The 72089-nt window shown below is 41.7% G+C and overlaps 2 protein-coding genes across 3 annotated transcripts; one reads left to right on the forward strand and one right to left on the reverse strand.

Moving 5' to 3' along the window:
* Nucleotides 1-21724: 21724 nt before the first annotated feature.
* OCIAD2 (OCIA domain containing 2) lies at nt 21725-34446 on the forward strand. 2 transcript variants are annotated; one of them, XM_087827552.1, is made up of 7 exons: nt 21725-21781; nt 23856-23976; nt 27605-27701; nt 29305-29358; nt 32334-32381; nt 33073-33190; nt 34101-34446. In XM_087827552.1, the coding sequence occupies exons 2-7, from the start codon at nt 23914-23916 to the stop codon at nt 34180-34182; spliced, it is 462 nt and encodes a 153-aa protein (XP_087683678.1). In that variant the 5' UTR covers nt 21725-21781; nt 23856-23913; the 3' UTR covers nt 34183-34446. The 2 variants fall into 2 exon arrangements, with proteins under 2 accessions (XP_087683678.1, XP_087683680.1); XM_087827554.1 differs by lacking the exon at nt 32334-32381.
* Nucleotides 34447-41877: 7431 nt separating this feature from the next.
* Nucleotides 41878-67072, reverse strand: OCIAD1 (OCIA domain containing 1). Its single transcript, XM_016206968.2, has 9 exons — nt 66911-67072; nt 65216-65278; nt 64458-64538; nt 58077-58130; nt 51220-51267; nt 50378-50510; nt 48879-49054; nt 44780-44932; nt 41878-42393 (listed from the first exon to the last, which is right to left on the reverse strand). Exons 2-9 carry the CDS (start codon nt 65271-65273, stop codon nt 42356-42358), a joined length of 741 nt encoding a protein of 246 aa, XP_016062454.1. The 5' UTR covers nt 65274-65278; nt 66911-67072; the 3' UTR covers nt 41878-42355.
* Between the last annotated feature and the right edge of the window lie 5017 nt (nt 67073-72089).

Raw genomic sequence — 72089 nt, forward strand, 5'->3', positions numbered from 1 at the left:
CTTAAGGACGGAAAGTTCCCCAAAAAAGTGCTCTAGCTGAGAAATGCTGAGTTCAGGCAGTGACTGCACTGACGGGTCTGAGGCCAGACCTCGGCCTGCCCTGGCCTGGCTGTCCTGCAGCAGCAGAAAGAGGCCACCACTTGCAGACAGGGGGAGGGCAGGGCTCCTTCAGCCTCCAGGTCGCAAGGGCAGTTCAAGGGGGGCTGTGGCCATGCTGGACACACGAGCGAGGCTCTTATGAGCTTGATTTAGGCCTTCTGAAGATTTAGACATACGGTGTGCAGGTTTGCATTTGTACTACTGCCTGGGCCACTCAAATATTAGGAGCAGACCTGGCCTGATGGTTCTTCTAAGCAGGATGATCCTACAGTCATTCAGACTCCCCAGACCCTTTCCCAGGTGCCACTCAGCCACCGAGATGCCTGGGGGCCAGGCTTGGGTATCCACTGCCTCCTGGACTCAGAACCATTAGAGCGTGGGGGTTGAGTCTTCCACCCCAGAAAGTCCTCTCTTCTGTTTCAGCCCAAGCTACGCTTTCAGGGAAACACACACACAGACGTACAGGGAGACACACAATAGATACAGATGGTACACGCACAGGAGTACACAGACACACACAGAGACATATATACACAGACACACACAGACATACCCATACACATAAACACAGACACAAGAGAGACATACACACACAGACGCATGCACACAGACACAGCCGGGTACAGTCATGAATCCAGTCTTTAGGAAAACCCTGCCTTGGGCACTGTACTGATTAGTCCCCGTTTGCTCCCTCAAATCCATCCTCTGACCTTTTCTGCTGAGCTCTGTGTCCAAGAGGCTGACCCCTAGGGACTTCTGAGCCCTGGGAAGGGCATGGCAGGCTGAGGGAGAAGACACTCAAATAAATATCAGCCGTGCCTGGAGGGACCCTGGAGTGCAGCCGTCACGGTGAAGGCACTTTAGATGCATCCTCAGAAAAGTGCTGCCTGAAGGAATCTTTCTCTGTGTAACAAGATGACTTCTAGAAAGACTAGACCCCTTCCCCTACCCATTTATAAACCCTTGATGAAAAGAGACAGAATTATCTGGATTGAGCTTGGAACAATTCAACCTGGACTGGGATCTTGACGTTTCATACATGATTTTACTCGAGACTGAATAACCCAGCTTTGGGGAAATGTGCTAGCATCAGGCCGTGGTGAGATTATCTTGCTGAGGCGGTGGGACCAGACCATTTTCTCTTGTATAGTTTCCATCTAGGGGATGAGCATTTACAACGCTCCGTCACTCAAGCAACAGATTAATGGTCTAAGGCAAGTAAGCCAAAGACAAAAGTGAGGAAGAAATTCCCTTTTCCCTCTAGGGTGGGAGACAGTTGGCCCAAACCCTGAAGCATTTAGAACCTTCCAGTAGGGAGTGAGCTGCCCAGCCCAGTGAAGAGACAACTGGGGGATTAGGCAGGGAACATAAGTACTATTAGAGAACCCAAGTACTGGCCTGGTCTTTCTCTGCTGTATTGTACATCCCTTTCATTATATCAAATCTTCAGGAAACTATCCTGAAAAGAGAGGTATAGGGGATGGAAAGGCAGGTGTGTGAGCAGTGTAATTGCATCAGTTAGCAGTAGAGGACCGGCTCGGCCAACAGAGAAGAATCCTTCGAGAGTCAGCCACAGATGAGGCCACAGCTGGAGAAACAGGTGGGAGGAACAGATGGGGAGACATGTGAAATACATCCTGGGCATGGCTCAGAAAACACTGAGGAACAGCCTGAGAGAGGCTAATTTCCAGCAGTAATAAATAGAGTGACAAGTAGGTGAGATCAATTAAGATAACTGAGCCCAGCTGGTGTGGCTCTGTGGCCTGAGACAGCTCCCATGCACCAAGAGGTCACTGGTTCAATTCCCAGTCAGGGTACGTGCCCCAGGTTGGGGGCTTGATCCCCAGGAGGGGGCGTGCAGGGGGCAGCCGATTGATGTTTCTCTCTCATCATCGATGTTTCTATCTCTCTCTCCCTCTCCCTTCCTCTCTCTAAAAATCAATAAAAACATTTTTAAATTTAAAAAAAAAAGATAACTGGAAAAAAAAGATACACATGAGTTATACCTAATCTTGAAATACTCCAAGTTTAGGAATTCAACTTCAAAAGATCACTCTAAATCAAATATGATGGTCTTTCATCCAAAAGCCATAGAATACAATAGCAAAATAGTGTCCTATTTGAAAAATGGGACAACTTTATACTCTCCAAAACCAATTTGACTTGAAGCTATAAAAGAAAACAATCCTTTCTAAAATAATCAAATGGGATTATATGGTATTTGATCAATAATCTTTGCTCATAATACTCCTTTCAGAGTGCACACAGGCCTGCTGCTAATAACAGTCGTGAATCACACAGCCACACGAAGACTGGGCAGGGGTAATTATATCAAGTAATAAAAGTGAGAAATCGCCAGCCATTAGAATTGGGAAGCTACTTCTGTACAAAGTACAGCCTCAAAGTACAGGCTCAGTGTGACATATTCAGGATGGAGCCATCTATGTATGAGCAGCAAAAGTAGGTAAATTTGATCCCAAAGTGAATGTTCCTACCACATGACGCCGAGGAGAACTTGCCGCTCAAAGGCAGGCCGGGCACGAGGCAGAGCCCGAGGGCAGCCAGGCCGTACACAACAGCCGACAGCACCCCCTCCCCACCCCCCGCACCCCCCAGCAAGTCGCATGGCTTCCTTGGGGCTCAGTTATAACTGCAAACGGTGGAGATGGAATGAATGCTAAGTTCTTCTCTGGCTCCAGATTTCTCTTTAAACCACTGGTTCAGAATTCAGTCAATTCTTGGGAGCCAAGTAAACCCCCCCAGAAACTGTTGTAGGCCCGACGCAAACTCAGCTTCCCATGGGCGGTTCCGATCCCCAGAGCTCCTTCGGCAGCTCCTGGGGACTCTGGCCCATGGTTCTGAAGCGGGCACCGGGCAGGGGTGCGTTTCACAGATTTGGGGGATAATACTGATATGCCCTGAAATCTGAGAACCACTTGTTCTGCTAAGTCATCAGGCATGATGACCAGTTATTGGAAGGGGCTGGAAGAGAAGCGACATTTATTAAAAACTTGCCATATGCCAATAATGAGCGCACGCTGTCTCATTTAATCTTCATAACAATCTTTGGATCAGAAAAACAAAGCAAATCTTCCCTTAAAAGGAGAAATCAACTCAGTTCAAAATAAGGCAGGAAAGAATACTAGATAATCCCTATAAATTAATTTCCCTTGCTGACTCTAGCCCAGCTAAATAAACAATTAAGCTCACTGTATTCATTTGTATATTTTCTTTCTTCTTTTGAAGATAATAAATTAAAGGGCAAACAAGTTTAACATAGTTGCATAAACATAGCATCCCAGCTTTATATGAAAGCTCATCAAAGAGAGGGGGGAAAAATCAGCTACAAGAATTAAGACCTTCCTTGGGGAAATAAAACTTGTCAAGCTATAATTTAATTGGGCCTTTTCTTTCATGTACGCCAACCACCTCTCCAAAGATTTACTCAGTTGCAATAGAAAGTCAAGGGCTCTCATACCTCAGGATTTAGACACAAACTCTCTATTTAATGATGTTTATATTTCTCTCCTGAGATGTGCCAAATGCAGCGGAAGACTAATAAAAAGTTTAAACTCCGTGTTGCCAGGGCGCATTATCCATTTATGCTAAAGTACCGATCTTCATTCTTGCTCGTGCTGGGAGAAATGAGCATTACTAAGAACTCTTTAGAAATACCGTCAGTCCTCAAAGTGCTTTCCCTAGAATATTATCCAAATAGCACTGCTCGAGAAAGGCTTACATTTTTTATTCTTAGTAACTTGGGATGGTGCACTGACAGTCCTGAGTTAGGATTTGGCATTTATATCCATTGGTAGCTCAACCACCAGGAAAGAAATTTATACGTATTTTGAAACTTCAGCATGAAAACAGAGCTTGACCCTTGGAAGAAAGATGGAGTGACGTGAATGGGAAGTTTTCCAATATTTATTTTGGTATCCTTTCTGATCTAAAATCATTTTGTTCAGGAATATAAATATTGAATCATGATGAGCTTAGTCTACTTATCAAATTATCATGTGCGATGTCTTATATTTTAACAAGTAATTTATTTAAGTAGTTTCAAATATATTACCTGAGTGTTATTTTCAACATTCAAAGGTGCTGCTATAATTGGGGCTATATATTGCCAAACCTAAAGAAATCTTGCGTCTTCAGATTTTGCTAAAAGCTGGCCAAAATCTGCAGAGGAAGAGAGAAAGAAGCATTTTGGAGCACTTACTGTATACAGTAACTATACATAGGTAATCTCATAGATTATCTCAGAATGCTTGAGAACGGGGATTGTTGGCCCATTTTACAGATGAGGAAGGTGGGGCTGAGAGCAGTCCAGTGAGTCGCTCACCCTGCAAGTGGTAGAACCACGTGGGACTCTGTGTATTAACTCCATAGATTGAGCTCCTTCTCTTACAACACTCAAATGGCTGTGACTGGCCATCAGCTGAGGGGGTACTGAAAGGCCATTCATCCTGTTTCTGCCTCCACTGTCCTTGAAAAAGTTTGTGTCATAGAAGGGCAAAAAAAATGAAACAGATTTTTTTTTTTTTAATGATTTGAGGGGGAGTGGGGGAGAGAAAGAGAGAGAGAAAGGGAGAGAGAGAGATCAACTTGTTGTTCCACTTATTTAAACACTCATTGGTTGCTTCTTGTATGTGTCCTGACCGGGGATCAAATACCAACCTTGGTGTATTGGGATGACACTCCAACCATCTGAGCAGGTCCTTAAGATCACCCTTGACTGTGCCTACCCTGTAGAAGATGGGAGCATGGATGCTGCCAATGTTGAGCAATTTCTTCAGGAAAGAATCAAAGTAAATGGGAAAGTGGGAATCCCATTTACTTTGGAGGGGCTGTAACCATTGAAAGGCGCAAGATCAAGATAACTAACTTTGGAGGTGCTTTTTCCCAAAAGGTATTTGAAATATCTCACCCAAAATATTTGAAGAATAATTGACACGATTGGTTGCAGGTAGTTGCTAACAGCAGAGAGTTATATTACTTCCAGATTAACCAGGATGCAGAGGACAGTGAGGACTAAAGCTCATTTATCTGGAATGTTTTGCAGAAGTTCTTGAATAAAACTTGGGGGGGGAGGCGGGGAAATGCCATTAACCAATCACCATGTATGACTGAGGCCCATCATGTGAATCTGTTTCTGTGATTTTCAAACACAAGGGGCTCATGAGTGCAGACAATTTCCCCACACAAAGAGGGCCAGTTCCTTAGCCAGAAAGCTTAGGGTAGTCCTGAACCTCCAAGGTGGCCCTTGGCAGGAAAGCCCTCCCAAGCCCAGCTCCTCCGGCAGTCGGCTGCCAGCTATTGAATTCAAGAAGTGTCAGGACCAGACACAGCACAGTAACGTGGTCCCGGGAAAGTGATCCTAATCCCTCCTCTACTATTTGGAGGTGCAGCCTCCCTCCTGATGACAGGGGTGGGCCCATGACACAGACTTGGCCAACCATAGTACCCTTTCCCTGGACACAGCAAGGGATCCAGAAGAGGGCAATGACCCAAGCAGGGCCAAACAGAGACCTTTCCTGAGTCTGACATAGAGAGAACGAATAAGAGAAGTTCTAAGATGTGACATTTAAGCTGCCAGTAGTCATCCTCTCTACCATGACCCTGGGGTGACAGCCTTTCTGCAAAATGAAGGCAGAGACGAGCAGAGGGAGAGTTCAGGCAGTGCCCGGGAACAGCGCGGGTGCACACAGACCCTGGGCCAGCCTAGGCCATTCCCCAGGAACAGGCTCAGTGGTATGAAGCAATGTACCCGCTTCTGCTTTTAAGCCTGTTGGGTTGGTTTTCTGTCCCCTAGAACTGACAGAGCTTTGATAAACAGACATTTCCAGGAACTGGGGATTCTCTTGGTTTTCAGCCATGTCTCTAGTATCTTTTTGACCTGATTTAGCTCACAACTTCCCCCAATGAACTCCTTGAACTTGAACTATATTACTACACTTCCATCCATCCCTTGAATCATGCAGAAATAAATCACCCTGAAGAAACAATGGCACCGTATGCAGGTTAAAACGTTTAGGGATCGTGATTCCATGTACACAGGATAGCGATGCCATGCACACACCACACACAGTACTGATTTATGGTCTATCTACGGAGGTGGCTACATCCCACATATGGAATGAGAAACGAGGGGCCTGTGTGGGGCCAGCTGCTTCTAATTTTTTTTTTCTATTTTAGTTTGGAATCTGTCTTCATGGAATTTCAGCCCTATCATCTGGTTTTACTCTCAGGATGGCACATATTGTCTGTGCCTTTACAGAATGCGTGTTGACTACTGACTTCCCACAGTTTACACCAGGGTTTCTCAACACAGGCACTATTGCCTTTTGAGCTGGATGATTCTTTGTTTTGGGTGCTGTCCTGTGTTGTAGGATGGTTAGCTGGCTTCCATCCACTAGATGACAGTAGCACCTCCCTTTGTGACAATCAAGGGAGGTGTCCGGTCATTGCCAAGTATTCCCAGGGAGACAAAATTAGCTTTTGTTGAGAACCCCTGATTTAAGCAGATCACCAAATTTGGACATTTGGTCTTTGGAAGATACTTTGTCTTTCATCACTGTCTTCAAAAAACACACGCTAGTTCACCAGCTATATATTTTTAGACTCCCAAATAATTGAGAATGTTTCCCTAGCAACTGCTGAGTTTGGGCCACAGGTAAGTGTCAATAATTCATTTACACACACACACACACACACACACACACACACACACACAGTATCTTTCTGAACATTCACTTTCATAGGTCCTCAGATTGGACTAATCCATATTTCATAGTTGCCTCAGTCACAGTAACTGTAATCTATAACAAAGACTTCAATGAATATCTGATTCCAGTGCCTTTCTTTTTTTTAAAACTGATCTTGCCTGTCCCCGTATTTACTTCTGCACAGCACTGAAGCCAGCTCTCCACATGAGCTCATTCTCTACTAAGGTTGCCAGATTTAGCACTTAAAAATGCAGAACACCTAGTTCAATTTGAATTTCAGATAAACAGTGAATAATCTTATAAGTGTGTCCCAAATATTACTAAACATCCTACAATGCACAAGACAGCCCACAAGAAAGGATTATACAGTCTGTATAGTACATGAGATATACCCACAATTTGTCTGGCAACCCTGTATCTCCAGCCACTCTGCCTTGGATCCTGCTGACTTGGGTCATTCTCACTAGTCTTTCCCCACCTACTGCTTAGAACCACAAGGACATTCCCTTGACCAGAGATGCCCTTGTGGGCAGTGTGCTTGTCAGGTTCCAGGTTACTCAGTGTTTCAGCCAAGGTCCAATCAGGAAATTGGAATTTTAATGTAGGGAATTGGTTATATAGATAACTGAAGAAGCTTGAAAAAGTCAGGAAACAATGAAATAATTCACAGATTAGCAAAAGCATGAAGTTCATTCCCATCCCTAGGCTGGAGGGACAAAAAGAGGAGGTGGAGTTATTGGAGCTCAGGGATTGGGGTCACCTGGCAGAAGTTGAAACTTGTACACAGGCTGATCCAGCAGAAGCCCGAGACAAAAAGAGGTACAGGGCCTGTCTCCACCCAAGGAGAAAGCGAGAGGCAGAAAGACCCTGGCTCCTCACAGCAACCAATTTCCTAACAGTGCTTCCCATTTGCCAAACCCAGCCAGAAACCAGCTGAGGGACCTGGGAACTACAGCCAGGGTAGAGCAGCCTGAGTCCCCTGACCTGAGCCCCAGGGTCCCTTCTCCTGTTGTCAGGACTGGGCTGTCTCTTCCAGCTTCATGGAGCACCAAAGGGGTAGAATCTTCCTGACTTTGGGATTCAGATGAAGTCTTGGTAGCCACTGCCTCTCTGACCAGTGCCTACTCCAAATTTAGTAGTGAGAAATTTTTTTAAAATCCTGATTGCAGGTACTCAGTCACCTACCTAGCTTTCCTGCGATGAGTCACACTTCTGCTGTTCTAAGTTCTAGTCTTTCCAGTTCTGCTCTTCACAAATTTGTTTCCTAGAGCTATTCGCAAATGCTCTGGTTCTCCACGGGCTCTTGTTCTCCTTGGCCAGGCACATGGTAGCATTGCATAGCCCACCTCCTTTGAAGTCAAGTGTGACCATGTGACTTGGCCAATGAAATGTAAGCAGAAGTTAAAGCTTTAAGAGGAGGCACATAATCCACGCATTTTCATTTTCTGCCTTGGGGACCATGAAAGCATTTGTCAAGATGGAACGCAGGCTCCTGCGTTTGTTTCCTATTGCTTCTGTAACAAATTACCACAAACTGAATGGCTTAAAGCAATACGAATTTATCACCCTATAGTTTTGGAGGTCAGAAGTCCAAAATCAGCCTCACTGGGCTAACGTCAGGGTGTCAACAGGGATGATTCCTTTTAGGGGCTTCAGGGAGGAACCTATGTCCATGTCTTGAGCGGCCTGTACTCCCTGGCTTGTGAGCCTCCTGACATCACTCCCCCCCCCTCTTTTAAGGGCACATCTCCTCCAACTGTCTTTGACCCTCTTGCCTCCTTCTGAAAAGGACCCACCTGCATAATCCAAAACAATCTCCCATCTTAAGATCCTCGACTTAATCACATTGGCAAAGCCCTTTTTGCCATGTCATGTAATACATTCGTTCACAGGTTCTGGGGACTGGGTGTGGATGTCTTTCAGGGTTATTACTCTGCCTACCACAGTCCCCGAGAGGGTTCAAAATGAACCCTACCCTTGGCAGGCAGAGCCCCACCTGCCAGGCTGCATTAGACAGGCAGCATGAGTGAAAAACAAGCTTTCATGGCATTAAGGCACTAAGGTCTAGGAGGGTGCCTGTGACTGGTGTACAATTTATCCCACGTTTACACCCTGTTTGTTCTCTATCTCCTGTCTATATTTTAGAAAATTTAAAATAATATAAAGTATTAATAGAATTTTATTATTTTCTGCATAAAATACACTTCAAAAATAGCACACCATAAATAATCAGTCTGTGAGCCAACCAAGGTTAGGGTTTTTTGTTTGTTTTTGTTTTGTTTTGTTTTAAATATATCTTTATTGATTTCAGAGAGAGGAAAGGAGAGGGAGAGAGAGAGATGGAAACATCAATGATGAGAGTCATTGATCGGCTGCAGCCCACAACCCGGGCATGTGCCCTGACCGGGAATCGAACCCCGATCGCCTGGATCCTAGGTCAATGCTCAACCGCTGGGCCACGCCTGGCCGGGCTGTTTTTGAACAATAGTAACTGTACATTTCTAAAGTAGACTTAAAAATAAATACTGCAACCCTGGCTGGTGTGGCTCAGTAGGCTGAAGCAATGTCCCGTGTGCGGAACAGCTGAGGGTTCATTCCCAGTCAAGGCGCACACCCAGGTTGCAGGAGCAATCCCTGGTCGGAGTGCATATGGAGGCAACCAATCGATGTTTCTCTCTCACATCAATGTTTCTCTCTCTCTCTCTCTCTCTCTCTCCCTTCTCCCTTTCACGCTCTCTAAATAAACAAAATAAATAAAATAAATAAATATTGCACATACTCAATGCCTTAACAAGTTTCTTTCCTAAGTCTGAAAAATCTCCACAGATACCCTTTGTTTCAAAAAGAACTCACAGGTTAGCAATGTTGATCTACTTAGATGTTGAACCAGGTGACAATAAGACAGAAAACAACTCATTGAAAGATTCTTAAATCTAGTCCTGTTTTTCCTAAAAGTTGGAAGTCGGGAGTGGTTCCTGACAGCTGAAATGCAAATACTTAACTGAATTTCTTTAAAGTACAATCCTTCCCTTAATTCCTGTAATTATGTCCAAGGTCATACAAAGTAGAGTGATAAATGTTTTACAGTCTTGAGGTGCAGAGTCCAAGCTGGGCCACTACCCACACCCCCTTTTCCTAAGTCAGGGCACGTAGACATGTTGGTCTCTGTCCAAATCAGTAGCCACCAGCTTGTTGGTCACACCCCTCTAATTAGTAATATGCCTCCAATCTTCGTACTTTCCCAAGGTGCTATGAGAGCTGTAATAAACGCATGGGCAAGAAAATAAAAAGATGCTATCAAGATGAAAAAATAATATTTTGAAATGCCTTGCCAATCATGATGGTATCACATTACATTAGTTAATAGTTCAAGACACAATATGCTCTTAAGGAGAGATGCACATTAATGATAGTAGATATGAAGGCAGTAGATAGATGTAAACCATCTTCTTGATAATTGTGAATATTTTGTCAGATGTTTTTGTCAGGTCTGGTTGGATCTCATTATTTTAATCTTTTCAGGTGACTAGCCAAGAGTTTGTTCTAGTAGTAAAAGTGTCTGCTCTGTCATTCTTGTTTTTTGCTTGTGCTCATATTATTGTTTTCACTTCAGTCCATGGTTTCTTTGCAGCAAATCTCTTTAAGTCATTTGTCTCTTTTATTGGAGTTCGTTTCATTAAAGCCAGTGACTATCACATAAAAGTTGTTACAATGACACAGCCGGGCACACATACATTGTGACACATCGTACTGTGCTGAGACAAATCGAAGAGCCAGGAAGCCACCAAGCCCTCTGCGCCAGGAACTCCACCTGCCCTCTGCCTCAGGATGGCTCCACGTGTGTGAAACAAACACGTCACAAGACCAGCTGACATTTAGCTCAAGTGAAGCTGCCGTGTCAGTTCGCGTATTTAATATTACAGCGTTCCTGGGATGGGTACACGTGCCGTACTGGGTGGAACTTGAATATAAATCGCCGAGATGCAAGTTTCTAAAAAGAGCAATGAATTCAGATATGTGACAGGAGACCCATAGTCTGTCAATCAGTATTGTATTTGAAAACAAATTACAAAGAAGCTGAAGCCTAGAGAGGCTGGATGACTTTCCTAATCCCACAGAGGGTTCTTGGCAAGTAGGACCAGAAACCAGATCCTCCGAGCCTCAGGCCAACACGCTTCCCATTACACCTCAAGATTACAAGTGAATAAATTTAGCAATCTCGTGACTGAATTAAGTCCTGCTGGCCTCCCTTCGGCATAGAGCTATGTGATGAAGGGGAAAGACTCAATCTGAGAACGAGAAGAACCCAGGAGGTGACAGGTCCAGCCCAGGAGACTGGAGAAGGCTTAGTTCTCTGCAAGGTCCAAGGGGGAGCATGTCCCTTTCCCCTGATCTCTACCCCCAATTCCTGTTTGTCTCAATGACAAGGATCTTTCGACTGATGAAGGTTCTCCTAAAAAGAGTTCTTTAGTGCCTCCCCTGCCAGATACTCAAGGACATTATATTCAATGTCACATTGATTCAATGTCATACTGACACATATCGATTATATTCAAGGGCAACCAGGCAGAAAGTCTGTGCTGCGGCAATCTGTAAGGAATGATAAAATTCCCTTGGAAATGTAATAAGGTGAAGATAATTGTATTTCCCTCCTATACCAATAGGGCTCAAATTAGGGAAGCAAGGCCACTGAGAGGCTGATGGGAAGTGTCTGTAAGGCTGTTGGCTTTTGGGGCTTCCTCCTCTGTGAGCTCCCAGCAGAGCATCTCATGGTGGGTCTGGGGTCACTTCTGGTCAGTAGAGCCAGCAGTCAGGAAGAAGAGGGGGGCTTGGAGTAGGGAAAGCAAGAACAAAGTGGGGCCCACTAACACCTCTGCGGCTGTCCCTATTGCCCCTACCAACCTTCCAAATGTAATGGTGCCCTGGCCAGTGTGGCTCAGTGGTGAGAGTGTCGGCCCAAGAACCAAAGGGTCATGGGTTTGATTCCAGGTCAAGGGTTGCAGGTTCGATCGCCAGCCCAGGTTGGGGCAGGTGCGGGAGGCAACCAACAGATGTGTCTCTCTCACATCGATGTTTCTCTCCCTCTCTCTTTCTCCCTTCCACTCTCTCTAAAAATTAATGAAGAAAATATCCTTGGGTGAGGATTGGCAACAACAACAACAAATGTAATGGCTGCTGCTTTGTTTCTGCCTCTCAAACATCACACAAAGTTATCTTGTGGCACCATAACTCTGAACCATGCAGGACCTTCCTGGATCTGGGTATCTGGAAAGTGTAGTTCCAATTTAACTAAGCTGACAAAGCCACCACAGCTCCTTTCTGGAACAAATACTGTGCTGCTGGAAGCAATGGTGTGATAAGCTGCTTGGGGTAAAGTGTAAGGCAGCCAAGGCTCCAGCTCCAGTTACAATCCTTGATTGCGTCCTGAGGACGGGAGGCTGCCTGCCTGCAGGGCGGTGCTTTGTGCGTGGAATATGCTGGTTTGGAGTCAGACCTGCCTCACTCAGGATGGAGGGGAGGCAATAAGGGGCCCCCTGCAGGATTTCTTCATTGTGTTAAACAACAACAACAGAAATAACTTCCACAGCTAAAAGTCTTTTTAAAAGAGAGGGTTTAGCTCTGGCTGGTTTGCCTCAGTGGTTAGAGCGTTGGCCCATGGACCAAAAAGTTTTGGGTTCAATTCCAGTAAAGGGCACGTACCTCAGTTGCAGGTTCAACCCCTGGCCCTGGTTGGGAGGCAACCAATCGATGTGTCTCTCTCACATTGATGTTTCTCTCTGTCTCTCCCTTCCACTCTCTCTAAAAATCAATGGAAAAAATATCCTAGGGTAAGGACTGAAAAAAGAGGGAGAGTGTGTGTGTTTCTTAGACCAATACTAGCCAAAAAAAAAAAAAGGCTGGTCTTGGGGCATGGAGTCTAAACCACTGGCAGCATGGCTATGTGGGAAAGACAGCATGTCTGAGGTCTAGGAGTTTTATGCATCAAGTAGTGGGGAGAAAGACATAAGCCGCTCTGAAAGGATGTCTATTAGCTACAGACAAAGAGGAGAAGCTGAAGCGGAGCTAGTTCTGGGATAAACGCAGCAGAGTCCACAGCAAAGCATAAAGCTCGTGTGTAAATTAGAAGGGGAGGCTCCTGGGGATCCATGGTGCCTGGCTAGTCTCCATCTCCATCACCATGGAGACTTGCCGGCACCTGGAAATGCAGGCATAGCCACCTGGAAATTCATCCTGCATTCCAGCAGATATACAGGAAAGTGAGCAGCCTTTTGTCAGGGCTCGTCTACAGTGACTAACAGGCTAACTGTTCTGTCTCTTTCTCTCACTCCCTGGCTGCTATACCTTTAATTTACAGCATCTCGATTTTTTTCCTTGTCAGTGGACTTTGCCTACGGCTTCCAGAAAGAAATGCAGCTCTGCTGACACCTTGATTTTAGCAAATGTTATGGTCTAAAAACTCTAAAAAGAAATGTTAGCACTGGGAAAAAGAACCACAAACTCTAAACGTTTGTGCCCCCAATTCACATATTGAAAACCTAACCCCTGGTGTAATGGTGTCAGGATGTGGGCCCTTTGAGAGGTAATTAGGTCATGTGGGTAGAGCCCTCATACTGGGATTAGTGCCCTTATAAAATCAACCCCACAGAGCTCCCCAGCCCCTTCCACCACATGACATGAAAGGAGGAAGACTGGAAGCCGGTTCTCACCCATTCTGATCCCACACTTCCAGCCAGCCTCCAGAACTGTGACAAATAAATGTGTGTTGTTTGTGGGTTTTGTTAGAGCAGCCTGAAGGGACCAAGAAACCACCTCTTCCAGCAGCTGCTGCAGTGACTCATGGATACGAGGGCACAGAAGGTTGGCCCACTTGTCTCAAGAGGAGGAGACTCTATAGTACAATTCACATTCCAGAGCTCCCCAGAACCCACTGGGCCAGCTGAGGCCCCATCATTGCTTAGCTCCTTCACCTGCCCTCTCCTGCTTTCCTCTCCCCTTTTTCCTGGGAGCAAGCATGTCTTCAATCAACCAGAGGCACCATCCCAGGCTCTTCTAAGAAGTCCCGGTCCACAACCCCTCTCTACAGCATTCTCCTCTCCAGACACATTGCCCTTGAGAAGAGAAGACTTCTGGGACATCCCAGTTAAGTGACAGCAGGCCCGAGGGTGGGAGGAAGAGGGCCGAAACCAGCACAACACTGCTGGCACTCCTGGTTGTGTTAAAGCCACTGCGGGCACTGTTTGGACTATAGCACAGGGCAGTGCGGTTGCTAAGGGAGTGAAGGCCTTACCTGAGCAACTGCAGGCTCTCCCAGCAAACCCAGGTCACCATATTATGGACGTGCACTGTGGGGTCCTTTTTTAATGAAGTAGCTATTTCAAAGACAGTTAATTTGTCTGGAAGAGTCCAGCTTTAGTCTAGACTTCCACTCTTCAGAGACTCAGAATGAGTTTAGGGGCCTTTTTCCTTCAGGAAAAACAAATCGACTTATGGGGCTAAACTTCTCAAAAGACCGGCTAGAATGCTGCCTAATGGTGGAAGAAGCAGGCGTGACTTTAACCACTACCCTCAGCTGACCTCACCATGCTCACAGCAGCGATTCTGATGTTTTGTTTGCCTCAGAAGCCCCAGAAGCTAGAGCTGAGCCTGCCGCTTAGTAAGAATTACTTGCTGATTCTAAATTTCAAGCCTGCCTTTATCACAGCTGCCAGTGTGACCTTGGGCGAGTTTTTAACCTGCCAATGAGTCAGTTCCCTCAATGAAAAGAGGCATGAAATAATCCTGGGTTGTTGTGAGAAGCATTGAAACATCTCATGTAAAGCACTTTAACACAGTATTTGTCATTCAATATCAGCAAATTTAAAATTATTTATAAGTAGCCCTGGCTGGGTAGCTCAGTTGGTTAGAGCGTCATCTCTATATACCAAGGTTTCGGGAATGCATAGGTGGAACTATAAATCAATGTCTCTCTCTCTCCCCACTTCCCTCCCTCCCAATAAATAATAAATAAATAAATAAAATTATTTATATGTATGTTTTAAATAATGTTTTGCTCTAATGAAATTCTGATGTGGTAACATCATAACAGTATCCTCATTTCTGAGGTTGTTAGTTCAGTAGGGCAGAGGTGAATAGTTTTCATACTTTTTCATGACTCTAAACTTTAACCTAATCATTTAGAACTTTCCCTGACACACACCCATTTAATCTTGAAGATTTGTTGACTCTAGAATCAAAGATAAATGTGCTGCTGTAACTTGTCGGGAAGTCCTTACAGCTTCTAAAGGTCAAAAGTTCTCTGTGTTTGTATTAAGAGAAAGAAAGAAATAGAAAAACAAAATCATTAAGCTGCCCTAAAGCTCCAAAATGGCAGAAAACATTAAAAAGATAAAGTCATTGGAATATTAATTGAAGAACAGTACTTACCTAACTGAAAACCTGAAGCATAATTATGAAATCATATTTATCCCCTCTCTGTTTTGTCAGTGGCAAAGGTAAAGTGTAGTCCTAAACCGTTATGTGTCAGATTTGTTTGAAGGGATTATATTTGTAAAGGCAAATTATACTGTGTATTAGAGTGTTCTGGGGTCCTCGCATTTCTTTTCCTCTGTAAAAGCCTCTGTTTTTATAGTGCCGATTTCCTGAGCATTCAGGACAGTTGGCCGATGGAATGTCCCACCTTCAAGACTTGCCTGAATGCTTTGTCATGGTTTTAGCTTGTTCCCACTTTTTTCATCCATTATTTGTCTTTGAGATACTCTGCTGATGCCTAGAAGGGCAAGGAAACAAAGCAGGTCTGCAGACTGGCATAGAAGTCTCTGAAGACTAAAGAGGAGAATGAGCAGAAATTAACAACTAAAGGAATATTTTTGGATTATCTCTAGATTTAATTCCTTTGAGTAATCCCTGGATGAATGATCACAATTAATTGAGAGTAGGGGGGAAAAGCCTAAACAGCTTTCATTCCGAGCAAGGGCTAGGAGTTGCTAGGCACAAGGCAGCTTTGTGAAAGGGATGCCAATAGGCAAAGTAGGATTTTGATTTTCTGTCTAACAGGCTTTATTATTTTAGGTGGGGCTCCGTGGTACAAGTTCTGACTGGAGATTCAAGTCTTTCTGGAATCAGTGGAAAGCGGCCAGGTTTAGTTGCTTAGGAAACCAGCAATGTAAGACTGGTGAGTTATAAATTCAACTTGTTTGCTAACTCCTAGTCACGAAAGTCTTTTGAATCTTTGTTCAAAGGCAATTCATTTCAATGAGCTTTAAATGCTCAGGAAATAGCCCTGGAAAACCTTTATTCAAAGCTTTAGGTAAACAAAAACTGTTTCTATGGTGTTATTAAAATAGACTGGATACATTGCAAGATATGCCTGGCATTCATCTACTCACCAAATAATCTATGTACCTACTTTTGCCAGGCCCATGGACATGTAGGTGTGAATTTTAGCTCACTTCACTAAGGGAGAAAGAAAGCCACGTTCCTTTGTGTCTCAGTTAAAGTTACATTTATTCAGAGTCCCCATCCACTCAGAAATGCAATCTCATGAATTCAGTGTAGGCAGGGTAGGGAGGTAACCCCTCTCCCTATGGTCAGAAAAAGGGATCTGACATAGTTCAGAACATTTTAAATGTATACTTATTTATCTTTTTTTAATATGTCTTTATTGATTTCAGAGAGAAGAAGTGAGAAGGAGAAAGAGAGAGATAGAAACATCAGTGATGAGAGGGTCACTGATCTGGCTGCCTCCTGCACGCCCCCTACTGGGAATTGAGCCCCCAATCCCTGCATGTGCCCTGACAAGAATCGAACCTCGATCTCCTGGGTCATAGGTCAACTCTCAACCGCTGAGCCATGCTGGCCTGGCAGTTCAGGACATTTTAGAAAGCCCTCTGGTCCCTTCTGGCCATTATTGAGATGTTCATGTCCAAATCCACATGGTCCCTTAAAAGCAGTGGTCCCCAGCCCAGCCCCAGAGCTTCTGAAGGCTGGGAAGCTCCATGTTCAGTAAACATGCTCAGTAAAAAAGATGCACCTTGCAGCTTTTTTGCCTCGAGGCCCTTCCACAGGCCAGAGCTCTGTCTCCACTACTCCAGGCACAGTTTCAAGCAATTATTTATATAGCTATAGATTTACAGTGGGGCTATCATTGGAACCCAAACCGTCTGGTTCCAGTGCCCATGCCCTAAATTCATAGTCTCTGCGCTGTCTGCAATGAGACCTGAAGAGTAAGTATGAGCTTGCCACCAAAAAGTGTAGGTGTCTGCAGGTGTCACAGGTAGGATGGACACATGTGAAGGTGCCCCGGGAGGTGTCATAGAGAGAGAAGTTGAAGTTATTCTGCCTGAAACAGGTGCAGCTAAAGCTCGAACAGCCCTTCAGAAGCGCACTACCTAGAAATGGACGCCTGTTTCCCTAGTGCTGAGGAAAGTGGGTCAGGTAAGGAGGGTAATGAAGGGGTTCCAGAAAATTCCTCTCAAAAGTAAAATCTTCACTGACAGCACCAGACAGGGATGTAGAGCAACAGGAACTCTCACTCATTGCTGGTGGGAATGCAAAATCGTTCAGCTACTTTGGAAGACAGTTTGGCAGTTTCTTACAAAACTAAACGCACTCCTGCCATGTGACCAGCAATCACGCTTCTTGATATTTACCCAAAGGAGTTGAAAACATGTCCACACAAAACCCAGCATGCATGTGTTTATAACAGCTTTATTCATAATTATGAAAACTTGGGAGCAACCAAGGTGTCCTTCAGTAGATGAATGGTAAACTGTGGTACATCCAGACATGGAATATTATTCAGACAGCACTACAAAGAAATGAGCTATGGAGCCAGGAAAAACACATGGAGGGACCTTAAATGCATGTTACTAAGTAGAAGCAAATCCAAAAAGGCTACATACTATATGATTCCAATTAGATGATATTCTGGCAAAGGAAAAACTCTGGAGACACTAAAAAGATCAGTGGTAAGGGTAGGGTGGGGGGGGTCAGGGTGATGATAGTGATGAACAGACAAAGCACAGAGGGGTTTTCGGGCAGCGAGTGAAATTACTCTGTATAATACTATAAGGGTGGGTCCACGTCATTACACATCTGTCCAAACCCACAGAATGTACACCACCAAGAGTGAGCCCCAAAGTCAACTATGGTCTCTGGGTGATAATGATGTGCCCCTGTAGGTTCATCGATGGTAACAAATATACCCCCTAGTGGGGAGTGGTCATCATGGGGAAGCCGTTCATGAACGGGAGGAAATGGGATAGGGGAAATCTCTGTACCTTCCTCTCAGTTTTGCTGTGAATGTAAAACTGCTCTAAAAAATAAGGTCTATTTTTAAAAAGTAAGTCTTATCTAACTTTCTATCAATTAGATTTTGATTTATAAGCCTTTCTTCTAAAATGGAATTATGTCTGCAAGGAACTAGATCTGTGCTTGGACTTATACCCTGTTATGAGCATTTTGTTTTGTTTTTTGCCAGAAAATCAAATTGCTTTTCTCCTGCCCTGACTCTAGCCAGGTGGGGAGGCTGCTCCAGAGATAGGCTTGGGACAGACACCAGGAAACAAAGATGACAACACTCTTTTGGAATGAGGCCAAAATATCTGCCACAAGGTATTACTGGCCTGCGCTTGACCGCATATTCTCTCCACTGCCGCAGGGTCGTTCTGCTTTATGTATTCAAAGGGCTTTGCATGTCGTGGGCTCTGGCAAGCAGTTCTGGACTGCTGAAGCACCGGAGTTACTTTCGGGATGTCTGTTAGCAGCATTCGTGAGTGAAGTGAAAGGTAGGCCTGTGTCAAGGAAGACTGGAGACACAACCAAATCAATGTATGCTCGTCTTCATATTTCAGGCTTTCCCCATTTGGACGGAAATCCTGGTCTTTGGGTCCGCTTTGCCTCTGGCTGAGGCTGGCCGTCTGAATATCAAATCCAGATGAACCTAAAGCAGCCAGAGCTCTGGGTCAGTGGCCCAAAAGCTCAAGCTGAACTGGCAACATGCCTCTCATCTCAGCGGTGCCAGCTCATGAGGGAAAGCAGAACCTGAGCTCGGCCTGTGAGTGTCACCTCATTTATACCCGACTGCTTCTGCTTTTGTGAGACTTGACTTTATTTACTCCTCAGCGAGGCAATGCGTCACTCATGAGATCTTGTGACTCACAGAGCCTCTCACAGAGCTGGGCAGATGGCAAATGGAGAGCCAGGGCAAGGAAAGATGGCAGGAGGGTGAGGGCTTCGATGGCCACCAACAGGACCCCCCACACACACACCCCAGGAAACCTCCGCACCAGGAAGCCAGCCAGAGCCCCTTTTGCCCAGCAGGGAAGAGATGGTTGTGGGTGAGCCCAGAGCTCCCTGGGGTGGCGATCTAGATTCCTACCTGCATTTTGTTTTTAATCCACCGCACTCCTTCCCCACTAAGATCTGGTCTTCAGCCAGCCACATGGCAGAATACTGACTCCCACCTCCCCCAAATACTGACTCCTGCTTGTCTGGGTGCCTCCCCCTCCCTTGCCGTCCAGTCTTCTGTATCTGTCTTTCAGAATGAGAGAGAGAGCGGTGGAGAAGCAGAGGGAGACTGACGCTCCAGCACATGCCAAAGCATGAGAAGCACCTCAGCCGCTCGGTAGGGCCCCGGGGGCCTAAGATAGATGTGCTGGAGAGGCAGGCAGGAGCTGAAGCACACAGAGCCTGGCTAATGAATTCGGATCTTGCCGGAGGACAGTAGAGGGCTATGGAAAGAGTTCAAGCTGGAGCCTGCCGTGAACACTCTGGCACTAAATTAGCCACATTTTTCATAGCGTTAGCCAATGATAATCAACTTTGTGGTCATGACCCTGAGGCCTCGTAGGAAGCTAAAGCAAAGCCTAAGAAAGGCTCTGTTCAGTGTTACATACTTCTAGGGCCAAGTACATTTTATTTTATTTTCATTCTTAGGAAAGCGGTAAATTCTTTGTGGGGAGGACCCTTGTCTTTTTTCTCTTGTTTCTGAAAGGGTCTGGAACAACACAAGGGCACACCAGATCTGTCCAACAAATACCAAGTGATGAATTCATCTAATCTGTGCACATTACAGAGTCCTAGCTTCTAGTTATTTAAGGCAATTAACTGGAACATTCTTGTGGAAAGTAGAAATGAGGGTGGGGACATGGACTTTATTGTAGCAAGATGTTAAAGAACAAATGTCCTAGGGGTATTTATTGGAAGTTAGGCTTCTATGTAACGGAGGGCTGTTCATTTTGATCACAAAACCAATGAGAAAGCTGTTCCTTTCAGACCACAAAACGGCAGAGGGTTATTTCTGACTTCTGGTAACACAATGTAAAATGAGCAGTAGAACTATAACCCCTTTCTTTTGGAGGGGAGAAAGGGGGTGCAAGGAAACCAGAGTCACACGGAGGAACGTGGCCTGGGGATGTACTAGGGAACATGGATCTTCCAAAACAGCACTGTCTTTACAAAACGCCTTGAACCCAGTTTCACTGGTTCATTTGTTCAACTGCTATTCGTTGGGCCCCTCCTATATCTGGGGTGCCAAGTATACAGCGGTGAACAAAGCAGACACCATCTTGTTCTGTAGCTCCTGAAGATTACACCAAAGCAGGGAAACAGGCTTGAGACAAATAAACACCCTAACGAGTACACAGTAAGGTGCTATGAAAGAGAAAAGAGCCCTGGGTGGGGGTCAAGGCAGGTCTTCCCCAGGAAGAGTCAGAGAAGGATGACCAGGGAAAAGCCAGGACAAGACTGGTGGGGAGGGGGCCCCAGGCAGGGGAGGTTCCATTCCAGGGCCCAGGTGGAAAAAGCTGGGTGCGCCTGAGGAACAGAAAGGAGGCTAGGCGAGGGTGGCTGGTGGAGGTGCCTGCCAAGGGGTGTGCACTGTGGAGGGGCTGCGGCAAGAGGCACAGAGGCCCAGGTCAACAGTAGGAAAAGGCGAGAGGGTGAGGGCCTTCCACGTGGCCCACAACCTCTTCCAGCTCGACACAGGTAAAGGTCAGAGGCTGGGACTGACTGGCAGGAGGCTGCAGAGAATGGACAAAGAAAGTGGCAAGAGAAAGCCTGGGACCAAGCTGACCTGACTTTGCAAACTCTGGGTGTGGCCTTCCACCACTCAGCCCGCAGCCCATCAAACCAGCGTGATAGCAGGCACCCTAAAGCCTTGTAAAAAGGATTGCACGTGGGCGGGTGCAAACTTCCAGTTAAAAACTAAATCAGTCATGGGGATGTCGTGTAGGGCATGGTGACTGTAGTTAGCAGTACTGTGTGGCGTATTTGAAAGCTGCTGAAGAGTAGACCTTAAAAGCCCTCGTCCCAAGGGGGCCGTGGGGGAGGGGGCCAGTGGTAACCGGGTGACAGTGTATGAGGATGGATGTTAACTGGACTTACTGCGGCGATCACTGTGCAGTGTATACAAACATGGAATCGTTATGTTGCACACCTAAAACTCATATAATGTCATATGTCAATTATGTCTCAATTTAAAAAAAAAGTGTTGCATTTCATCGAAGTCCATGCCGGCCCGGGAAGGGTGCTCAGTATTTGAATGACATCAGGAGGCAGGACCCACCCGGTGCCAGGGCAAGTCCTGGGGGTGGGGTGGGGGTTTCAGGCGGGGGCCAGGCTTGGGCCTGACAGGTGAGGGTGGGCACCGGTGCCCCCGACCGAGGCAGGGACCGCAAGGGGGGAGCAGGGGTGCGCCGAGTGACCCCGCGAGCGAGAGGCAGCGAGCGGAGGGGGCGGAGCGAGAGGAGGAAGGAGCCGGCCGGAGGCAGCGCGGAGCGGGAGTGAGGGCCGCGGGCAGAGGTGAGGGGCCCGGGGCTCCCGCCCGGGGCCGGCGGGCGCGGGAGGGCGGGCGCGGGAGGGCGGGCGGGCGCGGGCGGCGCTGCGGCCGCGGCGGGGGGCGGACTCGCTCTGCGGGCGCCGACCGCGCGGCCTGGAGGGCGATCTTCACCTTGCAGGTGAGCCCGCCGGGCGCCCGCGGGGGATGTCGCGGAGACAGTGGCCTCCCCTGGCCGCGTTGTCCCGGGGTCCTTAGGAACCGGGGTACGCGGCGGGCCGCGGTGGCCGCGCGGGTGGGCTCCGGCCGCCCGGAGTCGCCGCTGCCAACTCCTCTGCGCTTTGCTCGGACTCCGCTGCAACCTAGGAGGGGCCGGGGGGGGGCTTGGGGTCGTGCGGGCGGCCTCCGACTGGGGGTGGCAGCGGATTCCAGCACCTTGATTGTGGGCTTGACACCCCCTCCCCCGCCAGAGAGTGGGGTGGCCCCCCTCCGGCTGTCCCTCCGACCACTCGCGCCCCCCATCCTGCTGCCTACCTCTCCCCCACTGCCCACGGTCAGCATTCCCCCCCCCAGTACTCCCCGCAATAAGGCAGGACCCCAAACCAGCCCCCGGCCTGGTGGCGGGCGCTGCACCTGGAAGGCAAGACCCTCGGGAGGGTTGCTTAGATGCGGGCTGAGGATTAATTGGGTGCAGGGGACGTGAAGCGGAGAGTGTCTCTTTGCTTCTTTATTTAAGGCAATGGCCTGACCCTGACTAAGAATAGCTATTCTAATTTGGCCTTAGGTGCAAAGACTTCCCGGAGTTGTCAAGAAATAAGGTGCCCAGGGCCACTCTGACAGGGCCCTTCACTCCCCGCTGGCGGTGCCCTGGGCACTGTGCGCTGAGCTGGGGCCTATGGACCCCACTCCTCCTCCTCAGCTCTCATTTTTGCAGCAGCCCCTCCAGGTTGCATGTTCATTACCCCCACTTAACAGCTGAGATAACTGAGGCACAGACACATCATGTCATTTGCCCCAAAGCACAGGGTAGCAAGGAATAGAGGCAGGACCTGAATTCAGGTCTTCCTGATTCCAGGACTGTCCACTCTAGGGGGTCATGCTATCTCTACAATAACATCAGGTCCCTAAGGTGAAGCTGGGTACAGGTAAGGGCCCCCCGGCTCATATGCACGGCAGTTTAGTAGGAAGCAGAATTGTATATGATGTTCATCTTGCAGGGAAATCAGTGGCACTCATGTCGTCCAAGGCTGCAGAGGGCAGTGGCCATGGGCCAGGCACGGGCTCAGAGTCCACCTGGACTATGTCCATTGTTGCCAAATCGCTTTCCTGAGCCATGTGACACCAGTGATTCATTCCCTCCCCTCTGTACAAGCTATTCCCTCTCAGCCATTTCCTCGGCCTTTCCTTTTCCTCTCTTACTGATATTCCTTTGGCCTCAAAGTTCACATTCTCCAATACTCTTTTTAGACCATTTTATTTGTTTCTCACTTTACCTATCATCTCTATGATGGCAGGTCCCAAATTCTCCTTTCCAGTCTCCCCCTCATCTCTAACTCCTGACCCAAATCTTTGAATAGTCTAATCTCTATTGGCCAATCCCAATGTATGCACCCACAGGCACCCTAATTCAGCATTTCAAACTCAAATATATCCTCTCTATGCCTCCCACCAGGGCGTTGGTTCAGGTCTCCATGATTCCTTGCCTGGACTATCACTGGACTGGGAAACCGGTTTTTATGCCGGGAGTCCATCCACCCTCTACAAGCTCAAGAGTCCTAGTGTCCGGTATCTCAGACCTGACCAGAGAGAGCAGACCTTTCTCCCTCTCCTTCCTTAGCACCCTGGCATAGCTAGTTCTGGGGAGCCCTTGGCATGTTGTGTAACTGCTGACTTATTTGGCTTTCCCTTTACACTGTGAGTTCCTTTGTCTTATCCTTCCTTATATCCCCTGGCCTGGCACATAATAGACACTCAGAAAATATTTGTGTAGTTGATGGCCTTGTAATGAATTAAAACTCCTTTTAAGACGCAACTTATAGGTAGTAAAAAATCTCACTGTTTATAGTGTGACGTTTCGTATCTGTGTGTTGATGAGGGGGGAGGAGCGTCAGAAAGTAAATTGGCAGATAAGGTTGGCTATTGACTAATGACAAAATGAAAGCAAGTTTTCAAAATACGTGAGTTGATATTAAGGGTATTTACGGTTGATATGAACATTCAGACACAGCACAGTGACTTTCTTCTATTTTCCTTAGACGTCGGGTCAACAAGTAAGCTGAGTACATTCAACTAGAAGAAGAGCAGACAGTCATCATGGCATCAGTGTCCACTCACGGAAACCAAGATAAGCCTCATCTGCCCCCACTAAGCAAGCAGGTATGTTTTTAGTTGGCCACCTGAACAAGAACATCATACCAGACTTCCCTTAACCTTGTCCAGTCTGGCCCTTTGTGGATTTAGGGAAAATAGAATGGGGAAGAAAAGTGTTTTTGACTGCCTCAAAAAGCATCTTTTGAATTTTTGTTTCCAAAATCCTTTCTTTACTCTTCCCTATTCGGCATCCAGCTTAACCAACTCTTACACAGGCTGTCAGTGACCGAAGAGGTTTCCCTTAGCAGAGCAAAACTCGTTGAATCTAGCAGAAGACTAACCTTACTAAATTTAGGCTGCTGACCGGTGTTCTTGTTCAGGAGAGCAGAGTCCTTAACTACTAAATTAGCCATCAGCTTGAGAACCCAACTTTGCAACTTGTTAAGAATGAATATTATGGGTTTCAGGGATACATAAATGAAGAAAGGAGAAAGTATTGTGATAGGTAAATGAAGTTCATGTTCTCCAGGGTCAACTTTTCTAGCTAAAAATAGTTTCTGTAGGAAGTGATCTTTAAGGAGCAAACTTCAGGAGCCGCAAACAGACAAATGATATCAAGTCACAAGAAACAGTATTTAGACACCTGAGTTGCCTTTGTGAAATGGAGAGCCATAAAACATTTATGGTTATAGAGAAAAGGCTCGCCTGAGCTCCTCTGGGGAGGCTCTGCAGGAGCTTCCATCTTGACTGTGGAACTCACAGTTGTTGTGGTGTTTGGGTCCCTGACCCTGGATGTGTGGATGTGTGAGTGTTTGGAGAAGGGGAGTACGGAAGGTGTTCCTTATTTCTGCCTCAGCCCGAGCAGAACCAAGAAGAGATACATACACTGGGATAGGAGGAGTGCTTGCTGAGGAACTAAGGTAAGTGGAGAGTGAGAACAGCTCCTTCTTGACACCGTGACTCGTCCTGACCCCACCTCCGTGTACTGTGCTGTGGGGAGTTGTAGAGAAAGAAGAGAGAGGTTTCTTGCTTGGGTTTCTTGTAGAGCTCTGAGGACATAGGTGCCATAGGGTCCTTCTACTTTGTTAACCAAGCATGTAAAGTGCTTGCTTGGCACAGTGCCCGGCCTGTGGGAAAGTGCTCAAGAAATGGTGACCATTATCCACATTGATATCTACTACAAACACAGAGTTCCAAAAATAACATAGGCAAAACCAGCAAGGTAAACTTCAAAAGCCGAGGAGCTGCACCTCAACAAGAAAACACTAAAACTCCCAGAGCTAAATGGCAGAGGATCTACATAAATAATTCGCAAAGGAGGAAATACTGGTGTGACTTTTTAGCAAGGAACAAATTAAATAAAATTTGTTTTTTAAAAATGAATCAACCACCCACAGAATGGGGAAAAAATATTTGCAAATCATATATCTGATAAGAGTCTAGTATCCAGAATATATAAAGAGCTTTTACAACTCAACAACAAAAAGACAAATGACCCGATTAAAAAATGAGCAAAGGACTTGAATAGGTATTTCTCCAAAGAAGATATATAAATGTCCAACAAGCAAATGAAAAGATGCTCAATGTCATTAGTCATTAAAGAAATGAAAATTAAAACCACAATAAGCCTGGCCAGTGTGACTCAGTTGGTTGAGTTTTGTCCCATGTACCAGCAGGTCACCAGTTCGATTCCCTGTCAGGGCACATGCCCCGTTGAAGGCTCCATCCCTACTAGGGACCGTGCAGGAAGCAGCTGATGATCGATGTTTCTCTCTCATCGATGTTTCTATCTCTCCCTCCCTCTCGCTTCTTCCCTCTGAAATCAATAAAAATATATTTTAAAAAAACACAACGAGATAACATTTTACACCCACCAGCATCACTATAATTAAAAAGAAAAACAAAACAGAAAATAACAAGTGTTGACAAGGATGTAGAGAAGTTGGAACCGTCATACTTTGTTGGTGGGACTGTAAAATGATGCAGCTCCTGTGGAAAACACTTTGGTGGTTCCTCAATTAGTGAAACATAGAAGTTTACCATATGGCCCAGCGGAATTAAAAATGTGTTCAAACAAAAACTTGTACAGGAATGTTCCTAGCAGCCCTACTCACAATAGCCAAAAGGTGAAGACAGCCCAAATGCTCACCAGTAGCCGTGTTGGTGAACAAAATGTAGTGTATCCTTGCAATGAAATATTGAGTCACAAAAAGGAATGAAGTACTGACACATACTACAACATGGATGAACCTTGAACACATTGTGCAAAGGAAAAGAAGCCTGACACAAAAGGTCATCTATTGTGTGACATCATTTACATGAAATGTACAGAATAGACAAAGCCATAGAGACAGAAAGCAGATTAGTGGTTGCCAGGGGGCCGAATGAAGGGAAGAGGGAATGAAGAGAGGCTGTTTAATGGGTATGGGGTTTGTTTTTGGGGTGATGAAAAAGTTCTAGAACTAGGTAGTGATAATGGCCACACATCATTATGAATGTACTTAATGTTGTCGAATTGTGTACTTCGGCTAAAATGGTAAATATTATGTTACGTGTATTTTACCACAATAAAAAATTAATGAGCCAATATGTAACAAAAGATCACAACCCAGGGCCAGCTACAGGGATTAATTACCTGAACACTAGAGATGAAGGGGGCAGTCTGGCTGAAGAATACATAGAGATAGATGCTCGAACACATTAGTTACCAGAGAAATGCAAATAAGACAATAAATTATTACTTTATACCTACTAGACTGTCGAAACTTATAAAAATGGATAATGCCAAGGTTAGAAAACCCTTTTTTTACCTAACCTGCTTGGACTCGAGCTCAAGTAACCTTAGGCCAAGAGGAACGTCCAGGCACTACTGGCGTCTCTCTCACATCAATGTTCCTCTCTCTCTCTCTCTCTTTCTCTCTCTCTCTCTCTCTCTTTCCTCCTCCCCCTCCCTCCCTCCCTTCCACTCTCTCTAAAAATCAATGGAAAAAACAAGTGAGGATTAACAAAACAAACAAAAATACTGTAAAACTAATAAAAGTAATTATGTCAAACATATCAATAGTTCCACCAGAAACTATATACAGAGCACTTACAAAATATGTTTTAAAAACTGTCAAGTAAGAAAGGAAACTATGTAGAAAAATACAGAGTGGGCTGCTGATGAGTTCATAGTCTAAAAATGCATACAGAGGCAAAAAGGTAAATTAGAATACAGGTCTATAAATACAAAACTTATGCAGCGCTCGGAGTGTGATCCCAGGTGTGCAAACACTGTGCTGTAGGGGAATCTCTCTCGTCACCCAGGAGGCTACACGGAACTTGGTCTGCAGGAAACTAGGTGGGCAGAGGGAGAGGGGGACGTTGCAGGAATCGTAGGCTGCATGGACAAAGGCCGGCGGGAAGAAAGGAAATGTGGCTTCAGGAATTCTCTCTGACTAGATATGTGCTCCATGCTCACTACTCGATGAGTCACTCTTTGCTTCTCCAGCTGGGATTATTTCCTTGCCTGAGTCCATCCAATGTTCCCCGCTGGAAGGCACTCGCGGGAACAGGTCATTGCTCTGTGCTGGCAGCCAGCACAGGACGACACGCTGCATGACCACAGCGAAGAGCTCGTCCTGCCCTTCTCCAAGAAAACAGCAGATGCTTTCCCGATGATTTCAGTCGACTCACCGTAGAACTTTCCTTACAGAGCCTGTTGTTTTGCCCAAAATCAAAAGTGCACATCCACAGAGCGGAGATTTCAAAGATTATCAAAGAATGTCAAGAAGAAAGTTTCTGGAAGAGAGGTAAATTGTACCCCTCTTAACCTTTGTTAACACTATGTGTGCTGTAATAAGCTGCCGAAGTATCATGTTAGAATTATGGTAACGATTTACTTTTGAGCAGGGACTTTGCATAATTCCTTGAAGACCTTTGATATCTGGGTTGTTCAGAGGTTTAAATCCATGTTGAGACCCCTTTTAAGGGCAGAGCTAATATCTGATTTAGGATCATTTTACCGCAGCAAAAAAGTCATACACACCTAATGCTGTCCTTCATGTAACCCAGAATGTGTGCCAAGAGTGTTATTTAGAATTTCTTGAAAGAGTAAAGCTTCCTAAATTGCACTAGACTCTAACCTCATCGAGTTCAGAAATAATGTCAAGTTTATTGCTTCATCCCAGAGCCAATACAGGGCTTCCCATATAGGAAGCACCTGATCAATATTTGTGGAATGAATGGAAAGTGGCAGCGTCCATTAATACTTCTCTTACGATGTCTCTGAAACAACCTCTTCTGCTGAGTCATCTCCTTCCTCACCCTGCTTGATATAAATAAGACAAGGGTGTGAATTCAGGCTGTGCTTTAAGGCCTCTTCCAGTTGGAAAAAAATCATGATTTGTCATCTGAAAATGTTATAATAGAACCTATAGATATAGCCCCCGTATTTGCAACATTGCTTACACAGGGATAATTTTACTTGGAGATACTCATTTTGATTTCTCAGATCATTCAGATTCAGTATCAGTTGTTTTGGAAGAAACGCTCTTTGGAAGTTGATATTTGTTATGCATTACTATGATGATTGATTGTGTTCCTAGCGATGCATGTCTTTTCTGACAACCTATGAGTAAGTAATGTAATTAAACTCTACTAGACTAAAATTTCAGTATGACCCATTCGCCTACCATCCGGTAGATGTGAGTGGAAAAATTGATGGCAATTTAATTTGTCTTGGTTGCTAGGAAGAGCTAGATGTTTATCACCGCTCTCTGCTTTTAGAAGTCGTTTGACACATTTTGACAGAACAAGAAACTGCCTTTGCCAGACTAACTTGCCTATTTTAAAAATCGCAGCTAAACATTCCCCATGTTTGACACGAATGTAGTAATCTTGTAATCCTCAGAAAATAGACATATCCAAATTGTGCAACAAAATATCATGAGAGACAAAAGCAGAGACTTGTTCTAGATGGGATGTGCAGGACTTTCTTGTACTGGTGTTTTACTTTCATATAGGATTAAAAATTTCATAATATATAGTTAAAGGCAACTCCCAAATTCAACAGCTACATGTCCACACACACACTGAGAACCTGTGTTGTATGTGGTGATCAGAGTCTAGTGCGTGGTGGGCACTCAGTAAAAGTGGATGCCAGAGACCGAGTCCCGTGGGGTTTAGGTTTGTTCGATTAAAGCCCTACATCAGGTTCGGTGCCCCGGGCAGACCCCAAGAAAATTATGCAGACTGTATACTTAATAAATATTTGTTGAATAAGTAAAATAACAAGTGAGTAAAAAGTAATTGCCAAGGTAGGTAAGAGAAAACACTCGGAGTAATTCTTCCTGACTTCTAGGTGAGGTGCCAAGTTCTAAAATCCCAGGACTGAAGGGCTTTTTTGTTTTACAGCTCTGCCTTTTTCTCTTGGAAGCATGCTTGTTACCCAAGGACTAGTCCACCACGGTAAGAATCAACATTTGTTCAAGAATTTAACTTAAGAGAGCCCAGTTTCCTGTGACCCCCCTGGCTGCCCTTTGGTGCTTGGCATTTATTTTGTGGTGAAGGAGTTATTCACGCAGGCTTTTGCCTATTTGCAGCATAAACCCCTCCACCCACCCCTCCGGAAGATGTCCTAATCCCCAGAATGAGTGACTGAGTTAGTTTACATGGCAGAGAGAAATTAAAATTGCAGATGGGAAGGCTGTTCATCAGCTGACCTTAAAACGGGGAGATTATCTTGGATTATCCAGATGGGCCCAGTGTAATCAAATGGTCCTTAAAAATTGGGTCAGAAGATGGAACCAGAGAGATGGGAGCATGAGAAGGACTCACCTCAACACTGCCCCCTGTGAAGATGGAAGAGGGGCCACGGGTCCAGAGGTCAGGAATGGGGGTGGCCTCTAGAAGTTGGGGAAGCAGGAAACCCTGGACTCTCCAGAAAGTGAGGCAGCTCTGCTGGCTCCTTGATTTTAGCCCGCTGCTAAGGTCTAAATGTTTGTGTCCCTCCCCCACCCTCCAATTCACGGGATAAAATCCTAACCTGAAAAGGCGATGGTATTAGGAGGTGAGGTCTTTAGGAGGTAATTACCCTAGGGGGTGGAGCCCTCAAGAATGGCAGTGCTCTTGCAAAAGAGACCTCACAGAGCTCCCTAGGCCTTTCCACCACAAGAAGTCTGCAAACCCAGAGAGGGGCCTCACCAGCCGTGCTGACACCCTGATCTTGGACTTTAGCCTCCAGAATTGTGAACAATAAATTTCTGTCATTTATTAAGCGCCACTCCCCCCGCCCCCCAATCTTGTTAGAGCAGCTCAAACAGACTAAGACACGCAGGGAAACTCATTTTGCGCCTCTGCCCTCCCCACATAACCTCTCCCTGCCTCCTAGCTTTCCAGTTCATCTCCCTACCCTTCCTCTCTTGCTCCCTTCCTTTTCCCTGTCTTGGTCTCACCAGAGGACCCAGAGGCATGGCCTAGTCCCCAAATAGCAAGAAGGCACCTGACCCTGTTGAAGCCCATTATGTTGAACACTGCTGAGGACCAGGATTTTAAAAAGAGCATTTGTGCCCAGCAGACATGAAAGAAGACGTTCTAGTTCTTTTTTGGGTCTCCAAGACCATTTATCTAGGAGAACCCTAGTTCAATCAATATTATTCTTAAGGATTAAAGTTGATTGACTAAATATGATTTCATTTTTATAACTCGAAGATAGTCTTTTTATAGAAATATATTCATCCATCAGTAAAGTCTTTGTCAGATCATTTTTGACAACAAAGACATACAGTCACAACATCTATAGGGATTATGTCCTATAAATATTAAACTTGTCAAAATCTGTCACCTCTTGCCTGTGTGCCAATATACTTTTCCAGGGTTGTGTATTAGTTTTCTATGATTACTTTTACAGATTACCACAAACATAGTGGCTTAAAACAAGACAAATGTATTATCTTGCAGTTCTGGAGGTTAGACGTCCAAAATGGGTCTCACTGGTCTGAAATCAACGTGCCCGCAGGGCTCCTCTCCGGGGGCTCTTGGGCTTACTTTCCCTTTCCAGCTCCTAAAGAGCACCCACATTCCTTCTTGGCTCGTGGCCCCTGCTCTGCCTACGGAGCCAAGTTCTTCTCATGCTTCTGTCCCTGAATCCCTCTTCTACGGTCAAGGGTCATTGTGGCTATACCCGAGTGATCCAGGATAATCTTCCTATTTGTGAAGTCATCTGATTAATCTTAATTCCTTTTTCTACCATCATTTCCCTTTGTCATACAAGATAACACATTGACGGTTTCCAGGGACTGGATATGCGCATCTTTAGGAGGCCGTAATTCTGCCCGCCACAGGTAGTAATGTTTTTATTGAAAAGCAGTGGTACGTATAGAGTCACGTGTGGAATAACAACGTTTCGGTCAGTGACAGGCCACGCACAGTGGTGCCCCCGTCAGATTAAAATGGAAAGCTTCCCGCGGACTGGGGGCCGCAGCCCTGGCACCGCTCCTCAGGTGCTTGGGCCCCGCCGCGCTGCCCGTGAGACAGAGGGTAGCCACAGGAGGCCACGTCGTGCTTGGTAACGACGCCAACCGACCGCGTTGCCGGTTCATGCGTTTGCCATCCCGCGCTTTTCATCCCTGGTTTAGACGGCCCCTCCCGCTTCCAGGGTTTGCAGCAGCCTCGCCACCTCGTGTTTGCTGCCCCTTGATTCCATCGCTGTCTTGTGCCGGCTTTAATCCCGTATTGTCTGGCACAGGGCCGCGCTGTGCAGGCCTGTGGCCCAGGGACAATAGCTGATCCCACAGCCTAGGCGTGCAGGCCCGCGCGCCTGTGCTTCCTGATGTTTGTACAGCGAAGAAGTCGCCTCATGACCCATTTCTTACAGCGCAGTCCCTGCAACTGTGGGTCCTGAAGTTGGGCTTCTGTGTTGAGCTACATAAAAAGGGGAGGGGGCAGTGAGTGATCGCTCGGAAATAAGTTGCCGGCTCCACCTCTGCCTTGATATCTTTAAACAAGCCTTGAATTGTCTGTTTCATGTTCCTTTTCTATACACTAAAGTTAACACTTGCTACTTAGCCAAAATGGCTATTTGAGAGTTAAATGCAATCAAGAGTTGAATTATAACTCTTTTAGGGTCATCCCTTCTAATTATGAATCTGCATAGCCCTGGCCAGGTGGTTCAGTGGGTTGGAGCATAGTCCCATACACCAAAAGATTGGGGGTTTGATCCCCGGCTGGGGCATATACAGGAGGCAGCCGACCGATGTTTCTCTCTCTCTCGCTCTCTCTTTCTCTTTCCCCCTTCCTCTCTCTCTAAAGTCAATAACAAAACATATCCCTGGGCAAGGATTAAAAAAAAATCTGCGTATATCTTAAACTTTGAAGATTTCCTTATAATTTATAAATTTAAATAAATAATGAAATGAAATAATAATGTATGTACTACTCCTTAGGTTATTTAGCAGCTAACCCAAGATTTGGATCATTGCCTAAAGTTGCACGTAAGTCATAGAAGTTAAAAAAATTATTTTTTAAAAAGAAGATGTCTGTAGCAACTAGAGATATGACTGTCCAGGTTAACCAAACTGCCTGCATGGAATTTCTGGAAAATCAGTCTTTCTTTTCCGCCACTTTACAGTCCTTAGTTCATTCAGCGCTTTCTGGTGTCAAGTAGAGCCATAGGAACCTCACCTAAACAGTCCTCTTTAAAGCGTGGACTAGGAGCGCCTGGCAGAGCACACAGGGGATACCTGGGGGGTTCCTCTGCCTCGTGACCTCTCTCTCCCACAGGCAGGATGGACTGCGGCTCCACAGGCCCCAACCCATAAAGAGAATTTCCTACCCAGTGATTTGGAGGCTACCTATAGCCACAACCCAAACCATCCCTCCCCTGGTGGCCTCAGACATTTGTTTGCTGGTTGGACCTTCCTCCGGCTGCCCGGCTTGGGGTCACCCCTTTGCTTGCTCTGTCCGGGCCCTTCTACTACCAGTTTAAAACTGAGTCAGAAAGTCTCCAGTTCCTAGTCCTGCTCTTCAATAGGGAGCTTTATTCTTGGAGTGTTTGTTCACTGATTTGTCATGGTACTTTTAATATTAAAGTTATTATTATTCATGAAGAGAATTCTAGAAGATAACTAATGGAAGAGATGCTGAACCTTTATTTAACCTGTCTTTCCTTACCTGCTTTTGCAGTTGCTGGTATTGTGGGATACGGCCTTGGGAAGGCCTCATACATAGGAGTTTGCCAGAGTAAATTTCATTCCCTCGACGATCAGCTACGTGGCTCTGGTTTTGGTCCAGGGCATAACAGGTTTGCAATCTGTTTGATTGAGGGATTGTAATGAAGATAGTTATAAAAATATAAATAAAAGATCATTCACCATTTATAATATGAAACAGTTTTTCTTCACATCCATATGTTGGGGAAAAAACCTCTTTAAACCCCCAGTTTTGAGTTGTTGCCATTTAACTTCAATAATAACTACTTATTATTTAGCTTAGGTACCTATCTCATTTGCTTAACAAACATCTAGTGAGTACCTACTACGTTCAAGGCACTGTGCACATCTCAAAAAAATAATTTAATCAGCAGACATGGCTTCTACCATCATGGGATTACACCAAATTTAAACAGGTTTCTCTACTGCAGGACTTTTCAGAGCCTTTACTGTGTTAATATATACTCTGATTCTCATTAGGGGTTATAAGCAGTAGGACTCTGAAGTTAAAGGCTTTGCCTTTACTGTTAGAATACCTGAGTTGAAAACCAGATCTACCACTTATTAAATAAACTATGTAATCTTAGAAAAGTTTCTTAAACTCTGTAATCTTCAGTTTTCTCACCTGTATAAAATCGTGAGCAGGATTGTTTTCATGGAACGTTACAAGGAATAGAAATGACTATGAAGCTCAGTAAGTGCTCAGTAAATAATAGCTATTTCTACTATAATATTATAGGACTAGTGGTGGGGCCACGTTTCACTAAAGACTCTCACTTGTCACAGTGGGTTCTATTTCAGAGACAGCATGGTACTGTGAAAAAAGATCATTACTGGCCTTTTGGGGATGAAATTCTGGCGATCTCAAACCAAGCAACAGCTCCTATTAGTCCCTAAAAAACTAGGCCGGTGAACTTCAGCATAGGAAAATGTCTCTCAATAACGTGTTGAGACCAGAGTTTGCAGCGTCAGAGCACAAACCGCTCTCTTGCTCTGTCCTAGGCACTGCCTGCTTACCTGTGAGGAGTGCAAAATCAAGCATGGGTTAAGTGAGGACCGAAGCTCACAGCCTTCCGCTTCCTAGGCTCTGCATCTGCGGCTTTTGAAGTTTCCTAAACCTCCAAAGCTGTACACATTTGAAATTTCAAGTGTACTTGAAAAGAAGATACAGTGAAACCGAAACATTGTGATTCTCTCTATGGAAATGCTTTCTGTGGAAGATTCTCAATTGATTTGAGTGTTGTATGTTTTTCTACTATGTAAGAACATGTTGGGAGAATTCACACACCAAAAAAATTATATTGCATTCTAACTTGCTTACAGCGAAGTAAAAAAGTTTGAAGTCCTCTCTGAGTCTCCCCATCCATTCTTTCATTGTGCTTTAGTCCTGGGTTTTAAGATCTCTTAAAGAGGGCAGGAATGAAGGTGGAGGAACTGGGGAAATCATGCCCCCCCCCCCAAATTATCGTGTATGGAGGTGGAAACACAGGGCAAGAAAGATTGCTTCTTATAGGTATGTGGGGTGCTTAATGAAAAACATGTCACTCCAGAGAGTCTCAATATGAATCAACTGTCCTTTCAGTGACCTCGGTGACTATGCCTCATGGGTATGGTGGAGTTTTGCTTAGCTCATGGTCATCACTCAAGCACTGGGTTCTTTTTATATACTGCTTGTGCTAAAAGAGTAAACACAACTTCCATGGTCCCTTCTCTTCCCAAGGAACAGTTTGTTATGGGAGGAATCATGGGAAGAATTAATTCATAGAATGATAAACTTTTAGGGTTGTAAAGAACTCAGAAGCAGCCAGTTCAGCCCCATGAGTTGGATTCCTATTTACTGCCAGGTTTTTTGTGTGTGTGTTTTTGCAAAAAAACAACAAAAAAACCTCTTCCATTAGGGACCTTTTGTTTTATGGCAGGTTGTCTGAGCCCTACTTGAAAACTTCCCGTGCATCTTTGCATTTTCTCAGGAAAATCTTTTACATATGTGTCACCGTTTATACATTGGGCATGTGCGTGTGCACATATTTGTGTTTTGCATAGTACAATTTGAAACCTGCACCATATAGATAAAAAGGGAAATCTTATCAGAAGTTAATACTTGATATGAAACATTTTATTTTAAACATCAAAAATATTTGCAAGTTTCTATTTTTACGTGAACATTGAGTGTATGAAATGGAGTGATTCTGACTATTTCCTTATGTATACATCTCCTGGTTTCTCAGCTGATAAAGTTCTCCTGTACATCAGAACACAGAGCCAATATCCTAGCCTCTTGGATGCAGTTTAACTCTGGATTCTCACAATTAGCAATTAGTGACTCTTTGTTACCTCAGCTATTGGTAAAAATTCAAATTGGGCACATTTATTTCCTGCATTCCAGAAAATGATTTCCCAGGGATCAGAACATTTTCACATTGCTAAGCACAGCAGGTCGATGCAGAAATCAGTCTCGGGGTACTGGGGAAAGATGAATCTATTATTGTTGGAAAGGCACTGCTGACATCTTCATAGTTCTGATTCAAATTGGGGGTTTTGTTGTTGTTTGTTTGGGCTCTTAGCTTTTCCTATGTAGGTAAGTTATTCATTGATGCAGTTTTTTCAAACTGATCTCAGTGTGAAAGGACATCAATAAGGAAAAAAACTGGAAGGTCATCCAAGAACTCTCAAGTATTTTGCTTCATTGTCTATTGCATATATTAGGGAGCAAGTGTCTGGGGGACAGTGTCTGTTTCTTATAGGAAGATGTGTTAAAGGAGCGGCATTAGCTGTTTAGCATGTAGCAATTACCAACAACACTCATCGCCAAGCTGGTCATGAGCTTGTGAAAGCAATACCTTCGTGATGGAAAGAAAAAAAAAAGTACTGTATATAGTGCTTATATATTTTTAAAATTCTAATTTAAGCCAAGATAGTCTCTTTCCTTGCTCTCAGAGTGGGAGATTTATCTATTTTCTGTGACCATTACAAAAGTAATAAAATTTATCTTGAATGACATGGTTGAGCCATGGAAAAGTGAGGTAGGCAATTTTCGTGATATTCAAATAATGCAATCTGTTCATTGACAGGAAACGTTTCCACTTTGAAACTCTACCCCCAAATTTCGACTGTAGAGTTTGATTTCATAGACACTGAGTTGGCAGATATTTGGGTGATTAACCCACAGGCTGCAAAGTCCAGGACCAAATAGTGTCACTGAGTGAAGCTGAACGACTTGCTTGTTAAACAGGCATAATCTTCACTTCCACATACAAATGTGCGGCCCACTGCTGGCAAATCTCCCACTTTATCAAAACAAGTGCAGGTTTTTATGTGACATATCCCAGTTTTTAAAATCTTTATTCTTTCATATATTCAATTATTGTGCACCCACTGTGTGCCAGGCACTGTCCCAGGTCCTGGGAATGCGACAGTGAGTGCAACCAACAAGATTCCACACCTTCCAGTCTGAGGTTTGAGATATGACCCACCCTGCCACCCACTGGAAATCTCCTCTGCTGTCCCCACAGGTGAGGCTCCAGGGCCTACATATGTACTTCCAGGGGAAGGACACCCGCTGCTCCATGTGCAACCCAGGCCACTGCCCCGCTGCAAAACTACCCAGAAAGGTCTGTGGGAGCCCAGGCCTCCTCCCTGGCCCTCTATATGGCCCCTCCAAGGCAGGAAGTGCATCCTTTTACACTTCTCTCTCAATCTCCATCCGCAGGCAGATTCCCTGGCCAGATATAGGCACTTCATAGATGTTGCTCAGCCTAAACTTGTCATTTCCCTGTGGCTATAGAACAGAATTCTTATTCTTTTTTCACATAACAGCTTTTAAATATTGGAAGGCATGTTCCTTTCAGAATTCTAGCAAAAGGAAAAGGGCCCAGTTTTTTCTAACCATTAGAGTGGATTTCCAGCCCCGTCACATCCTGGTCCTGGGGAAACCTTTGGTTTGTGATGTCCTCACACACTAAGACTCCAGGAATGAGTTGACCAGCTCAGAGGAGAGCAGGGTTATTGTGCTTTTTATTTTAGGCACTTGAACTGATAGCAAGAGGGACTCTGCATCAGGCCCTGGGCTCTACTCCAATTCCACAACTTACTGGCTACTTGACATTGAGTCAGTTATTTAGCTACTCTGGTCCTCAGTTTCCTCATCTGTAAAATGGGACCATTTTAGATTTACCTGTAGGTTATTCATGAGAATAAAATGAACTAATACAAAATGCTTAGAACAGTGCACAGCTCAGAGTACTCAATGGATGTTAGCTATTACTACTCCTACTACTATGCAGTACAAAAATGTGTAACTATGTCCCACTTTTGGCCCATGCTAGGTTTTTTCACATGACTTACCTTTAAGTCAATTCTCCCCATTATATGCTTATGCAGCCGATCATCCTGAATTTCAGTGTAACCCCTTATATATATACGCTTCTCTCTTTTCAATTTTATGATGCTGTTTTCAGGCCCAACTGTCTTTTTCAGTCCAAAATTTGTGATTTAACAGGTGAGTGATGTGTCATCTGCATTGAAAAATATTCAGGTTACCCCCTGGGTTTCTTAATGTATACTGTTTATGGCACATGCTCCAACAATCTTTGTTAACTGAATGATTGTCTTGCAGGAGCAGTGTATTATAAAATACAAACCTCAGATAGTAGCTTGGTTTATTAGATTCTCTCATCTCTAGATGTGTGGGGTAGATGCAAACTAATTGCCACTAGAATTCAGGGGCAGTGGTGGTCACTTCTGCTGCCCTTCTGGATTGTAGTACTGGTCCAATTCTTTACCTCTCCTCATATCCATGCCTTTTGTCATGGATTTTGCATTTCCTTTCTACTGCAAGTGGGGCATAGTTACCTCCCTCTTGACCTTGGGCTTGTCCATGACTTGCTTTAGGTAAAATGCAAGGCGGAAATGAAGGTGTGCGAGTTTCAACCTTAGGACTAAAGAGATCGGTGTTTCCATTTGTGTCTCTATCATGAACTTAAGAACAGGCCCGGGACTAAAATGCAGAGGCAATAGCTTGCAGACTGACCCATCAGTTCCACAATTGCCTAAGATCTAATCCCCACAATAAACCCCTTACTTGGCATCATTCAGAGCAATTCTGCTTTTCTATCAAACTCTAACGCAGGAACTGGGTAGCTGGAAGTGGACTGTAGACGTATCAAAAACCTAACACCTCGCATTGGTTTTGGACACAAGTGGCATATAAATGCTGGCAGGACTCTGAGGAGATCGTTAGTGAAAACCTGAAGGGCCTGGGTGAGGGTGTTAACAGAAGCCTGAAGAGCTTCCAGGGTGGCTGTCAAGGAGGGATTAGAGGAGAGAGGAGCGCATTATTAAAAGCTGAGACTGTGATGACGTTCAAGTTTAGCAGAACTATCATCTGTGGAAACACAGAAAATAGGAAATGGACCTAATGAACTTGATTAGCTAAGATTTCTGGGCAGTGTTGAGCGTGCCACCTGGCTGCTGTCTAAAATTAGAGAAGTGAAACAAAAATTATTACATTTCCAAGTGATTTGGAGAAAATATAAGAGTCTTTTAAACCAGCGAAGGGCTCTCATATTCAGAAATGGCTTCCAGGCAAAGATCAAATCCAGAGTGAGCAATGACTTCTTGTTCAAGACCTCAGAAAGATGAGTCATCATAGGACATTTCAGACACACAAATGACCCTCTACATGTCTTAGAAGCATAACCTGTAGACCCTGCCCAAGGCTTCACACAGGGAACCCAAAATAGAAAAGGGATTACTTCCAGTAAACATAGGTGGCTTTTGTGAAATTGATTTTCAATTGATCCTTCAGAACTCCACAGATTTTTAAAAGTATTCCAGTTTGGATAAGGACAGTATAAAGGGGCCTTGGTGCCACGTCCTCTCCCAACCATGTCGTCTGACAAGATCCGGACGTGGAGAGGAAGCTTCAAGGAAAGCGTCTTCTGGGGAGAGGACGCGGCATGTGGGTGGGAGGAATTGGCTTAATGGCAATATCCCTTCTCCTCCTTGGAGGGGGATTTGGGGCCATAAATCAGTAACTAACCTGGGAATGGTAAACAATGTTCTCACTTCTGAAGAAATCCCGATTTCCCCAAGTCCAGTCACTACAACATGTGCTGGATGCTTTAACAAATTATAAGAAGCTAGGAAAACTCCCCCTGGCGCCCCCAGTGAGGAATTCATGGAGGAACTAGGGAAAGCTGAGCTCAGGCAGCCGCCTGGCCTCCAGTGCCTCCCCGTGATTGCAGGATTAGTCCAGGACAGGAAAAGGCCATCGCCCCTTGCCTACTGCGCAAGGACCACCCTGGGTAGCACACAGAATAAGTGGCAGACTGCGGCATCCCCCTGAAGGGGCCAACAGTATGGAAAGGCCACCAGCCCCTCCTCCGCCTCACACAGGCGCTTACGCTGGGAGCGGCATCAGGACAGTCACTGTAAACCGAAGGCATGTTCCGTACGAGAACCTGCCCTTCATGAAACGCTCGGCAGGGCGGCCACGCCGGCGCTCGCTCCCCAAGGAACAAAAGCAAAGCATTCTCAAGCAGTTAGTCCATAGCTATGGCACACGGCACTCTTTTCCTAGAAGAAAATGGCAAGAAGAATATAATAGCTTATGAATAGGTCCATAGTTAAAATATAACCATAAGAAGTAGCAGCCACAGGCAAATATTATATAAAATTTGTCTCACAAACTAATATATTACTGCTGCAAACAAAGCCACATCTATCACTCTATAGGTCACTGATTTTTCCTTTCTCCTCTATTCTAAAAAATAAAAGTCAAAATTGTTCCGTTCTGATGAAATCAAAACTTGTATCGTTTAACCTATGAATAATATTTCTTGCTTGCTAACCGAAAAAATGGAATCGTAGCCAAAAAAGAAAGTATAAAAGATTATGTTGATTCTCAATAAAGTGGAACAGTGTCACACCACCTCCGAGTCGTGTAGTCTGCTGTCTCCCAGCGCCGACGCCTTGCCCACCTTCGGGACCCCTGACTCCTGCTGCGGCTGGACCGCGGCACCTTGGGGTCCTTCATTTCCACGGGCAGGCTGAGAAAACCACTCAGCTGCAAGCAAGAGCTACCTTTATGGGAAAGGTAGGACCACAAGTCATGATGAACCCCTGGGGGACATACCTTAGTCCTAGTCAAAGAACTGCCAATGTGAACTGGCTCTACTTCAGAATCACTGGCCAAGTGACTGGCGTGTACCTTACATTTGACTTTTTTAATAGGGATGTCTAGAGAAGTAATATTATGCCCAATAGGTATTCGGGTTGATATTCGGGTTGAACAGGGCAGATAACCTCTTTTAAGTTCATAGGTCTTTTTTTTTAAATGTTTTTCATTGATTTTGGAGAGGAACATCGAACAGCTGCCTCCTGCACACCCCCCCCCCCACTGGGGACTGAATCAACCACCCGGGTATGTGCCCCAACCAGGAATCAAACTGGCAACCCCTTGGTGCATGGGACACGCTCGACCGAGCCACACCAGCCAAGGCACAAGTTCACAGGTCTTCAGACCTTTACCCGAGCGCCTCTTCCATACCTGAACCTGATCAGATGGTGAGCGCCGATTTTGAGCTGTTATGGGATTCAAATCAGTTCCTGGGGAAAGCTGTGAGTTGATTATGCACGTGGGAGGAATTTGAACTACTGCGGCCAAATGCTGGGGTGAACAGTAGCAAAACGTCCCATCCCACGCGTTATTTTAAAAACATGAGGGTGGGAGTCTTTCTTTCCTGCCCTCGACAGGCAGGCTTGTCCAGAAATGCTACTGACTTCTGACGCTGGGTTGCAAATAAACGGCAATGAGGCTTTTAACGTACTAACTGGAACACTCATGCTAGAGTTGCAAGTGGCCACGTACAGCCTGACTGCCGTGAGCACACTGCTGTGAGGAGCCCACACTAGCCCATGGAGAGACAACATGGCAAGCCCCTGAAACTGAACGGAGAGAGGATGCCCTGGCCAGTCCGCAGCTGCTCTGGCTTCCTGCTGCTTCAGCTCCATCCAGCATCTGGCAGCAAACCTGAGATGAAGAGCCAAATCATTCGGCTGAAATCCATAATTCCTGACCCACAGAACAACTGAGTAATGTGTTTTACTTTAAATAATTTATTTTTCAATTACAGTTGACATAAAATACTGTATTAGTTTCAGTGTACAACCCAGTAAACTGGGTTAGATTAGACATCATATAACTTACTAAGTGATCACCCTGATAAATCAAGCCAACACTGACTAAAACACTAAGTTTCTGGTAGAAATGTAATAAGAATTTAGATGAAACCACAATTTCATTTTCCATTCACCCGAACAAGGAAAAAACATAAAAAAAAGTATACCAAATTTTTATTCCCCTGAAATTTGCGAAGTTTTTTAACATAACCACTGCTTTTTTAAGGCACTGAACCATTTACTCTGTGTTGGTCAATCTACAAGTCGCATTTATCATATCATTATTAAATATTCAGAAATGACTTTATTTCCTATCCCTACAAAACACTACTTACTTATAATTGTACTTAAAAGTAGATGGAAAACAGCCTGGCTGGTGTGGCTAAGTGGCTGAGCACCAACTCATGCACCAACAGGTGGCCTGTTCAATTGCCAGTTCAATTTCCAGGTTTCCAGCTCAATCCCCAGTAGGGGGCATTCAGGAGGCAGCAGTGACCAATGTTTCTCTCCCTCCCTCTCCTTTCCTCTCTTTAAAAATCAATAAAAACATACTTTAAAAAAAAAGATGGTAAACAAAACCATGAACTCAATGAAGATGCACGTTCCTTTAATATTTTATTTCCCATGAACATCAAGAGAATACAGCAAACACTGGAGAAAGGCTTTTTAATAATTTTTTGATGTAAAGCTTAACACATAAAATTATGCTCCCCCCACCCACCCACCCCAATTCAACATGCAGATATCACTTATTTTCACGTATGCAGACTCTAGAGTATTACAATCTCTTGACAGTTTTATGAGAGTATCCTTGTCCTGCAACTTAAATTTCACAAACTGCATATGATTGTGGTATACTAAGATCATTCATAGTTTCCCAAGGTGAATATATTCACACAATATTAACATTAAAATCTGTTTTTTAAACATTATTTTAATAAGCCAAACCACAAAAAACCCAGGTTCTTATTTTAAGTGTTTATGAAGACTGCTGCTGAACTCAAAGCATGCAGATATGACCACCCAGATGAAGCTGGATACTGAAACTCCTTCAGTAGGTCCAAGGATGCAATGTTTCACTCATCCCAAGCATCTCCATATTTGTTTACTTTGACTAGGAAAAAAGCACAAATAGTTGATGATTCCAAGTAGTAATATGTAAAAGGCACTATTTTAAGTTTGCTATTATGATGAAAAGTCATGTTTCTCATTTGAAAAAATGCACACGAGAGTCAAATTAAAAAGGGGCTGGCCAGATTTAGTGAACTGGACATAAATAGTAATGCACTGTATCCACTACTTTACGTAAGTATTTGATCGCCCTAACAACGTTACAAACACAACCCCTATTTCAGGGCCGAGAAAACAGATTAGTAACTTGCCCAAGGTACAAATAAAACAAGTGGAACTAAAATTTGAACACATCTGCTTAGGTCCAAAGCCTGGGTGCCTTTACAACTTTACCATACTACCTAAGTAAGTGTGGTATAAATTATAGCACATACAAAAAAATTATTGGGAAATTAAGAAACAACAAAATTGAATTTTGTTTTTCACAAAAAAGACAGCAACAGAAATGGTCAGGTGAACAGGTTATGGTGATTTCAATCATCTCTCCTATGAGCCGTGATACTAGTGGCAAGGAGGAAACAGTTTCTAATGTTCTTGCATTTTACATAAAATTATATTTTGAAACATGCTCCTCTGTCTTCTCTACTCTTTCACCTTTTAGCCTCTCTTTTACATAGCCTTCATCTGTGAATTACAAGTAGTCCTAACAATGTAAATAAGTAGTTATCAAAGTATGAACTGGGGACTCCCTTCCTCAAGACACTTTCAGAGAATCTGTAAAGTCCAAATTATTTCATTATTATACTAAGACATTATACAACCCTTTCCCTCATATTTTGCCGTTTCCCCTTGCTTTCATTCCCTCATTAGTACAAGGAAGAGTTTTCTAGAAACTGCATGGGTGGTGATATCATTGCCCGTTTTTAGAATTTGTCTTAATTTCTAATTAGGTAAATGTCATCCACAGAAACTAAAACTGAACAATTTAAGTGAATTTATGCTGTACTAATGTCAAATTTTCTGTCTGGATTCTAGAATAGGACATTCTAGAAAATCACTAGAACTATTTCATAACTTTTTTATCTTCAAATAAAGCACACAAAAAATCAGTTTTCTTTTTATAAATAAATAATTTCATATTACTGTCATGTAACAGAACTTTAAAAGACTGCTTATAGCCAAAATCTAGCAAATGCCAAAGGTCTGCCATATTTCCTTTTCTTAATCTTTATTACTATAGAAAGCCCAATGAAACATTTCTGATTTACCAGTGTATGCTCCTGTGCAGACATAGAAAAGATTACAAAACTGAGAAAAATACTACTGCCTGCCCCCATGGAGCTTACAGTCTAAATCCTCAAGTTAATCAGAACAAAGTACCAGTAAATCTTTACATATTAGAGTAATGGCTATTGAACGTATACAGTTTACACTAATTTTTTTAAAATGGCAAACATTAACAAGTAATGTCAATTACCAATGTATTTTAAAGCTAGATTTTTAAAATCAGTAATATAACAGATACTATCCATCGTTATTATGAAAACAGAATTCTACATGAAGCAACAACTAACCATTAGAAATAAATTTGGCTCTAAAAGAATGACCATAATAAAAAATACTAAGAATTTTTATGTATTTTTATATTCCTTATGGCATATATCACTTTCAAGAAGGTACCAAGGACCTATTCCTTTTGTTTTTAAAGTAGTAAATGGGAAACCTTGAAACAATGACACATTCTCTAAAAGTCCTCAAGAGAGAGATAAAATTCTGTATTAAAATAGCTATAAACCCCTATTCAAAATACCCTCTTCTGTTAGAAGTAAACTTCTATGTCAGAAAATTTACTTAGGGTAATGTATAACTGTTCCAAAATGACTTAAAAGAAACTGTGATTTTAAAATTTACTATTAATTATATCGCAAAAATACTAAATAAAAAAGTCAGTGACTCCTCTTTGGAAATGTCCTAAAGCTGCTTTGTTAGGCATATAAACTCTATCTCAATTTCACAAACATAAGAAAATCAGTTTCATTAATCATAATTCTGGGCTCTGCCGAAAGTGGCATTATAACCCAATTATCAATCTGGTTTTATGTAATAGATGCCTAATTTTAAAAATGGTTTCCAACCTGACTTCTTATAAGGGAAAACAGTCAACTTGGATGTTTTATTTTTACATGGTATTACACAACTAGTCTTATTATCTTAAGTCATACTACTATTTTAACTTCATTATTTTCTAACACAAAATGGCCTTTGGAACACCTTAAAAAGAAAAGTCCTGATAACTGTGAATAGCTATTCTTTTTAAAAAATATGACTTTGGTTAATTGTGTGGAATTAAACCACATTAGCATGCTTAATGTTTTTACTGCTGCAGTCCCGATCCGACAGAGTAAAGTGTTGAGACTAAACTATCATACCTTCTTTTTTGGGTACTCTTTCCTGCATAGGCCTGACTGAGGGGTCGGTCTTATGTGCTAAAGTTACTTCATATGACTCTCTGTTCTTATTCCTTAATTCCTCATACGTAATACTTTTTCTTTTAGGACTTTCTTCAAGCTTGGGATCAGGTCCTAAAACAACAAACAGTTAGTACATGGTGATAAAAGGAGCTTGAACAAATTCAAAACAACTAAATTTTATAAATCTCCTGATCTATGATTAGAATAGAATGAAGTGAAAAAAGGATCGTATTACTGCCACCACTCCAAAGCACTGCTTTCCCCAAGGTAACCATAAGCTAAACCAGCTTCTCACACTGCCCAGTTTTTATTTCTAAAATTGAAAATTAACATAAACTGACAACTAACCATGTCAGAACAGATAACATAATACACACCAGCATCATTCAGACTCATTAACACGTTAGTGTTTTAAACTGCAAAGTTATTCATAGCGTTTATATAGAGAAATACATTGTACTAATTGAATAAAACTTGACCCAGCATGGCTTTTATTTGGTAATATTTGCATAGTTAAATGTTCCTATAACCACGATCTATATACAAATTCCAGCTATTTTAAAAACTTTTAATTTTACCATCTTTGTATTTAAACAAAAATACTTGAAAATAGCTATTGCAAAGTATAAAACACAGCCTTTAAGCATAGTATGCTTCATTTCCACTTAGGTCTAATGAATGCAATACTGAGGCAGAAAAAAGGAGCAACTATAATTTCGACCGGGAAACCAGCATTTATTTTTTATATCTCCCAAAGAGTTAAAGTAGGAATACATATTATCAAAGAGTCAAATACTGATGAAACATATGGAACTGGTTATGCTTAATACTGGTTGACAGGGCCAAATATTGAACACACTTTATATAATGTATAACCAGCAAAAAGGGCCATATAAACAGTTCTAAAGAAATTAACTAAGGCTAACACAGCATTCAATGAACTACTTACAATCTGACACACTACTCCCAAAGTACTATTTATCAAAGAGGTTTTTAATAAGACAAATTGGACACATTATTTTAATTATGATTATTTTTCTTAAAACATTTTTTCTTAAGTGGTACTATTTTGAAACTCAATGGTAAGGTCCCACTGAATAACCAGAATTTTTAAAGCAACATAACTACACAGTAAATGCTTTCAGCCATAATCATTTATTTTAGTACAAAGTATACTGCACTGATACAAAGAGCATTTAAACTTCTCCTTATTAGTTCTAATATTATACCACTGTTGAAAAGTAAAATTTTCTTACTAAAAAAAAAAAAGCCAAGAAAAATTAGTATAACTTTATATTGGGTTTAAAAAGCACTTTGTATTTCACTAGTAATGAGTAATTATTGGACTCATTTCCCTTCACCACAAGTTGTATTTTTAAAATTCTGGAGGAGATAGTATATACTAGATTAGTAGTCAGAAACGCCAGGTTCTCATTCCTACTCTGCTGACAACTAGTGAATGTCCTTGGGCAAATCACTAAACTTCTTTGAATATTGGTTTTCTCAATTGCAAAATACAGAAGTTTAACTAAATGATCTACCTCTAAAGTTCCTTCCAGGTCTAATATTTTTTTCATTGTTCTGAAATTCTGTTACAAATAATGAAAACATAAATCAGACAGAATGTTAGGGAGAATTTTTTACACTTACAAAAGTCAAATGAAAACATTCTATATTGTGCAGGAAGCATAGCATGATTTACTACTTTGGGAAGGTAATACAGAGCTGGAAGGAATAAGACAGTGAAAAATAGCATTGACTTAAATCTAACTGTAATAAACTATAGTAAGTGTCATAACAACTATGAAGGAGTACTTTCTACTATGAATTCTCTACTTTGAATAACTTTAAATTCTTGCTAAGAGAAAGCAGAACTAAGAGGGCAAGTAGTTCTGCTTAAACAAAAGGGGAGGGTGTCTTATTAAGGGGGACCATCAGCTGGGGCAAAGCAAAGGAGGCAGCTCTGCTGTCCATGTGGAGAGCAGTCAGAGCTGCAATACGGATTTAGAGAAGAGGGTGAGAAAGCAGAGCCACAGACAGATGGATAGTTGCTTTGGAGGACATAAAATATATTAAAATACAGGCCTTACTGTGGTCTGTGGGCAGATGCCAAAGGACTTTTTGTTTGTTTGCTTTTATTTGAAAAAGAAACTATGTAACATGGAATGGAATTTGCTAATGCAAATGCAAGGAAGGATGCAAGTCATGACAAGGCTAGAATACGAGTAGAATGCATTTGAACTAGAGAAACAGGAAAAATGGAGATGCGATGAGGGACAAGGACAGCTGCCTTTGGAGATAACCACTGACTTTAACCACTATCTCTAATCTGCCCACCTCCTTTCCTTTCTCACTACAGACCCTTGAACAACTTGGGTTTGAATCGTGTGGGTCCACTTACAGGTGGATTTGTATAAGTGGTCCCGCACAGATCAAACCTATGTTGTTCAAGGGTCAACTGCAATCGGATGTCTTTATTTCCAACCATTCAGGGGGGAAAAAAAGCTGTTGAGGATTAACAGACTCTCGACAACTTTCATCCACTAAAGAATCTAAATTACCTTAAATTCCATTCTCTCCTGTCTCTTCTGCAAATACTCCCTTACTTTTGCTCTAAAGCAGTGCTATCCAATACAATTTTCTATAATGATGAGAATGTTATATATCTACAGTCCAACATAGCAGCCACTAGCACATGTGGCTACTGAACTGAAATGCCGTCAAAGAACTGATTTTCAATTTGATTTCATAAATTTAAACAGCCATATATAGCCAGCGGCTACTTTATATGCTGATCTACCTTGAACCCCTCTGCATCCTCTGGAACCTCAACTGACCTATAGTCAACTTCTCCCTTTCCACTAGTATCCCCTCCCTCCCTTTAATCTACATATATATATAGATAAAAGTCTCTCTCATCTTAAACAAAGGAAACAAAATCCAAATGTTCCTTTAACCTTGTTTGGTCCCCATAGTTACTGGCTTAACAGTATTTGGTTCAAAGAAAATGTTTTTAAAGAATACCTTATAGAGGCCCACAATCCCTTATCCAAACCCTTACAAGTCAGAAATGTTTCAAAATACAGACTTCCTCAGATTTTAGAAAAATATTACAGTACATAGCCCTGGTATTATTTGATATTCATCCATTCAAAAGTTCAGAGCAACAACAAGTAAAAACAGTATTTCTGCAACAGAATTTAGGAAAAACCATATTAATATAAAGATGATAAATAAACTTATGTAAGTTTAGCTCAGGGTTTGAAATAATTCAGGTCAGACTTTATCATCTGTTTATTTAAAAAACTTGTTTTCAAAGTTTTTTGAATTTAAGGATTTTTAGATAAGGAATTGTAGACCTGTACTTCCTTCCTATTTCTAATTCCTCACCTTTCACTGCAAACTAGACTGAAGAAAGGAAACTAACGTTTGATGAAAGCCTATTACCTGCCAGGCGTAAGTTACCTCTGATTATTTCATCTCATTCCGAAAGTTCTTTAAAAGAGAAGGGATCACAAACGACAGTCACCTGCCGAACGTCCATGGCTAGTAAATGTCAATCGTGATTCAAATCCAGGCCTTAACCCAAAATTGATGTTGTTGCACTTAACATTATGCGATCTTCAAACCCAGTATTTACACAAACTCCACAAAGCATTTTCACATAGATTTTCTCACTTGACAACAGTTCTGTAAGGCAGGTAATTATTATTTTTCTCACATTACAAAGAAGCTGAAATCTTTAAGACCAGCCTAATGTAACCTTTTTATAGCCTCCCTGAGGGAAAACTTATCACTCCTTTGATATTACACTAAACTTAGTATTTTTAATTAACAGGACATACTAGTAATTTATCCTTATATTTCTATATCTTCTAACAGACGGGACCTCAAAAAATGTTGAATTGAAGAAACAAATGAACAAATGAATGAACATGCTGCGTTTAGGCTGATGGTGGAACACACAGGTGACATCCAGCAGAAAAGGTCATCAAATAAAGTTTATACATACGTTGGACCATTAAATGCTGAAATTCATTTCAAGAGAAGTTTCTACCTTGGGCGATATGATCAGTAATACCAGTGGGAGTAGATTCATTCATAGAAGAACTAAATGGAATTGGCTCATAACGAGGAAGCTTCTCTTTTTCCATGTTGTCTGCTGCTGGGGGTGTCACAAAAGACGAATGCCCACTCACATTTGAGTCATATTTTGGCTTCTGAGAATAGTACCTATAAGAGAAATTCATATTATATAAGAAACATGAATATTGCTTATACCTTAAGGTATGAAAATCAGTTATCTTATTTTCTAGAGAAATCATATTATTTTAACATAGTTATTTTAAATAGTAAGATTAAGCCTATTTCTTTCTGGCACAAAAAAAATTTAAAATGTTTTTGTTTTCTTTAATCCTCACCCGAGGATATTTTTTCCATTGCTTTTCAGAGAGAGAGACAGAAAGAGAAACATCGATGTGAGACTCATCAACTGGTTGCCTCCCGGCCGCACCCTGACTGGGGCTGGGGAGCAAGTCTACAACCGCAGTACGTGCCCTTGGCTGGAAATGAACCCAGGACCCTCAAGTCTGCAGGCTGATGCTCCAACCACTGAGCAAACGGGCCAGGGCAAATTAAAATTTGACCTACTAACATAACTTAAAAATTTACGCTCAATATATAGGAGAAAAAATGTTTATTCAATTTTCTAATTACTAAGCTTCAGAGATCATTTTAATGTGTTTAAGGTTTTCAGAAAGAAAAACCACTTCAGATAAAAAAAAAGTGTCCATTTCCCACAGTAACTGGGCAGTTACTTCCACAGGTAGTCCACATGAACTCCATGGTGATAAAGCAGATGTAAGTAAATCTAGCTCTCACAGTTTACACTGCTTGCCATTTAGGATGTGAAATATATTTAGCCAAACTACTTAATTACCTTATTACTTATCTGCCTATCCAGACAGGGAGATTCATTTATCTATACTTACACCATTTCCTTACTATTTTAAACAGCAGGATTAAAAAGTTGGAATTTGTTGAGCTGAAATTAATAAAATTTGGGAATTCAAAAGAAAAGTTCAAAATACAGGTAACAAAAGGTGTTTGCCGAATTAAACCCTTCATTCTGGTATATGCACTCCCAACAGGATGCAACTCTATACAAAACAAAGGTAGAGAGCCCTGGCCAGCATGGCTCAGTGGTCAGAGCACTGGCCCATGCAACGAAGGGTCACAGGTTCGATTCCTGGTCAAGGGCATGGGTACTCGTGTTGCAACCAATCGATGCGTCTTTCTCACATTAATGTGTCTCGCCCTCCTCTAAAAAGCAATGGAAAAAAATATCCTCAGGTGAGGATTAACAACAATAAAACAAAGGAAGACAAATCTCATTCTACCTTTAAAAACCAAATTAGCTTTAGCCTGCAACAAAATTGCAAGTTTCCAATGGTCCTTCAGTTAGGCAATGTTTCATGACCTGAATTATGGCAATATCCAGTTACACTTTTTTAGCTAAAATTAAAAACCTTTAATAAAGATAAGAATCTGGCCTACCCAGGTGAAGATCGTCGTGCCTGTCCTGATCGTAAAGCTTCTCCAAGAGGGGAATTCTCAAGATTCTTGAACTTCTCTTGGCAAGTTTTCACATAAGAAAGCTTTCCAGCAAAGTATCCCATGATACAAGCAACTTATTTGTAAAAAACAGAGAGTGTAACTCAAGTGTTTGTTTTTATAAGACTCTTTTCTAAAAGTACATTTAAAAAAATGCGATTCTAAGTATGTCTCTGGTGTGAAAGACTGAGATTTCCTGAAATAATGGTAAAAGTGTCACATTAAATCAGATGAGAATCATACCATTTGCCCAGCTATTTCTTCAGATTGTTTTCAAAATTAAGCAACAAATCTCTTAAAATAATAAATTATTAAATGCATCCTATGTCTTTTTCCAATACAAAAGAAAGGCTAACCTGGAAAGATTCATAAAAAGCTTCAGGTAATTTTTAAAAGCAATTTAGCTTCTTTTCTATTAAGCATGTTAAAAAGATTTATTTTTCAAATTAGAATTAATTTTAATATACATTTTATCTTGATTAATCAGAATCACTGAACAACTTTCCTAATAGGCAAGGTAATTTATTTTCAAATATAATACCTTTAGAAAATAATTTTAAATGAGTAGTTCTATCACATTATAAAAAGAAAAAAATGCATCTTTGAAGTAACTCATGATTTTTAATGTTAACAATAAAATGCCCTAGTAGTCCACTTAATGAGAAGCTTAAACAAACTGATTTGTCAAAGCAAGTAGCCAAATAACTGTTATGAGAAAGACAAAACATTTGATAAAAACATTATCTTACTTAAGTAAAAAGCTAAGAAAACGTGTTCATACTTACAAATGAGTTTAGGGATGGAACCATATTTGGGATGACTTGAAAGGATTCCTAAAGATAAGAGAGTAAATATTTCTTAGTTAACAGTAATTGTTAGAGAAAAACACATTTACATAATTAAGATGTTATTTCTTTGACTAAGATAAAACAGGTTTATGCCAAGTTTATGCTAAGAGTGTATGAGAAAATAATAAAGAAGTTGCGGTAAAAATGCAAAGAAGCTATTTCTGCTAGTCATTCCATGATCTCTTCTAATGTACGACAAAATAAGTTCAGCAATACAATATAAAGTAATATAATCTATCAGCAGAAATAAGGAAAAATATAAAAGCAAAAACCAGTACAGACTATCTTTAAATGATACCTAACAATATTAGCTCTTTCCATAAACCCAGAGAAGTCTAAAGCTATTTAAGAGAGAACCAAGTAAATTCAGTATCAACAGAAATATAAAGAAAATTGAAAAAACTCCACAATCTATTATAATAGGTCAATTTAGCAAGGTCACTTGATACAAGATCAATACATACAAAAAAAAATACTTCTTTACACAAGGAACAAAAAAAGCAAAAAATTTTCAAAACACATAACTTATTATAAAACCAAAAACATCAAAGACCCAGGAGTAATCTAATGAAAAATACGAAAGATCTCTACATTGAACACTACAAAACTGAGAAATAAAAGTTAAATAAATGGGAAATACACCATATTCACAAACCAAGACTAAACATTGTAAAGTCTTAAATTCACCTATAAATTCAATGCAATCCCAATTAAAATCAAAGAAAAATTTCCCCAAATTAAAAAGCTTGTTCTAAAAATCATGTGGAAACACGAAGGGCCAAGAATAAGCAAGGGAATACTGAAGAACAACAAAGTTGAAGAACTGCCAACAAATATCAAGATCTATTACTATAGTAATTAAGACAGTCTGTTATAAGTACAAGGACAGATAAACTGAACACACCGGAAGAGTCCAGAAACAGACCCATACATGCAGTCACTTAATTTATGAGAAAGGCAACACTGCACTGAAGCGAACAAAGAAAAGTCCTTTCAAAATAAAGTTCTGGGTCAACTACATATCCATAAGAGGGGGAAAAATATACCTTGATTCTACCTCATACAACATTCAAAAACAGTCCCAGATGGCCTGGCCGGTGTGGCTCATGAGCAGCAACCCATGAACCAGGAGGTCACGGTTCGATTCCCAGTCAGGGCACATGCCTGGGTTGCAGGCTTGATTCCCCAGTAGGCAGCCAATCAATGATTCTCTCATCATGGATGTTTCTATCTCTCCCTCCCTCTTCCTTCCTCTCTCTGAAATCAGTAACGGTCCCAGATGACTTAAAAATTTAAGTATGAAAGATAAAAGAAAGCTTATAGAAGAAAGCATAAGAGATTCTTCGTGTCCTTGTAATAGACAAGGATCTTTTTTTTTTTTTTAAATCCTCACCCAAGGATATTTTTTTTTTTCATTGCTTTTCAGAGAGAATGGAAAGGAGAGAGAGAAACATTGATGTGAGAGAGACATATCAATAGTCTCGTGCACACATCCCAACCTGGGTTGGGGACTGAGCTTGCAACCGAGGTACGTGCCCTTGGCCGGAATCGAACCCAGGACCCTTCAGTCCGCAGGGCCGATGCTATAGCCACTGAGCCAATCTGGCCAGGGCAACGAAGATCTTAAACAGACTACAAAAAGCACTCATCATAAAGTAGAGATTTGATATATTGGATTGCATTACATTAAGAACTAGTTCATTAAAGTGGAAAAAAATAACCACAATGCATATATCTGATAAAAGACTCATTTCCAGAATATACAGAGAAGTCTCACAAAACCAAGAGAAAGAAGACAATCCAATGGAAAAGTGGACAAAAGACTGAAACAGATAATTTGCAAAAAAGGACATATTCAAATAAGATACAAACAAAAGAAAAGGCCCTCAACTTCATTAACTCAAAATCACAATGCAATCAATATCACTATTCACTCAGGACATGGCTAAAATACAAAGACAAAGATAGCAAGTGTTGTGAAACCGTGATCACTTATTAATAGGATTGTATTAATAAATTGGTAGTGGGAGTGTAAATTGGTCCAAACAGCATGGAAAGTTTGGCATTACCTACTAAAGCTGAACATATGCACAATCTATGACCCAGCAAAATGCCTTCCAAGAGACACTGTATTCATGGCATAACTACTTATAATAATAAAAACTGGAAACTACTTGACTGCCAATGTACAAAAGGATGGATTAACTGCTGTGGTATATTCACACAGTGGAAAACGACATGACAATGAGAATAAGTAATCTACAACCTCATATAACAATGTGGATGAATCAAGTGATGTGCTGGTAAACCAGCTCTCCAAAAAGCCCTGATTTGCGATGCTGGTTGATTTCCATGGAGAGCAAATATTTGGACCATGACCAATTTCCAGCTACCAAATGGTTTAAAAACCAGCTTGCCAAAATCTTGAAAATTTAAAACTCAGCTCTTTGGAGCTGATACAAGCCAGTTCCAGCATACCTCTGGATAAATCTCACAGGCAATGTTAAAAGAATACTTAGTTGTCTGATTTCATGTATATAAAGCATAAAAATAGAACTCATTTATGCTGTTGGCCTCAGTCCCTTTACTTACACAAATGAGAAAAAAAAGGAAGATAGTAATAATATCCACATTTATACAAAAATGTTTTTCCTTCATTTACAGACCCCTTACAACATACAGGCACTACACACTAGGAAGGAGGGATATACCAGCAAATAAGACACCCTTTACTCCCAGAGCTTACAGAAAAAGCATACAATGTGATGGTGGCTATTCATTCACTCAAATATTTGAGTATCTACTACATGCACTATGCCCTGACAGGTACCTGAGATGGGCAGTTTTCTAAGGGGAAGTAGGAAAAATGGGGGCAAACAGACTTGTAGAAGGCTAATGCAATACTGTTGGCAACAGATGGTTGTACTGCAGTGGCAGTGCAGAGAGAGGGATACAGTACACAAGAGTATTTAAGAACTGGACTAGAACAGGCAACTACTGGACAGGCACCTAAGGGACAGAAGTGAAGGATAATGCCTGTTTCCTAGTTGGACAGTGATGTGATCAGCGATGGGAAAAACAAAAATTGGTTTGGGGGTAAATGAATTCAGTTCGGGATGAAATGAGTTCAGTTTGAGGAGCCTGCAGGAGGGCTCTCCATGTGGGGAAATGCAGAGTATGGTTCTGAAGCAGATACCTACACTAGAGATAATCCTGCAGATTTAGAGTAATAAATGGTCCCTGAAGCCACATTTTGCTGGGTAATAGCATATAGATTGAACTCAAGAAAATCACAAATGAAGGAAGAAAACCCACACTAGAATGTAAGCACCAAGGTCATGAATTCGTCTTTTAGTGCAATTTCCAAAAATAGTGTATAGTACATGTCACTCAAAAAAAAAAAAAGAGAGAGAGAGGGAGAGAAAAGGGGAATTGCTTGAGGTGGGAGAAAAATCAGAAGTATGTGCTGTCATGAAAGTCAAGGGAAGAGACCTAGCCGGTTTTGCTCAGTGGTTAGTGTCAGCTCGTGGACTGAAGGGTCCTGGGTTCGATTCCAGCCAAGGGCACGTACCTCGGTTGCAGGCTCGATCCTCCCTATGTGGGAGGAAACCAATCGATGTGTCTCTCTCACATCGATGTTTCTCTCTCTCTTCCCCTCCCTTCTAGACTCTCTGAAAAGCAATGGAAAAAATATCCTCCAGTAAGGATTAAAAAAAAGTTAAGGGAAGAAACTTCAAAAAGGACTGGTTAAAGTTGTATAAGTCAAGAAAAAAAACTCTTTCAAATTTAAGCAATAAGGAGGTTGTGTAGATAACATTTTTTTAAGTTTTGGTAAATGTTAGAATATATCTATAATCTATGACACAGACTGCAATGGGTTAAAGAAGTATAAAGTGAAGTGCTCAATTCTTAAAGTCTGGCTTTAAATGCGAGACAGCTGGAAGCAGTTGGGAAGGATATAAGGGAAGATTTTTCTTTTGTATATTTTCAAGTTAGAACAGACCTGAACATGTTTAAATGTTTTGCCAGAAAAGGAACAAGTAGAAAGGAGCAGCTAAGACTCTGTTGAGTATGACTAACCATGGATGAAAGCATATATAAAATGTTAGGCATTTTAATTAAATGTGAGATGTCTTGGTGAATTCTGAATTCTTTTTCTAAAGTCACTCAATTGGGGGGGGGGTGTGACTTTTTTATTATAATACCCCACCCAAAAAACAAGACCCCATAGTTTCAACAATAAAAGATCTTAATTCTCAAAGACAGTAACATGAGTGACATATCATCCAATGTTTTTTGTATTTTTATTCAAAAGTATCAAAACCCCAACAATAACAAAACAACTGACACAGTTAGAAAGATGACACGTGACAGGCTCAACAGGAAATAATGTTATTCTACATATTAGGTCAAATCAGTTCCAAAAATTTGTCGTCTAAAAAACAGAACACTAAATTCCACTGGAAGGCTTGAGGCTCAGTCATGAACAATTACAGAGAAGGATGTTGGAACAATATTACTCCTCGTGGTGGGACTTCTGCAAATGAAATCATACAGACATAAACTGTCATTGATGACAAGTCAAATAATCACCAAATGGTGACTAAAAATTCCGAATTCTGGTACAAGAATAATTTGCCTCCTTAGTAATAGGTCCTATTATTTTCAGTAAGCTTCACCTTAACTATATGATAACAGTTCTATCAGGATATATCTGCAACTAGAAAAAAGGAATTTCTCTGGTTTCAATTCCTGTCTGGTTCAGTATAATTAGTTACATGCAGGAGCATAGCATTCTCAAGATAGGCAAAAACCCCATGAAAAAACAAACAAAAAAATCCAAACCAGCAGTGGTTAAGATTTTGTCGAAGATAGATCTGTCTAAATGAGTATTACAATCTGACTCTCCCAATTTTAACTGTTTCCAACTTACCTTCAAGCCCACTAAAGTCTCCTACTCTACCTAAGCCCAAAAGCTCAGTTTACCTAACTAAAATGATCATTTCTCCAGGTGATACCTTAGCTATTCAACGGAGTTTACACTCCTCCTGCATCATTTTGTTACTCTAGCCGTGTCATTCTCCTGACTGTCCCTCCCAATAGTCATGCTTATTTTGACAATCAGGTCTCTCCTTTGAGATTTTTCCTTCTCTTCTAATCTAAATCCTGCCCATCTTCAAAATCCCCTTCTTTCAACAAACTTTCCTTGATTATAGTGGCCCTGCAGAAATCTTACTTCTTTGAAGACCCACAGATCTTGAAGTCCCTACCATACAACAATTTTTAAAAAATATGTATTTTATTGATTTCAGAGAGAGGAAGGGAGAGGGAGAGATAGAAACACCAGTGACTAGTCATTGATCCACTGATCCTGCATGACCCTTACTGGGGATCAAGCCTGAAACCCGAGCATATGCCCTGACCAGGACCTGAACAGTGACCTCCTGGTTCATAGGTGGACACTCAACCACTGAGCCACACAGGCTGGGCTCATAGTTCTTTTTCTTAAAAGTAATGTGATAAAATGTTTTTTGTTTCCCACTATAAAAAAGAATCCTAACCTCAAACAACTTAGTCCTAAAGCACATATAAGTGCATATGTATATTGACTTGTTCCCATGTTTAAGATTCCTGTCATGGTAGCACACTGTAATGAGGTTCTTTAGGAGTACTTTAAATAAACAAAACAAAATTTTGACCCCTCAAATTCCTCCCATTTTCCTCCAAAACTACTTTTCTCAACTAGTGTGTCAATACTACTGTCTAAATACTTCATACTGCTAATATGAAAAGGCTAATCTTTCCTATCATAGTCACATTTAGGAGCCAGTTAATTAAAAGAACAGCTTTTTAGGATATGTGGAAGCCATCCTAAGGTCACGACCCTTTTCTAGGATATCTTCTTATTCCAAGGAGATAGTTCACAAAATAAATGTAATGTGTATTTAGGATTAGAGACTGATACAATTAATACTTAAATTCCATACACTGTAGTATTTAATCCAATAGGATTTGGGACAAGAAAGTATCCCCACCCCTCCATTATTATAAGACAAAGCTGGTTTAAGGAGCCATTCATGTTTAAACCAGTGCAGAAGAATCACCAGGAGTTTGTTAAAACAAATTCCTGGGCCCTTACTGAGAGATTCTGATTCAGTAGGTCTGGGCTAGAGCTCATGAATTTGCATTTTAAACAAGCTCCTAAGATGATAGTGAACTGAATGGCTTGCTTAGACCAGGCTTGTCTTTCTGCCACCCTGTAACCCATCCACAGGCTTTTAGTTACTTTCTTGCTCTTGTATATTGTCAATGTTGCTACAATGCAAGAAAATATAAAATTCTCAAATCAAGATATTTGTATCAGTGGGTTCATGAAGACACAACTCTTCTGCCATTGTAAAAATTTCATATTAACCAATGTCCCCCCAATACATTTAATAAAGGGGGGAAAAAGAGGATCTAAAAGTGAACTGAATACTACAAAAAAGCAAAACTTAAAGTTGTTTTTGATAGGGGGGCCCCTATTTTCTTGTCCTGAATCAATGTTATGAAAATTCTGTTCCAGTTTCACTAGTGATGTCACATCTTAATGTAAATTAAGTTATTCTGAAACCATATGGTGTGAAACTTTTAAAAAATCATATAGTACTAGGAAAATAAAGGCAATAACTAAAGAAATTTATCAATGATAATGTTTAATATATACAATATCATATTTATCTAAAAATCAGGAAAATACCACATAAAAACACGATATCCAAAATGCTAAATAAATTCAAATTTTAAATATTTACCTTTACTAATTAATCCTTGAGTAATCAACATACTTGTTGCAGCCAAAGGTACAGCTACAAGAGAAAAAAGAACTTGTCAGCATCAACAAAAGGTAAAAAGATTCTGTCCGAGTTAGAACAGATGAACGAGTATCAGTAAAACCATCCAGAAAATAAGTTGCACAATTAAGATCTTTAAGAGATTTTTTCCATGTTTAAAAACTGTACTGTATATAGTCAGTGGAAATACAAAAAAAGCATTTTTAATATAAGAAAACATTACAATATAATTCAGGAAAACTTGCTTGCAAAAGTTCTTGGCTGACGTCTGGGAACTTGACTGGTAAACAGTTCCCTACACTGATATAAAACTTCACCTGAATGATAAATGGCTGTGTCTGTTTGTACAAATAGTTTATGCTGCACACCTGCTTTCCTTCTGTGAGTCTGGAATTTTGGTACCTGCTAGGCCAAAGGTACCTCTGTAACCAGCCCCCAATAAAAACCCCCAGGTGCTAAGTCTCTGAGGAGATTCCTTCCTAGGTAACTACTTCCTCCACTATGCAGCTGGAAGAAATTCAGTATGTCCTTTGTGTGGGACTCCATGGGAGAGGATTCCTGGAAGCTCTTATCTGGTCTCCTCTGGCCTCCCCATGCTCCTTTTCCCTTTGCTTATTCTGTTTTGTACCCTTCCCACTGTAGCTTGTTTTAAATTTAAATAGCTACGTGTGGCTGCCTCACTGGACAACACAGTTCCAAACCAGGAGTTGAGAATCATTCTGTAAAGAACCAGATGGTAAATATTTCCGATTTTGTGAGTCACAGTCTCTGCTCCAACTACTTAACTGCCACTTTAAAGTATAAGCACTGAGATAACACATAAACAAATGCACATAAAACTTTCAATAAAACTTTATTTATGGATGCAAAAATATTAATTTACGCATTTTAGGGACAATGAGACGCTTATCATTCAGGTTTAGATCAGTGTAGGGAACTGTTTGCCAAGTTTTCATATGCAACAAAATCTTCTTTTTATTGGTTTCAATCATTTAAAAACATAAAAACCATTCTTAGCTCATAGCCATATAATATAGTCGTCTAGACTATATATGGGAAATTTAAGAACCAAGGTAATTAAGACATCTGAATTATTGGGTTTCATGATTAAAATCTGTAACTTGGAATAGGGAATTAGCTTTGCCATCAGACAATTTGCAGAAACCCTAAGGTTTGAACCCTCACTCTCTTACTTACTAACAGATTTAAATTTTGCTCGAAAATGGTTTCTTTAATGTTGGCTGGTTTGATTGCCCCCATGTATTGTTACTTAAGGTTTTTCAAAGGACAAGTCCCCTTTAATTACAGCATCAATACAACTTGCAATCATTATTCTCCTTCAGCTTGGCTCAAGGAATGCAACACAAAGCACTGAAGAATCATATAGGGATGGAAGGCAACAAGCTGACTGGCCACCTCTACAATGGACAATGCTTCCCCTATTTTAATTTCTTCTTAGGCCGCGGTGGTATAATGCAGAGAGTAACAGTCTGGTTAAGGAGATCCTATTACTACTTCTGCTACTCATCACTATGCCTTTGCATAAATCTCGTAACTTCTTTTCATGCTATGAAGGGTAATAGATTACGAATAAGGTCTCTTTCCAACTCATATATTCTGTCAGAGAAAAAGAGAATGGTAAAATTGAAAGGGACTTCAGAACTTAGTATACAGTCCTCATCCTAATCAGAGTAAACTGATACCCAGAAAGGACAATCCAGTTGCTCAAAGCAACAGATAGTTTGCGCTAGCGCTTAGATCATATCCCAAGTCCCCTGACTCCCAGGTCACTATACCACATGACTCCAAATTCAGAGTCAATTAAATGATGTTTCTTTAGGCAAATCAATAATACTGCTGACCAAAAGTTATTTTGCATTATGACCATGGCCCCAACCACATCCAATACAAGAATGCCTAAAATTCCTTTAACTCTTCTCCCCTTACAACAGCAAAATGCTACTCTAAATTCATAACTGTTTTCAATAGAAACTGTTATTTCATTAATCACACTAGCACTAACAGTCATTTAATAAAGGTAGCTTAACATTTATACAATAAATTAAATTGAATTAATTCCCATAACAATCCCACGAGATGGGTTATTATCCCCATTTGAAAAAGGAAACTGAGGTTAACAGCCACCAAGAACTTGTCTGAAATCTCACAGCTAATACATGATGGAGCTGGGATTTGAGTTCAGACAGGCCTTAGAGTCTATGCTGTTATTACTCATTATACTATCTCATTTGAAAAACAAGAGTAGACAGGTATGAAATATCACTCACAGAATCTACAAATGATGCATGAAACAAATATGAATTCATATACCTTTTCAGTAATTCCAGAGGTTGAGAACTACCCTAACACACAATCTACATCAAACGGACCCCCTTTCATAGATTCTTTCATTACCTGTATATTTGGGCACAGATAAAACTGTTTCTTTTGTCAGTGTATAGGGTTACAATTTTAAGCTGAAAATAAATGCCTTCATGGTTAAGCTTTGAGATCAGAGTAGAGCCCGGCCGGGTGTGGCTCAGCGGTTGAGCATCGACATAGGATCCAGGCGACTCAGGGTTCGATTCCCGGTCAGGGCACATGCCTGGGTTGTGGGCTTGATCAATGACTCTCTCATCATTGATGTTTCTCTCTCTCTCTCTCCTTTCCTCTCTCTGAAATCAACAAAGATATATTTAAAAAAAAAGAAAAAAAAAAGATCAGAGTAGAAATAAAATTATCTTAAAGAAAGAATGGCCCCTAGATCAACATGTCTAAATTTAAACCAGGATGAACGTAGTAGTTAATACTTAAAAAAAATCTGTAAAAATTACCTTAGTATTTTTTCTACACATTCCTACTTGCGTCACCACCTTTTTACATCAGTAGGCACAAGATGCTTTCCCCAAAAAACTTATTCATTTACATAAATATATGTAAACATCACATACTGCATAGACTATTCTTATGTGAAGATACAAATGTAAAGTACAAAATTTCTTAATGCATGACTATTAGTCTGTCTCCTGGTAATTATACGTTGAATTCTCTATCGTCTGTTGTTACAGCCAAGGTTCTATGTACTTTCTCTTTTTAAAAATATATCCTTATTGATTTCACAGAGAGGAAAGGAGAGGGAGGGAGGGAGAGACAGAAACATCAATGGGGAGAGAGTCATTGATCAGGCCCACAACCCGGGCATGTGCCCTGACCGGGAATCGAACCCCGATCGCCTGGATCCCAGGTCGACGCTCAACCACTGAGCCACGCCCAGCTGGGCTATGTACTTTCAATGTCTGAAGTTATTACATTAAGCAACATTAAAGTTATCTCTGTTTTAAGAGTAATAACTACTTACTAAATACATTAATTTTCTGGCTGCTGTAATTTCCCAGTAATCCAGATATGGTATACAACAAGCTGTTTCTTAGCTTGTCCTTATTACGTGTTTTCTATCTAACCTGTGGTTAATCTGTTTTAAGAGACAGAATTATGTAGGCTCCTATTATTCATATACCACATGCCCCACTTTGAACAGTCAAGTATAGATGGGTACCCTACGTATTGATCACTGCCCTTCAATGTAATTTTACCATAGAGCTGTTATAATTAGCTAGAATGTTAAACATGAACAGCAGAATAAGTTTATCAGATAGAAATAAATGTGGACACCACACTACCTATGTGGCTGTTAGCCTAACATTACAACGATCCCAAACCCTATCTACCAGATTTGTCTTTTTCTTAATCCCGTGTTATTAACAGACTTGAAAATAGATCACTTTATTCTACCTATTCTATGCAATTCTTGAAGACGTAAAAATGCGTTGCCAGAGTACAAATGAATTCTGTGAGAAATTATTCTCATATTATGAGCCACGTAAATTTTTTCTAAGTCCTTGATCCATGATAACTATGCATTTAAAACAATTATTCTCATCTAGAGATGTGCATCATCACCTAATTCTCACACAGGTTCTTTCCAGCTTGAAAAACCTCTATAAGTCTCTGAATAATTGACTGAGAATAAAACTCAAAAGATTTTATAAGAATTCCTATTATCTTAACTGCTCTTTCTTGGTCTTGGTTCATTCTTTCGCCACTACTTGGGTCACTTACCCAAGTGAGCTCCTCAACCTTTGTCATTTATTCCATTATTCCTAAATATTAACCATGTCATAGGTACTATTACCAGTTCTACGCTTTCATTTCTACACTTAATTTCTTGGTGAATTCACCAACACACCTATACCACAAACTCTGATTTCTTACATACACCTTTATTTCTGTCTTTAGCTGCACTCAGATTTTCCACCATCAGATGATGATGTATCATGAACTCAAAATGTCCAAATCAGTTTCCTTCTTCAAGCAATAACTCCTTCAAACTACACCTTTTAATCAATGTTATTATTAGATAGTATCCTAAACTGTATATCTTAAAGTTAGTACTTCCTTCACTCCTCCTTAGTCAATTTACAAATTCTATTATTGCCCAGCCAGTATGGCTCAGTGGTGGAGCATCAACCCATGAACCAAGAGGTCACAGTTTGATTCACGATCAGGGCTCATGCCCAGGTTGCAGGCTCAATCCCCAGTAAGGGGTGTGCAGGAGGCAGCAGATCAATGACTCTCATCACTAATGTTTCTCTCTCTCTCCCTTCCTCTCTCTGAAATCAATAAAAACATATAAAAAAAAAAAAAATCCTATTATTTAAAAATCCTACATGTCCTTTAAAAAATCTCATTCCCAGTTCATCTTCTCTAGTCCAAATGACACTACAATCAACTACGTCCCCTCAATAACTGTATGCCTAAGTTATCGCCAAAAGCTTATGACCGATTTCATCAAGTACATCTTCTCATCCTTCTATCTCATCCTGCAGTTAACGAATTTTCCTTAAGAAAAATCTACATATCACCCCCTTAGCCCAATAACCTACAATCTATAATGAATCAAACCTTTAACTCCTATGTTTATTTTTCTATCCCAACAAAAGACCTCTGCTCCAATCAGCGCAACCTCAAGGCTCTAGTAGAGATCAGGCTATTGTAGAATCTGCCTTTGCTCACCATTCCTTTCATCTAAATACTCCATCAATCTTCTTGTACTTAAAGGCTTACTAGTTAAGTCTCCGTTATTTAGTAAAGCCTTTTTTAACTAAATCAATTCCAATTAAATTTGTATCTTTTAAAAATTCCTATTGCTGTTTTGCAATAGGAATCTTTCTCAATGTGTTTCATGAATTGGCTCTGTCTTAACTACACCATAAAACCACTTTAGGGCAAAGACTGTGTCTCCCAAGCATCGTACCTTACACACTATAAATATAAATACAGGCTGACTGATGAAAAGGTACATCTTCTTTAATTCCTTAGGTCACTCCTTCCTTTTCAAAATTCCATTCTGCTTTTTTGTTAGACAAATTACCTTATCTGCAAGGACTGCAATGACTAGTGAAGCAACACCAGGATTCTGTTCAAATGTAATATAATGTTTTACGTTTCTTTCAACATCCTCTGTATTTAAAAAATAAAATCTTGCCCTAGCCAGTTTGGCTCAGTGGTCAGTGTCTGCCCGCAAAATGAAGGGTCTCAGTTTAGATTCTGGCCAAGGGCACATATCTCGGGTTGTAGGCTCGATCCCCAGCCCTGGTCAGGGTACTTGCGGGAGGCAATCAGTCAATGTCTCTCTCTTTCTCTCTGAAAAGCAATGAAAAAATATCCTCAGCTGAGTATTAAAACAAAAAAACAAAAAGCACTACAAGGCATATAATGAATAACAGCATTCACCTCCCTATCCCAGATTCCTACGCTACAGAAAAACAAAACAAAAACCTTTATTGAATAAGGTCTCCAGTCAGAAATCAAAAGCTGAAAACATTTCAAAATGATAAAGTGAGAACTAATTAGTTTTTATCATGTAATGGCTAAAAGTATAAGAGAGAAAATCATAAGCTGCTGTTTCAGACAGATCTGGCTTTGAATCCAGCCATCACGACTTACCAGCTCTGCAACACTAAATAACCCATTTCACATCGCTAAACCTCAATTTCTTCATCTGTAAAATGAGGGTAACAGTTATCAACCTTATCAGGTTTTTAAAAAAATATATAATGCATATACACTCAGTAAATGCTATTACTATTACCAACAAAAATACTTCAGTCTTGAAAAATGTTCTAGAAATCATTACTTTAAAATGCGTACAATTCTACTTATTTAACCAACCTCTTTTAGTAATAATTATGCTATACCAAGTGTGCCAATTTTTTCTATACGAAGTCATTAAAATTTAAGGCACTGAAGGTCAAATTTTGTTTACTATAAAATTTAACTTACATCTGAACCAGAAGCTTTCATCATTGCATTCTGCGAAGACTCTTCTTTCTTCCTCTGTTGGAATGTAATCAGCCCCTATGTCTTTTTACCAAGGAAAAATCAGCAAACATTAAAACACCTATGGAAAAACTAAGTCTAAAAATTACCTTAGTCTAAACCAGTGATTTTCAACCTTTTTCATCTCATGGCACACATAAACTAATTATTAAAATTCTGTGGCACAGCAAAAAATACATTTTTTGCTGATCTGACAGAAAAAAAAGGTACAATTTTGATTCATTCGCACTCAACAGCTACTGCTGTGTTGTTTGTTGTCACTTTTTTAATCTAAGGGAAAAGAGGTCAGTGCCCCTGACTAAATAATCCGGTATTTCATGTTTTAAAAATTCTTGCAGCACACTGATTAAAAATTGCCGGTCTAAACATAACAAAACACACCCATTTTAAAAAATGAAACAACAGGCTTGTTGTAAACTTTAACAAACTTTGACTTCAAACAGAAGTTGATACTATCTGCTAGTAAAAACTGGATTCATAATGTGCTATGTCCAATGCAAAATGAAAATGGAACCTCTTGTTCAAATTATTAAGAATTTCAAGATGGCAACAGAGGTTAGTAAACCAAGTATGGGTCCCTGTGTGACTGCATAAGTCACACACCCGTGAAGTTAGCCCAGCTGCTATACTGTTAGTCAAGGCAGTAAAAATTTCTCTACAGATAAAGTGCTTCTAATCATAAATACTTAATTGATAGTTACGGGGAATTGGTCTTGTAACTTCAGCATTCGGCTCTCGAAAATCAGCTCTGCCATTCATCTTTCCTGCATCAAAAACATTTATATTAAGTATTAGAAACAAAAATGAGATAAGTCAAAGTCAGTCAGGATATAGTCTAATAATATTACTAGGCTTCATGGCAATCAATCAACAAATATTTACTAAACACTACTACATCTGAAGTACCTCACATAAAGAAAAGTTACCTCAATAAAAAAGTCACAGACCTATTAACTGATTTGGAAATGATTACTTATCTTAGGACCCTTAACTGAAAAAGTATATATGACTTATAAGTACAGTTTTTATCAACTGATTATATCATTAAGATATAAAAGGATATCGCCAAGCCCTGGCTCAGTGATTGAGCGTGGACCTAGGAACCGGGAGACCAGGGTTTGATTCCTGGTCAGGGCACAAACTGGATTTCAGACTTGATCCCCAGTAGGGGGCGTGCAGGAGGCAGCCAATCAATGACTATCATTGATGTTTCTCTCTCCCTCTCCATTCCTCTCTCTGAAATCAATTAAAAGAAAATTTTTAAAATCCTAACATTAAATTTTTAAAAAAAGACATAAAAGGATATCAATAAAATAAGACATTTTTCCTCCTGAAACTGGTTTATTTCACATTATCCTAGCTTTGGACCCTTTCAGAAATATATGCCCAATAATTAGGATAATTCCCCAAGATAGAAGAGGAAAAATTTCAAGTCATTTCTGCGTTTCCATTTTTTAAAAATAAAAGAATCATCAGGAAACACACGTATCCCAGAAAGCAATACTCCCCCAAATTAATAAAACGACGTCATATCCATTTCCCTGTGGTGTAAAGCTAGCACCAAATTCTGTATCCACCAAATGTCCTCCCTCCCCAAATAGAGACTTAGAAAAATACGACATATAAAAATGCATGGCATTTCAAGAGCATACACTTATTTTTTGACCTATGCCTGGGGATTCAAGAGACCAACAGCTTAGATAATCTGCATTTTACAGAATGTTCTCATAGGATCATGAGCATCCCCATCTTAAAAAAAAAATTTACATGAATTAGGTAAATGCCATACATGATGAGGATAGCAATTGGGGCCCTTCCTTAATTCACGTATTCGATAGGCCATCATTGAAGGTCTAGGACACAACCAATCCCTTCGCTAAGAAAAAGGAACAGAAAAGGTAAGATGGATTCATGGATGGAGCTTGCTGAATAAACTACTCGTATCCCAAGACAACCGTAAAAGAAGAAATGAAACCCTCATTTCTCAAACAGCATCCTACCTAGAAACCCCAGAAAGAGACTGTCAAGGCCCACAAGGCCTCTGTGGAGAACACCGTTTTAACCTCTTAAATCGCAAAGAAAAAACCTGAATAGAACCTGCGTCGTCCTACGACCGTCGATTCCTGCACGCCATCCCCCACCCACGGCATCTGCATCTCCACCTGCAATACCCCTCAAACATACACAGCTGTTACCCTGAATTTTTATGTCCCATTCACAACCCCCCAGAAACATTCCCTCTCTTTCCCGGGTCACCAGCACTTCGGAGCCCGACGCCCAAAGCGCGATCGGCCCACCCGCACAGGCGGGAAGATGGCGGAGGGTGCAGGGGAGCGGCTAGCCTCAGCGGTGGTGGGGGGTGGGCAGAACGCGGCCCTCTGCGTCACCTCACCCACCTCAGAAGACAGCCAAGGGCGACGGCACGGCGAGCCCCGGGCGACCAGAGACAGAAGGCCCGGAGGGGTCAGCAAGGGGAAAAAGCGCGCGGATATCGGAAGGCGCGGGGGACCGCACAAGAGCCGGGGGTGGGACGCAGCTAGCTACCAGGCAGCCAGAAAGTCACCCAGATACAAGCTCAAAATGACCGTAACCCGGAAGCACTGGGAACTTACAAAGGGAAATGACGTCACCCCTCCCTGTGGCGTCGAAGGCGAGCAACCTCGGAATAGACGCTAGCTCCGGCGTCCGTCTGCGCCTCCTTCCGCTCAGCCCGTCTCCTTGCTTCCCCCGGCCGCGGCGCTCGCGAGCTGTACTGCGGCTGCGCCAACCACCTCCGTCCGGAGCCCCGCCCCGCCCAACCGTTTCCTGGGGCGGGGGTCATGCCTTGGCTTTAGGCTGCGTTGATGCGCAGTTCGGATCCTCTAGTGACCGGCTGACAGGAAAGTTCTGGAATCCCCTTTACCCCCGTGCTGAGAATTACCGACTCTCCATAGATGTCTCTGTTTTTAGGCTTTACGTAGCTCATTTCACTCTTTGTGCCTCTACGCCCAGTAGTACGAAGTAGCCATTGGAGCATGCGCACTGGGCTGTCCGTCAGACTCGAGTCTAGTTTCTGACCAGTTCTGGAACCTCGAGCCTCGTACGTTACCTCTCGGAGCCTCAGGTTTTTCTCATCTGAAAAATGGAACTAACGCCTACCTCTTCGGGCTGATAGGGTTAGAGCAGCACACCTGAAAAGAGGCTTAAGCGCTCAGTGTTCTCTGTTAATGGAGTTTATATCGGAATGCGGCGCTTACGGCTTCAGTTCACCAGACGTCGCGCCGCCTCTCCAGCCGCCATTCATTCCTTTATTCGTGCTACAGATAACGCGTGCCGGCTGTGAACCAGATACTTAAAGAGTTATGGGTGCCTTAGTGAACGATCTGCCCGCCCCGTTTGTTTCATCAACCCCTAAGAGCCTCTCGGACTGCTCATCTCTTCCCGGGCCCTCCGCCGCTGTCCTCGCTTCGCCTCGGCGCCGCCTCTAGAGCTCCCCGAATGCATTTTCCCAGACAGCTTGTGGATGGCGGTCCGCCTAAGGCGCAAGTCCAGTGCTGTGGTTCCTTCCTCAGAGCCTTTGTTCCCACGGTGCGCAGGAGGCAAGGCCCTCTCTCCCGAGCCACTTTGTTTTTCCTTACTGTCGTGTTCATCACTGAGAAGACAACTCGCGCCTGCCCCCTTCCCCGCCTCGTCGACTCGACTGATACTTCAAAATCCTGCTTTTATACCACCTCCTTTGCGAAGCCTTCTCAGAAACACGATGTTTCTCTTTCTCTTTCCCTCTCACTGCCCCTCTCTCTAAAAATCAATAAAAATATAATTGTAAGTTAATTATAAAGGAATTATTCAGGGTACTCGTGAATTCATAGAAAGGAAGCCCATGTGATGAACCCCTTGACTTCAGCGTCACGAAGATTTTGTCTTTTCAGGTGAACTCTTGAACTTCCTGATCACAGTTATTACTCAGCATATTTCCATGTACGCTCCCTGAGGGGAGAGGTTCTATCTTATTCTTAGTGTTCAACACACACTTATTGCTCAACATGGAATGTCACAGAAGCCAAGGAAAAGAGAATCTTCCAAGAAGGAAGGGCCAATCGTGTCAAGTGTCGATAAGGACTGAGAGCTACCTGTTGAACAGAGCAGTACGGTTATTTGTAACTCTGGCAGAAGTAGTTTCGTTAGAACCTTAGATTACAATGGGAGGAGAAAGGAATGATCGGGAGCGATGTGGTGAAAAGGACTGGCCACTCTGCAGAAGCTTGGCTGCTTGGTGAAAGGAGGCTACCGAGTGGAGGCTGAGAGGCAAATAAGGAGTCGATGAAGGTTAGTTTTGGTTTTGTTTAATTCCATAGGGTCTTTTTTAAAAATACTTACTTAGTGATTGATTTTAGAGAGAGAGGAATGGAGCGTGCGAGAAAGAAATAGAAACATCGGTTATGTTTTCCCACTCATTTGTGCATTCATTGCTTGACTCTTGTATGCGCCCTGGCCGGGATGGAAACCACAATCTTGGCAGATCAGGACGATGCTCTAACCAACTGAGCTACCCGGCCAGGGCCTTATTCTATAAAGTCTTGACAGTAACTGTCAAAGGGGAAGAACCAGTAAAGAGAAGAGTTGAAAATACGGGAACGAATGAGAAGGGATGATTAAGAGCAAAAGGCACATTTCCTAGCTAGTGTTCCATGAATGTGCCGTAAGCCACTGATCCACTCAGCCTTTGGAATGAGCTGCGGGCAGAGTCCCAGTCCAGTTGTCTGCAGCTTGAGCAATCTTCTTTGAGGTCCTCTGCGGGTCGCTTGTAAGGAATAAAGCCTACTGGCACGCCAGTGTATTCCACAGGTGGTGAGGACCATGGTCAACACTCAGCTCTTCTCTACTTTTAAATGTCAGAAAATTCAGCCCAAGGGCTTGTTGCTGCCCATTGTGGGCAAGGGTCCTTTGGGGTTGCTGGAAATATTTATGTTCTGGATGCCCAGGGAGCATGGCAGGCATGCCAAGGTGCAGCTAATGGGCTGCGCAAGAAGATAAGGACCGAGGCTTCTATCGTGCAACTCCAGGGAGCAGCCCCAATCTCAGTCTTTATGTTAACTGGGCATGTCTGGTCCTTTGTAATTGATTTGTTCTTTTCAAGGTGTTCAGGCCCTGTGCACCTCTGAATTTATGCTTGGGTATAGTTTCCTGGGGCTTGTTTTGTGCTTGTTTTCCCTTTTACAGCAGAAGAGACGAAGAGAAGCATCAGTAAAATGAGGGGCCCATGTTTCTGTATTAATGTGAACCTAAGAACAAAGAGTCAATCTCTCTGAAATCCTAAATCATATAAAGTTATAAGAAAGCATCTAGTACGTGGTCCAGCACTTAGTTTACATGCAATAAATGTGAGTTGGTTTTTTGTTCGTTTTTTTACATTTTCTTGAAGATCTGGAGTACTAGAAAGGAATTTGAAGAGACAGAGAATAGAGATAAGCATACGGAATATGTAGCCTAGATTGTAAATTCCTGATCAACAACCACAAATAGTTGTCCAGATTTCTAATTAAAATTTAAAACAAGAAGTTTATTTTTAAAAGCAATATAGGACTTCCAACAACAAAAAATCCAGTATTAATCAATGCTGTTTGGTGGTTGATAAATGCCAATTACATAAGTTCTTTGTTCTTTCATTAATCTCAGCTCAATCTCCTGAGTATTGTGTTCAAATATGAATCTGTCTACTTTGTTGTAACTATGCAAAGAGTCAACTCTTTGGTTGGTTAGAGAAGGAGAATTTTTACGTTTAGGTGACTTTCTTTTGCTGAAAAGCTTTTCACTACAATGGGTATTTGAAAACAAAGACTTTCTGAATAGCCATCCCTGCTTTTCTTTCTTGTATGACAGTTTCATTTACAGGCAGAATGCAGGGGGTGGGAGGTGTCCTCCACCAGAGGTGACCCTTGCTGCAGTGCTCCTCATGCTGTCAATCAACCAGAGAACCATCTGTCCCACTTTAGATTTCAGGAGCCATCTTGCACATCTGCTGTGCCTTTTCTAATGTCACTTATAGAACCCATTAAAAGCTGTTAGATGAATTAGGGGAACCAGAGTGCAGCTGCGTGCAGCTGATTTTGAATTTTTGCAGCTGGGTCCTACACATCACTCTCAGTTTTGAAATTATTTTTTTTTTATGAGATTAGAACCAGAAAGTGAATAATTCATTTTATAATAGTAACTCCTAAGAGACTGAGCCTTCAAATTCTGCTCTCTGAAAATTTAAAAAACATTTTTTAACAATTCCCACCAAATGGTTAAAAATCAAGCCAAGAAATGATAATAATACCCAACATTTGTTGTGCACATACTATGAGTCAAGCACTGTTCTAAGTGTTTTAGTACAATATTGTATGAAATCTTTACAACCACCCTATAGGTAATAGGTACTATTACTATCCTCACTTTATGAGGGATTTGAGGTGAAGGGAGGTTGATGAACTTATTCAAGTTCACAAAGCTAATAAGTGAGTCAGGATTTGAATATAGCCCATGATCGAAACCAGTGCCTTTCAAACTTTAAAGTGCTTACGAATCACCTGGGGATTTGTTTAAAAAGCAGACTCTAATGAATGGTTCTGAAGTGTAGACTGAAATGTTGCATGTGTAGCAAAGTCCCAGGTGAAGCCAGTGCTGCTGGTTTTAGGATCACCTTTGATTAGCAAGGGTCCACCACACACTGGTTCTCAACTTAGTTACATATTAGATCCACCTGGACGGATTCTTAAAAATGATGAGGCCCAGGTTCCATCTCTAACTAATTCAAGCAGAATCTTTGGATGTGGGGTCTGAGCAGGGAAGAAACTGACTGGGGGTGGGGATGGAGCATTAAAGTTATTGTAAAATATATGATTACCTAAAGTTATTGTAAAATACATGATTACTAGCCACACTATGCTGTACACCTGAAACTAACACAAAATAGTATTGAATGTAAACTGTAATCGAAAAAAACAAAAAGCGAAAAAAAGCGACAAGTTAATTTTAAAAGGGAGGGAGGGAGAGGTAGTGTTGATAGTAGGCCATCAACCACAGAATATGATTAGTCTAATTCTTTGTGTATCTATGATCTAATTTTTTTTAGAGGCACAATTTGAAATGATTCTTAAACATACTCTGTAAATCTAAATTATAATGTAGAGTTTTTTTGAGTAGTGAAAAGATAAAGAAAGAAAATTATAAATGTGATTTAAGAAAAGTATCAAAACCAACAGAGTATAAAGTCCATTCCCAAGGTTGACAAAGAAAATGTTCTAATGAAAGCAATAAAAATTGATTACTTTCTTCCAAATGTTTTCCCAATTTAAGTGACAGATGCTAAAGCCAGATGTGAAACTATAAACAAATAAATGTTGGTGATTTGAATTTTAGAAGACAAGGATATTGTATTTTGTAGAGATCATTAATTTATAAAACCAGCATAAAATGCATATACCCACCTAATAAAAAATAAAATTACTTACCACTTAAAATTAAATGATGTAATTTTTTTCTAAATAACGGCAAACTAAACATATATAGATATTTAGACAAATTTGGATAAAAGAGACAAGGGAGATTTCTGAT

This window comes from Miniopterus natalensis, chromosome 1 (genome assembly GCF_054644295.1).
Source record: "Miniopterus natalensis isolate mMinNat1 chromosome 1, mMinNat1.hap1, whole genome shotgun sequence".
Taxonomy (NCBI): Eukaryota; Metazoa; Chordata; class Mammalia; order Chiroptera; family Miniopteridae; genus Miniopterus; species Miniopterus natalensis.

Bases quoted from the DNA above. Each gene is read 5' to 3' on its own strand.
- OCIAD2 (XM_087827552.1), top strand. From the start codon at position 23,914: ATGGCATCAGTGTCCACTCACGGAAACCAAGATAAGCCTCATCTGCCC. The intron at 23,977-27,604 runs GTATGTTTTTAG...CTTTCCTTACAG, and splicing joins TGCCCCCACTAAGCAAGCAG to AGCCTGTTGTTTTGCCCAAA. The intron at 29,359-32,333 runs GTAAGAATCAAC...ACTACTCCTTAG, and splicing joins CCAAGGACTAGTCCACCACG to GTTATTTAGCAGCTAACCCA.
- OCIAD1 (XM_016206968.2), bottom strand. From the start codon at position 65,273: ATGAATGGCAGAGCTGATTTTCGAGAGCCGAATGCTGAAGTTACAAGA. The intron at 64,539-65,215 runs GTAACTATCAAT...CTTGGTAAAAAG, and splicing joins AGTTACAAGACCAATTCCCC to ACATAGGGGCTGATTACATT. The intron at 51,268-58,076 runs GTAAATATTTAA...TCTTATCTTTAG, and splicing joins TCAAGGATTAATTAGTAAAG to GAATCCTTTCAAGTCATCCC.